Source organism: Lynx canadensis, chromosome D3, assembly GCF_007474595.2.
Source record: "Lynx canadensis isolate LIC74 chromosome D3, mLynCan4.pri.v2, whole genome shotgun sequence".
Lineage (NCBI taxonomy): Eukaryota > Metazoa > Chordata > Mammalia > Carnivora > Felidae > Lynx > Lynx canadensis.
Genome location: NC_044314.2, coordinates 65,277,150 through 65,347,623, shown reverse-complemented (window position 1 = coordinate 65,347,623; position 70,474 = coordinate 65,277,150). Strand labels below are relative to the sequence as shown.

The 70,474-nt window shown below is 49.4% G+C and overlaps 3 protein-coding genes across 5 annotated transcripts in view; 1 reads left to right on the top strand and 2 right to left on the bottom strand.

The window, feature by feature from the left end:
- The window catches only part of SCARF2 (scavenger receptor class F member 2), an 11,763-nt gene extending 5,737 nt beyond the window's left edge, over positions 1–6,026 (bottom strand). The window contains exons 1-4 of the mRNA XM_032595429.1: positions 5,857–6,026; positions 904–962; positions 695–796; positions 1–502 (exon numbers count right to left, since the gene is read on the bottom strand). The exon at positions 1–502 is cut by the window's left edge and continues 18 nt beyond it. Of these exons, the coding sequence (XP_032451320.1) occupies positions 1–502; positions 695–796; positions 904–962; positions 5,857–6,026 (833 nt within the window). The remainder of the gene's footprint in view (positions 503–694; positions 797–903; positions 963–5,856) is intronic.
- Positions 6,027–9,890: 3,864 nt separating this feature from the next.
- KLHL22 (kelch like family member 22) lies at positions 9,891–50,597 on the bottom strand. Its single transcript, XM_030336653.1, has 7 exons — positions 50,555–50,597; positions 43,452–43,717; positions 34,376–34,541; positions 28,416–29,134; positions 21,134–21,326; positions 13,962–14,195; positions 9,891–10,850 (listed from the first exon to the last, which is right to left on the bottom strand). Exons 2-7 carry the CDS (start codon positions 43,676–43,678, stop codon positions 10,485–10,487), a joined length of 1,905 nt encoding a protein of 634 aa, XP_030192513.1. The 5' UTR covers positions 43,679–43,717; positions 50,555–50,597; the 3' UTR covers positions 9,891–10,484.
- Positions 50,598–61,923: 11,326 nt separating this feature from the next.
- Positions 61,924–70,474, top strand: part of LOC115498700 (mediator of RNA polymerase II transcription subunit 15) — a 69,996-nt gene continuing 61,445 nt past the window's right edge. The window contains exon 1 of one of the 3 annotated variants that reach the window (XM_030292292.2): positions 61,924–62,067. In XM_030292292.2, the coding sequence (XP_030148152.1) occupies positions 62,000–62,067 (68 nt within the window). In that variant the 5' untranslated portion in view covers positions 61,924–61,999. The remainder of the gene's footprint in view (positions 62,068–70,474) is intronic. The other 2 variants (XM_030292295.1, XM_030292294.1) reach the window with 2 other exon arrangements.

The window sequence follows — 70,474 nt, the reverse complement described above, 5'->3', positions numbered from 1 at the left end:
CCGTAGAAGCCGGCAGGGCACGGCTCCCGGCAGTACTTGCCACGGTAGCCCGGCTCGCAGGCGCACGTGCCGTCCACAGGGTGGCAGCGGCCGCGAAAGCATTGGCAGTAGCGCTCGCAGCGCGCGCCGAATGTACGCTCGCGGCACTGGCAGCGGCCGCTCTGTTGCTCGCACGGCGATGTGTTGCAGGCGCACTGATTGTTGCAGCTGCGGCCCCACCAGCCTGCGTGGCACAGGCACGCGCCCGTCTGTGGGTCGCAGCGCGACGTGGCGCTGCAGTAGCACGCGCTGGCGCACTGAGCGCCCCACCAGCCAGGCTCGCAGCGACACGCGCCGCTCCGCGGGTGGCACACGCCGTGTTGGCACTGGCACGCATGCTCGCAGCGTGCGCCCCAGCGCCGCGCGTGACACGTACACTGGCCTGTCACATCCTCGCACTGCCCATGCGGGTGGCAGATACACAGCTCCTTGCAGTCGGGGCCCCAGAACTGGCGCGGGCACTCTGCAGGAGCGGACGGAAAGGGTGTGAGGCCAGGGTGCTCTCGAGGGAGCCCAGATCCAGCCAGAACCTACCCGCGTCCCGCCCTCCGCCTTTGGGGACCCTCCCCCCATGCTGGATCCCTTTCCCGGATCAGACCGCTCCCACTCACAGGCTCTGCCCCGCTACCCAGCGCCCACCCGGATCCTAGCTCACTGGTGTCGCAGTTGGCACCGAAGTAGCCATGGCGGCAGCGGCACTCGCCAGGCCGCACGCACACCTCATTCTCCGAACACGTGGAGTTGCCTTCGCACACCGCTGCGGACAAAACGGGTCTCAGCTGCCGCGTGTGATGCCCCCACACTATCCCCTCTTCCTCTCCGTGCCCCCACCCCCTGCCCAGGTCCCCAGTGTGCCCCACTCACCGACCCCACACTCGTCCCCCTGCTGCTTCCAGCCGGTGCAGCACGTGGGCTCCTGAGAGCTGCAGGCAAAGAAAGAGCTCCTGAGCCTGAGCCCCAACCCCTGTCCTTGCTAGGGCTCCCCAGCAACATCCACCCTGCCCTGGGGAGGTGGTTATGGAGGCCTTGCCATATGCCAGGTACTGCTGTAGGTTCAGATTTCCAGCAAATAAGACACACACTCCAGCCCTGGGGAGCAGACAATGGGAGGCCGCAGAGGGCAGACCACCAAGAGATCTAACCTCCAAGAACTTCTCAGTCCCTTCTATAAAGGGTCTTCCCTCCCCTCCCCATTCCACCTAACTCCTCTGTGATCCACCCCCACTCCAACTAGGCCTGAGAAAAGAACCCCAGGTGTCCCAGAATGGGCTGGTGAGAGAGGTCCTTGAGTCTCCAGGACCTGCTTAAAGTGACATCACTGGAGGTGGGGGTCCGGCCAGGTGGGTGTCAGAATCTAGCTGTGACCTGGACAGCTGGGACTGGTGGGGCCTGACAGGCACACCTGGATACCCGGTTGGTGTCCACTCGGTGGAGGGGCAGGGCACACCCTGGGAGTCCTCCATGACAGCAAGGAAAGCAAAACAGTGAGGGCTCCAGAGCACCAGGGCAAGACTTGGAATGGAGGGAGGAGATATTAGAGCATCTACTTATGTGTTTTAAACATCTTATTGTAATTTTATTTGGTTTTACAAGGTACATGACGTTAGCTCAGTAGGAAGTAAATAACAGAACTGTTGCATTTCAGGATAGTACAGCCTCCCAAACCCCTGGGCACAAAAGTTTGGAGGCCCTGCCAGAGTGAAAGGTGCCACTCGAGAGGGCGAGTGGGGGTTCACAGGGGATGTGTCCACATTTGGGGAACAAAGGAGGCTGAGAAGAAGGAATGGACACTCAGGCTGCAGGTTCGTGGGTCCCAGCAGACCTAGAACTTCACCCAGATCCTGAAGTCACAGAGCAGCCATTGCTATTTGAGAAAAGGAGTATGCCCCTTCAGGAGTCTGATCTAGAACCAGGATGTGGTGTTGGGAGGCAGTAAGGAGGAGGCGTGAGACCCTGGTGGGTGGGACCAGCTGGGAAGGGAAAGGCTGCAGGTGTCCATATCGTGCCCGTCAAAATGCCCCCTATCCCTTCCCCAGCAGAGAACAATGCCACACCTGGGATGCCACCCCCCCCCAAACGGTTTGATTCTCCCCCAGTCCAAAGATGAGGAACCTTGGGAACAGGAATCATAAAATCCCAGCCTGCAAGTGATGGGCCCAGCTTATTTTCCACAAATGAAACTGGAAACCAGACCCAGAAACACAAAGCAGGCTTGGCTTTCCCGCACCCCTCACCAGGCTTTTCCACCCACCCAGCCTGGCCGCAGGATGCATACATGCCCATCTTCAGGGGAGAGCCAGGTCTGCCAGCCTATCACCCTCCTGCCTTTTCTGCCAGTTCTGAGCCCAGGTTTCTGGGTGGGGAGCCTCTGTAGGTGTCCCTTGTGTAGGTGGCCTTGCCAGCTGGCCAGCTGGGATGGTGATGGCCCTGGAAGCACTGACCACTTTCTGCCCTGGCCACATGGCTCTGTGGCTAGGAGTCTGGTGTCAGGGCCACATTAAGCTGGATTTGATGCCTGTGTGACTTTGGGCACAGAACTTAACCTCTCTGACCTTCAGACTCCTTATTTATAGAAAGGGGCCCATGGATCTGGCTGGAGTATTCAGAAAGCACAAACTAAGAGCTCAGCCAAGGCTGTAGTCTGCTCTCCAGTCCATGCTGTGCAGGCTCCAGGAAGCTCCCTGAGTTCACCTAAGTTCACCCCCAGCATGGGAGGCACCCAGGTCCCACCCCAGCAGAGCTAACACCCTCTACCCCCAGCAAGGAGGGAGCCCCATGGGAATTCAGCAAGAGCATGAGGAGGAGCCTATGGGATAGCTGCTTTTCCTTCTGGGACGGGTTGGCAGACAAGACAGGTGGCAAGCCCACCCTCTCAAGAACTTACAAAACTGAGATGAGAAAAATGGCCTGGTGCAGGGGACAGTTCCTACACTCAAACTGTAAGTTGGTGAGACCCTCAGGAGCCAGGCTGCAGGTCGGGCCAGGCCCCTTAGCAAGCACGCCTTGCTTCGGGCTGTCCCCTCTAGAGATCACAGTCACTGCCATGATTCAAACCGTGTGATCTTGAACCTGCAGCAAAGCACCCGTTTCAAAGAACTGAACTGCTTGCTCACTGTGCCAATGTCTGTCCTCATTCTCTCTCCAATCCAGCCTGGAGGCTCCTCTGCCCACCATCACCTGGAATCCCATACTTCCCTGCTTTCCACCTGCCCCGTGGACACCCCTCCTCTGGTTTCTGTCCCCCTCCTTGGCTCTGTCCTCACCTCTCCTCTGTCCACTCCCTCAGGATGCTCCCCTGGGTCACATCTAGATGAAGCACTGCAAATGCTCAGAGCCCTCTCTCTAGCGGGGCCCACCTCCCCAGACTGAACTCCTAGCCTCCCCCCAGAGGAGCCTTCCCCATCTCAGGTAGCTCCATCCTTGCAGGTGGGGAGGCTGAAACCCCAGAGCACCCACTCTGTGGTGACTGAGACTCCACTCACAGCACACACCTGATTCATAGGGAACCACGCCGCTCTATTCTCCAAACTGGATCTAAGAAGGGATGAGCCATTTCTCCCTGCTCTGCCCAAGCCTTGTGAGAGCCCACCTCGCTCTCCCTGGTTTCTCCTGGATGACTTCCTAACTGGTTCTCCCTTTTACCCGCTTAAGTAAGCCCTGTTCATCTGCCACCTGGCAGCTGAACATGGTCAGATCCCACCCCTCCTGGGTGTAAAGCCGCTGGGGGTTCTCGTGTCCCTCAGAGAAAAAGACCCACTGTGGCCTGCCCATCCTCATTCTTCCTCCACTTCTCCTCCACCATCCTCCTCCCAGGCTCTGCCCCGCCCCCATGGCTCTTTTCTGTACTTCCAACAAGCCCTTTGCACTTAGAGCCTTGCCCCAGGCACTGCAGGGCTCCACCTCCTCTCCTGCAAACCTCTGACTACTCATCACCTCCCCGTGGGTCTCCCCAGATCACCCTAAAGAATACAGCGCTCCCCAACTGAACACTTCCTACCCAGCACTTGCTAAATATCAGATGACTTTCTGTAAGTCTCCTCCACTGCGAGGACAGTGACATTTGTCCTGGCCGCTGTATCGCTGCTCCAATCACAGTAGGTGCATGGGATTTTACTGGCTGCCCATCCGCTCCCCTCTTCAGGTTCTCCTGCCTCTGGGGAAAAGGAACCGCGGGTGGGAGCCTTGGAAGGGTATTGAAAGAGATGGCCCAGACCCTGAGTGGACAGTGCCCAGAGTGGCGGTCCTTCCCATTAACCAGCTCCACACAAAATCAGTCTTCCCCTCTCCACCCCATGAGGGGGACACCACCACTAACCCCATTTGACAGGGTCAGAGTCAGGCTCAGAGAGGTTAAGCGATTTGTTCCCAGTCCACACAGGTGGGGAGAGGTGGCATCTGGCTCCGAAATTCAACTCTGGGCTCTGGGCTACTGAAACAGGCCGCCTCATGGGGAGGCGTCCAGGCAACCGGACATGGAGCGAAGGGCTCAGGCTCCCGACAGCTTGAGCCTGCCACCGGATCTCCCAGCACGGAGCCCCATCGGGGAAGGAGGACTGAGCCGGAGAGACAAGGCCGTCAGCGATCGCGCCCTCCCCCTCTCCAGGCACGGCCCCGCCCGCCACTGCCACTGCATTCCTGGGGCCGGGGAGGCCCGGGAGGCGGCGGCGGCGGCGGCGTCGATGTGAAGCAGATGGCGGGCCAGGCCGGCCCCCGCCCCGGAGGCGGGGCTCACAGTGGGGAGGGGTCTGTGCGCCGCGGGATCCGAGCTCGGAAACCCCGCGCGGCCCCCTTGCAGCCCCTTGTCTGCGGCGACTGCCAAGCCCCCGGACGCGGCCTCCCATAGCCCTGCGGCTCAGGGCCCCCCGACGGAACCCAGACCGGAGTCCCGAGGCCGCCTCTCCAGCTTCCCACCCGCGCGGCGCCCCCCAACTTGCACCAAGGCACCCCCATACGCCAGCTCCTTGATCCCGAGAGCGGAGTTGTTCTTGACCTCGCTGTGGCCCCTGACCGGCCGACCAAGTCCTCTGACCTCTGCGCCCACTCCTAGCGTCTGTCCTCCGCTCTTTTCCCTCCGCGCAAGATCTTCGGCCCGCCACTTTTCCGCGGGGCCTGCCCATTGCCTGTCCCACGCTGGCTTCCCCAACCGACACCTCGTGGCGTCCCGTCTGCGCGGCCCTTCCGCGCACCCAGAATCCCCACCGGGATTTCCACATCTTTCCGACCGTGGTGCACGTCATTGTCTTTTTGAATCCCGCTTCTGGTCCACTCTGAGCGCAGGCTCCTCAGTGCGAGCTCCATCACCATCCTCCTCCCACCCGCGCCTGCCTCTAAGATACAAATCTGTCCTTCCGAGTCCTGCCAGCCTCAAGATGCGTCGGCTCCCACCTCTCAGGAGCGCTGCTCCATCTCCACTCGACCCTCACCCTCCCTCCCGCCTCGAGCCACACTCGTGCCCGGGGCCTTTGCACTTTGCACATACTCTTCCATCTGCTTGGAATGCCCTTCCCCGACTTCTCCCTATGGCCTTCACAACCCGGCCCAAGGGTTCCTTTTTCAAGGTCTGAAATCTCAGACACCGTCTGTCACCCTTCGGGGCGCCTACTGCACTCCGTTCTCCCATCGGCTGACTTCTCGTCTGGGGTATCCTCGGATGCACCGTTGTGGCCCGGTGCCCAGGCTCGGCCTGGAGAGGAGTCTGCGTCGGCGAGGGCGGCGAAAAGGTCTAGAGCGTTTAGCTTAGGAAGGTCCCGGGTGCCCCCTCCCCTCGGCCCCTAGCGTCCCCCTCGACCCCCTCCCCCAGCCAGGCCGGGCTCCTACCCGGGAGCACGGCACACGTTGCGGCCGCGCGGGTTCAGCTCCTGGGACGCCGCGGGGCCGGGCAGCAGCCAGAGCAGCAGCAGCAGCAGCGGTGGCAGCAGCGGCGACGGCGGCCCCCCGGCTCCCCGGCGCCGCGCCGGCCCGGCCCCCCGGGGCCCTGCGCCCTCCATGCGGCGCGGGGCAGGCGCGGGGCGGGCGCGGGTGCGGCCGCAGCGAGAGCGGCCGGAAGCGGAGTGCGCGGCCGGGCGGGGGGCGGCAGGAGGGGCGCCGGGCCGGGCAGGAAATTCCACATCGGCTCCCTGATCCCGGGCCAGCCGCGGCCGGCCAGGCGGCAGCGCCCGCCCCGCGCGCCAGACCCCACCCTCCGGCCGCGCCGCCGCCCCTCCGCGCGGCCCCCGCCCCCACGCGGCCGCTAGCAAACTTGGGGGCGAACTTGGAGGAGGCCCGCGGAACTTTGTAAGAGGGAGGGGCCAGCGCGGGGGAGGGGGGGGCGCCCAAGGAATCCCCTGTCCGCGAGCGTTTCCGCTCCCTCTCCAACCACCCACCAGAGAAGCTGCCCCTGCGCGTTCAATGCGCAGCCAGGCCCGGGGTGGGAAAGGGGATGGGGATGAGGACGCAACTCACGGAAGCTCCCTCGGCCCCCAGGACCTCGGAACCGGCCGGGGGAGGGCGGCCCAAAGAGTGCCCGGGTCAAGGCCGCAAGCCGGCCTCTCCTCCCCGACGCAAAGACCTTGTAGAGCTGGGTTGTTCTGTCGGCTCCTTCTGCTCACTTCGTGCAAACCTTGCAGAGGACACCCGAACAGGATGCTTGAGGCCTATGGGTCAACTCGGTCTGGACTTGAGGCCTGGGCAACGGGTGTCTTCGTAGGTACGGACTGCACACGTACCCAGACGATAGCATGGCCCAAGAGTGGGCTCGGATAGAAGGTGGAGGTAAATGCAGGTGGGGGCAAAGGCAGAGGGAGGAGACGGGAGTATTCCAGGACTGAGACCCTGTAATCCCGTCCAGGGGTGAAAGGTGAGCCTGGTTGAAGAATTCTAGTTGAGAAGGCTATTGGATCACCAGTGGAAAACTCCAAAAGATGGAGTTAAGGGTGGAGGCCTGGGGGTTCCTGCATCAGGAAGAATGGGGGTGACAGTATAGAACGGAGCAGGGGCAGTTGGGTGGAGGGGGTGAGTTGAGAGGAACAGGGCCTAGGGGGACAGGGAGGAAGAGGAAATCTGGGCCCAGGAAGCAGAGGGGTGGCCAGTGCTCTGGGGCACAGACCCAATCCCAGGACCCATGGAACAGGAAAGGTAGACAGGCCTGGGGGTGGAACAAAAGGGGGCATCCTGGTCCCAGCAAAGATGAGCTTGTCTTTTGCAGACTTGGGAGTTGGTGGGAGGACCTGTGCAGGAGGGGGCACCTGTCTTCTCTTGAAGAGCAGGCTGAATACAGACTCCCTGAGGAGGGAGAGGCAGTGTCCTTCCTCACTTATGTGGAGGTGATCCGAGTAGAAGGTGGCCCAAAGGAGGGACTTGGAAACATGGCCATTGGAAGGCCCAAGACTGTGGGCATCACCAGGCTGGCTGGAAGGGAGACCTGTCCAGGGGAGGTCAGAGGAGGGTGAGATGGGAAGAGCAGGGTAGGGAGCTTCAGGGGTTGGGGCCCTTCCCTCAGCCTTGCTGGTGAAGGAGGGAAGCCAGAGGCAGGTGAGCTGGGGGGAAGGGGAAGGGGAGGGGGGAGGGGAAGTTGCACCCCTGAGATCACAAACACTTCTTGGAGACAAGTAAACAGGCTGGCCACTTGAGGGCAGCTCCGCCTGGGCACGGCCCTGACCTCAGCAGCACCCTCCCAGTGCTGGGGCCCTTCCCATGGAGGCCCCTGTAGCCTGCCAGCAACAGAGGCCAAAAGAGGCCCATGTGGCTGCAGGGTCTGCCCAGCAGCTTGTGGTAGCCCAGCTCCTGGCTTTAGAGGCACAGGCCCCAGGGCTTTGGGCACTCACCCCAGCTGGGCTGAGTTCATGTACAGATATCTCAAACTCCATCCTCTTCTTTCCCTTCCCTCAGAACTACTTGCCACCCCCAAATTCCCACCTCTGGGAAGGGCACCAGCTGGATGATGCCCCCAATCCATGCCATCAGCAAGACTTCATGAATGTTTCAAATCTCTACCCACCCATCAGTGTATCACCCAGAATAGTCTTTCTAATCACATCTGACTGCCCCCCACTGCCTGCAGAACTGTCCCTAGCCTCATCTCACTCAAGACCCACAGTCCCCTACATGTGTCCCATCATGGCCACCTCCTAGTCGATGCCAAGTTCAGGTGTCAAGTGCAAGGCCCATGTCTGTCCCAGCCACCACATCCCTATCAGGAGATGGAGAAATGCGGGTGAGTGATCATCCCTATGGCTGGCCTGGTGCCCTGTGGAAGCTGTGGGTTCACAGGCACCCACGGACTAACAACCACACAAGACACACCATGGTGTCCAGAGCCTGGGCCTACCCGTTCCAGCCAGGATGGCTTCCCTGGGGTACTTGAGAGGGTGAGGATTTTGCAGAGAGGGATGAGCATTGAGCTGAGTGAAGGTATGAATGCTGGGCCTGAGAGCCTGCCAAGCTGGAGCGCCCAGGCTGCCTAGGTCCTGAGACAGGAGGTGGGGGGGGGGGGGGGGGGGGGGGGGTGGATAGCCATGAATGCCTCCACATGGGACAGTGGCGAGACTCAGGGCTTGCGTCTACCCCATCCCATGCTCCACAGGGCCTCACAGATCCTCCTTTCCTCCCCTGAAGAGCAGAGGTCTCTTATAAAGCTGTGGCCGCACCTTGATGGCTCTGGGTAGGGGGATGGAACCAGCAAGCCCGGGGCACAGCAGAGGGGGGTAGGCATTTCTGGTTTCTCCTTCCCAGAAACTCTGGGGTCTGTAGGAACTGCCTCCCTGGCCTGCAAGGTAGTGGCAGAGACAGGAAATGCTGGGTTCCTACTGTGAGCCCCTCAAGGAGCAGGGGAGAGGACACTGAAGGATGTGGCCATCCTGTCCCATTAGAAGTGACCCATTAGGGTCAACACTAGGATTGCCACCCGAAGTGTAAGGGCATGAGATCATGTTGTGGTCAGGGATTGGGGGCATATTTGCACAGGGGTACCCGAGCCCCAAGAGACAGCTATGAAGATCATACATATGGTGTTGAGCAGCACAGCAATTCCCACTGGCCTCACCCCACACCCCAAAGTCTTTAGGGTACCTGGATCCTACCCTCTTCCTTCCATCAAGTAGCACACACTGCCTCTCTGCTCTCTTCCATCCACGACAGGGTGCCAGCTGCCTCAGGCTCTGGGCAAGGCACTGGGGTACAGAAAGAAGCCCCAGTTGTCCCCATGCTCTGCCCGGGAGACTTGGGAAGTCACAGATCACCAGCAGGGTGTTGCTGGCAGGGAGGCCTGCCGTTGGGAGTTTGCAAGTACAGAAACTACAGCAGGAGGGAAGGATGTTCAGGTAGAAGCTCAGCTGTGGAGAAGCCAGGTTGGTGCTGGAAGCTCAGCCCATTCGCTGGTGGCCCAGAGAGGTTCCCATCCACTGTAGCAGCATGACCCTTGAGACGGTGTGCTAAGAACTCAGCTAGCTAGTGAACCTACAGGAAATGCAGCTCTCCCCTTCCTATCCCGGCCACACTCAGATCCAGCAAGCTGGGGGAAGCCTATCGTGACTGGGCTTCCCTCCCCTGGCATGGGGCAGTTTTCTCAATGTCAGGCTGGGCTTTACTTGGGGCCAAGAGATTGCTAGTCGAGGTGGACCCAGGTTCAGAGAAGAGCACCTCACCAGAGAAGGTGCTCCAGCAGGCCAAGCGACCACTTGTCAGCAGACCAGGGTAGGTTTCCAGGTTTCCCAGTAACAGCCTCACTAGCTGGGGGTGTACTGTGCTTCTCCCTCAGAGGGGGGCTCCTGGCTTCCCACTGCCACTCAGCAGCTCTGACCCTGGGAAGCCCGGTGGGGCAGGCTTGCACGGGCTATGAAAGGAGTGTGGCCATGGCCACAGAAAAACAATTCACACCTTTTGTAAGAGGATTTATTTCATTTGTCAACAACATAGGGTCAGAAAAGCCCAGCTGTAGGGGATCTTTTTTATTACTAGAACCAGTCTCGGGCAATTCTATGTATCTCTGTTCTCTCTCCAGGGAGCTTGTAATAGCTCAAACCCCCAGATGCCAGGCAGGCAACGGGCTCACTCCACCCCCTCCCTGCCCACGGAAGGGGGCGCAATATGCCCGGGCCCCCTCATCCGTGAGGCCAGTTCCCAGGTCCCTTTGGAGAAGGGTGCCTTCTCAGCCCAGCAGGGACTAGAACCAGGGACTGGGGAGGCCAAGACAGCTGGTGACGCCACACCCTGTCCGAGCTGAGGAGGAGTGGGCCCAGTCAACTCCTCCAGAGAACCAGAGCCCTCTGTAAGCATTCCCCAACGTAGGGTAATTACAGCCACAGATCTGCAGAGCTCCCCAAATAACTGCTATGGGCCGGCAGGCAGGCTAGTGTGAAGGATAGGTGGCAGGAGCCAGCAAGCAGGCGGTGCCAGCAGGAAGGACCACTTGAGGACCTGCTGCCCTCAGAGCTCCTGCCACCTTCCCTCTGACACCAGGTGCCGGAGCCCTAGTCCTCACTCGAGTTGTCAAACTCCTCCCAGTCAGACACACTCATCACCTCGGAAGCAAAGTCCGGGTCGGCCTGGCTGCGGTCAGGGGTCCCACGAGGCGGCTCGAGGAGCAGGGAGCGGGGCAGGGTGAGCACACAGGCTGCCAGGCCCGAGATGGAGTTGTCCAGCTGCGGCCCCTCCTCCCAGCAGTCTTTCTCCACGTCGTAGATGTGCACATAGCCTGTGCGGCTGCCACGGTTGTGCGAGCGGCCACCCAGCACGTAGATCCTGGTGTCCAGCACAGCGATGCCAGGCTCACCGTGTCCAGCTGGGAGCGGGCAGACGGACGACCACTGCCCAGACGTGCAGCTGTAGCAGGCCACCTGCAAAGCCAAGGTCAGAGTAAAGCTGGACACCTGCTGGGACAGAGCTGCCAGCCCGTCCTGGGCCAGCTGGGCAGGGCGGCACTCTCAGCCAGGCCCTGGATTCAGACCAAGGCTGAGGGATGCAGCCAGGCTATGTATAAACCCGGCTCCCCTGGAGGAAGAGTTTGGGGCCAGCGTCAAAATGTCCTGTCCATGGACCAGGCTCTGCCCTGCCTCCGGGGCCCTCAGCCAGCCTGTGGCCCCAGGTGTGTGGGCATCTCCCAGTTGGCACACTGGCATGCTGTTCTTCTCCAAGGTCTTGGGTTCTCTCCCCTCCATAAGACTGAAACTGACTGAGGACAAGGACCCCAAGTAACTGCCCCACAAAGTACCCAACACAGACGCAAGTGCAGATAAAATGTGGAAATAGTTAACTTGCTGACTAGAGATGACCATCAACGTTCTCATGTCTCCAAAATTACCCCAAACAGTAAACAAATACATGGGAAAATGTTCAACCTATTAATAATCCAAAAAATGTAAAATAGGAGTTAAATTTGTCCCTGACAACAGGCAGCCACCGGGGGAAGAAAAATCACAAGATCCAGTGCTGGCAAATGTGTAATGAAGCCATACTACTGCGCATTTGACACTCCACGACAGCTATTTGGCAATGTGTACTAAGAGCCACAAAAATCTTACTTTTTGACTTAATAATCACACTTGGTTCTCCAGCTGTGTGGTCGGCAGAAAAGTGACCCTCCAAAGATGTCCATGCCCTAAATCTCTAAAATCTGTGAGTGTTACTTTACATGGCAAAAGGGACTTTGCCAACGTGCTTAAGGGTTTGGATCTAGACATGGGGAGGTTATCCTGGATATTGTGGGTGGACCCACCTAATTGCACAAGTCCTTGAAAGGAGAGGGGAGAAAGTCTAACAGGAGAGAAGTCAAAGGACAACCTGCCATTGCTGGCTGAGGATGAAGCGGTCCCATGCCAGGGAATGCAGAGGCCACCAGAAGCCAAGAAGGGCCTTTAGCCGACAGCCAGAAAAGAAACAGGGACCTCAGTTCTACAAACGCGGGTAACTGAATTCTGATAACCTGAGTGAGCAAGGAGCAGATTCTTCCCAAGGGCCTCTATAAAGGACAGACACCCTGATGACACCTGGATTTTAGCCCAGTGAGACCGCATCAGACTTAGGACCTACAAACTGTAAGAATACACTTGCTTATGTTGTTTTAAGTGATTAAGTTGGTGGTGATTTGTCATGGCAGCAATAGGAAACTAATCCACTATAGCCCAGGGGTTCTTACCACTCAAGACCTATTAAAACAGATTTGCTGAGGGGCACCTGAGTGGCTCAGTCAGTTAAGCATCTGACTTCGGCTCAGGTCACGATCTCACAGCTTGTGAGTTCGAGCCCTGCGTCGGGCTCGGTGCTAACGGCTCAGAGCCTGGAGCCTGCTTTGGATTCTGTGTCTCCCTCTCTCTCTTCCCCTCCCCGGCTTGCACTCTGTCTCTCTCCAATAAATAAATAAATAAACATTAAAAATAAATAAATAAGTAAATAAAAACAGATTTGCTGAGCCCTGCCCCCAGAGTTTCCAATTCAGTGGGTCGGGCATGGGCCCGGCATGGGCCCGGCGTGGGTCCTGAGAACCTACATTGCTAACAAGTTCCCAGGTGATTGGATGCTGGTAGTCTGGGACCACGCTTTGAGAAGAATGGCTCTCACCTAAGGAAATAATCCAAAATACCTGAAAAGTTCTACAAAGCAAATATTACTTATGTTACTTGAAATAGTTAAAACTTGAACCAATCCAAATGATGCATCAACGTGACAGAATTCTGCAGAGCCACTGAGGTAGAAGAGGTGGCTATGGAGATCAAGAATTAAACTGGAAAACAGCCATAACAAACTTTAGCCAGAAGCAGAATGGAATGCTCTTTACCTACAATTAGGTGGAAACTATGCACGGGTAGGACTAAAAAATAGTGGCACTGAGCTGGATTATGGGTGCTTTTCCTCACCCTTATCCATTATTCAAACATTTTGCAAGGTGGTTATATTAATTTTATAATTAATGTTTTTAATAATAAAAACAAATGAAAGTATCCTGTACGATACTATAATGGTGGATACATGTCATTCTTCCAAACCCATAGAATGTACACCACCAAGAGTGAGCCCTAATGTAAACTTTGGACTTGGGGTAACAACACGTCACCGTAGGTTCACTGACTGTAACAAAGGTCTCGCTCTGGTGGGGGATGTTGACAGTGAGGAGACCATGTGTGTGGGGGTGGGGGTATATGGGAAATCTCTGTACCTTCTGCTCAATTTTGCCAAGAATCTAAACTGCTATAAAAAATAAAGTCTAGGGGCTCCAGGGCGGCTCAGTCATTAAGTGTCTGACTGGCTCAGGTCATGATCTCACACAGTTCGTGGGTTCAAGCCCCGCGTCGGGCTCTGGGCTCACAGCTTAGAGCCTGGAGCCCGCTTTGAGTTCTGTGTCTCCCTCTCTCTCTGCCCCTCCCCTGCTCAAACTCTCTCTCTCAAAAATAAGTAAACATAAAAAAAAAAAAGTCTATTGGGCACCTGGGTGGTTTTAAGTGTCCGACTCTTGATCTCAGCTCAGGTATGATCTCACAGTTCATGAATTCGAGCCCTGAGTCTGGCTCTGCACTAATAGCACAGAGCCTGCTTGGGATTCTGTCTCTCCCTCTCACCACCCCTTCCCCACGTCCACTCTCTCTCTCAAAATACATAAACTTTAGTAAATAAAGTCTATTTAAAAAAAAGGCATACACATTACAATTAATTTTTCATCCATAACAATTAAAGGGATAGGGGTGCCTGGGTGGCTTAGTTGGTTGGGCGGCCGACTTCGGCTCAGGTCATGATCTCGCGGTCCGTGAGTTCGAGCCCCGCGTCGGGCTCTGTGCTGACAGCTCAGAGCCTGGAGCCTGTTTCAGATTCTGTGTCTCCCTCTCTCTGACCCTCCCCCCTTCATGCTCTGTCTCTCTCTCTATCTCAAAAAATAAACGTTAAAAAAAAAAATTAAAAAAAAAAATAAATAAAAGGGATGGGAATAATGTGTAGGTGGGCAGCCCAGCTCTGCTCACCTGATGCACGTCCCTCCTGTAGCCAGCATCATTGTTGCTGCCCCCAATCACGTACAGCTTGTCCAAGAGGGTGGCCATGCCGTGCCAGGCCCGCCGCACAGGTCCGTCCGCCAGGCTGTGCCAGGTGTTGCTGTCTGGGTCATAGCAGTGTGTCTCCTTTAGGTAGTCCTCCCCTCTGCGGCCGCAGGTAATGTACATCTTCCCTTCCAGCGAGGCGCCCGCGTGGGCATACACCTGCTCAGGGCCACCAAGAGAACCGGGACAGTGGGAAGGGGGCAAGAGGGCCATGAGGGAGGGCAACCAGGAGCCCTTGCCAAGGCCACTCATACCCCCAAAGCTGCCCCATGCCTCATGGCATCCCAACTTCCACCTCACGTTCTGCAAGCATATTCCCTGATACAGTCCAAGTCATCCACCCCAACCTTACTCCAACAGGAGACAGTCTGTGGACCCAGAGGTAACTCTGAGTTTCTACAAGGTGGAGAATGGAATCTCTCTTTCCCTTGCCCCTAAAGGACATGTCTGCATGGGGGGCCCAAAGCAATCAAAGCACAGCTTTCAGAGCCAGACACAGGAGAATAGATAGCACTTCTGGGACTGCCTGACCCACGCTCAGTGCCCTCCACCTCCCCCCACAACCCCACACCCCCTCTCCCAATGGCCAGCCAATCCTCCAGGACTGCTGACCCCACTTTCAAAATCTGTTCACAAATAATATATAATGACATGATGAGGAAAAAAGTGAGATGCAAAATCAACACCAAGAATAATGCCATTTTAGTGACCCTTATGTGTGGAGGAGGAAAATACACCACCCTGCTTTTGATTTTGGTCTTCAGCCTTATGCATGCACCCTGGCAGAGGATCTCCTCCCTGCCCCGCCAGCTGGACTCCTCACACTGGTCCCTACCACATCCTCCTCTCTCCTACCCACTCACTCCACCCACCCTGAGCAAGGCCCTTCATGCTGGGCCCATGGGCCCCAAGGCAGAGCACTGTGTGTTTTAGGGGTAGAGGAGCCCCATGGGGTGTGGAAGCTCCAGAGTTGTGTTACAGAGCCAGTAACTAACATTCAGGTTGTGTGGGGACACAGTAAAGGGCTGGAGAGGTGGACAGGGTGGAGAACAGGGGAGAGAGCACTGGGCAGGACATATACCAAGGGTCTGAGTCTTCTCCCATCAATGGTAGGGGCTGGGAGGTTTTGGTGCTTTTTTAAATTAAACTTTTCATTTTGAAGTGTAGATTCACATGTAGTTGTAAGAAATAATACAGACTACATGTACCCTTTACCCAGACTCCCCAGTAGTAAGAGCTAGTATAACTGTAGCACAATAAACACAACCAGGACACTTATGTTGACATAGTCAAGACACAGGACATTGCCACTTCCACTAGGATTTGCCAATTTGTAATCCTGTTACCGATTTGTAATCACACCTATGTCCCTCGCCCCGATTTCTGGTTGTTACCAATAAACCGATATAAATATTTGTGTACAAAATTTTCATTTCTCTGGGAAAAATACCCAAGATATTGGAAGTCAACTTTTTAAAGACACTGTGAAGTTCTTTCCCAGTGTAGCTGTGCCATTTTACATTCCCACCAGCAACGTATGAGAAACCGAGCTTCTCAGCATCCTTGCCAGCACTGGGTGTTGCCATTTTTTAGTCCTTTTTTTTTAGTTTCTCTGATAGGTCGTTTTCTCACTATGAATTTAATTTGAGCTTCCCTAATGGTTAATGGTTAATGATGTTGCAAATCTTCTCATGTGCTTGTTTGCCATCTGTACATCCCCTCTGTACTTTTGCTGAAGTCCATTTTATCAATTTTTCTTTTTACGGCTCATCCTTTGGGAAAGGTCAAGTCCAAGTCCTTGTTGCCTAGCCCTAGATCCCAAAGATTTTCTTCTACTTCTCTACTTTCCCCCAATAAATATAGCTCTATGTTTTACATATAAGCCCATAAGGCATTTGAGTTAATTTTTATATAAAGTATGAGACTTGGGTTGATGTTCACTTTCTTTGCCTATGGATGTCCAACTGTTCCAGCATAATTTGTTGAAAGATTATCTTTCCTCCATTCAATTGCTTCTGCATCTTTGTCAAAATTCAGATGGGCATTTTGTGTGGGTCTATTGTGGGTTCTCCATTCTGTTCCACTGATTTATGTGTCTATCCCTCTGCCAATATCATGGTTGTGACTACCATAACTATGTAGTTAAGTCTTGAAATCAGGCAGATTGATTCTTCCCACTTTATTCTTTTACACAATGGAGGTATTCTAGGTCCCATATATTGATATGGGAAGAACTGACATCTTTATTATTTGAGTCCTCCAATCCATGTACATGGTATGTCTCCTCACTCATTTACATCTTCTTTTATAACTTTCATTAGTATTTTATAATTTTCAGCATATCAATCCTGTAAGTGTTAAATATATACCTATGTATTTCATTTTTTGGAGCAATTGTAAATAGTATTATCTTCATAATTTCAGTGTCCACATGTTTGTTGCTAGTACACAAAAATGCAATTGATTTAAAAAAATTTTTTAATCTTTATTTATTTTTGAGAGACAGAGAGAGAGAGAGAGACAGAGGGAGCAAGCGAGCATGAGCAGGGGAGGGGCAGAGAGAGGGGGAGACACAGAATCTGAAGCAGGCTCCAGGCTCCGAGCTGTGAACACAGAGCCTGACACAGCGCTTGAACTCACGGACTACGAGATCATGACCTGAGCCAAAGATGGATGCCTAACTGACTAAGCCACCCAGGCACTGTGCAATTGATTTTTTTATGCTTATATCTTATATGCTTTTATCTTATATCTTGCAATTTTATTGATCTCACTTATTAGTGCTAGGATTTTTTTTTTTTGTATATTCCTTTAGATTTTTGACAATTTATTGATTTGTAGGGTCAGTTTTCTTTCTTTCTTTTCAAGCTGCATGCGTTTATTTTCTTTTCTTGCCATGTTTCCCTGGCTAGACCCTCCAGAACTATGATGAATAAGAGTGGTGAGAACAGACATCCTTGCCCTGCTCCCCAACTTAAGAAAAAAGCATTCAATTCAGTCTGTCACCATTAAACACACTACTAGCAGTAGGATTTTTGTAGATGTTCTTCAGCAAGTCGAAGAAAAGCATCTCTATTCTAAGTTCCTGAGTTTAATCACGAATGGATGCAACATATTGTCAAATCCTTTTTCTGCTTTGACTGACATGTGATTTTTTAGCATGGTCAAGTATGAGCTGATTAAATTTCAAATACGGAACTAGCCTCCCATCTCTGTAATCAATTCCATTTTGTCATGTATTTATTGAAGGGGGTTAATTCTATTAGCTAACATTCAGTGAAGGATATTATATGTATATGAGAGATATACATATGAGAGATTTGAGAGATTTGTCTTTTTTTGGTACCATCTTTGTCTGGTTTTGCTATCAATATTAACCCCGTAACATAAATTGGGAAGTATTCTCTCCTTTTCCATTTTCTAGAAAAAAAAATTCATGCAGATTTGGTATTAGCTTTTCTTTCAATGTTTAGAATTCCTCAATACTACTAGGCCTGGACATTTCTTTCTGCGAAGTTTAATTTTCTTACCAGGTATAGGGCTATTCAAGTTACCTATTTACTTTTGAGTCAGTTGTGTTAGGTTGTATTTTGGGGGAATTAGTCCATTTCATCTGTAATCAAGTTTACATGTGTAGAGTTGTTCATAGTATCATCCCCCTTATCATCCTTTTGAAGTTTGCAGGGGTTGTAATTATGTCCCGTTTTATTCTTGATATTTTAAATTGTGTCTTCTCTTTCTTCTTTCTCAAACTTACTAGAGGTTTGTCAATTTTGTTGATCTTGTTAATAAGATGCCAGTTGTTTGTTTTGTTGATTTTCTCTACGATTTTACTGCTTTTAACTTCTAATTTCTGCTCTTTGATATTTCTTTTCTTCTGCTTGGTTTGGCTTTATTTTTCTCCCCCCCCCCACCAAATTCTTAAGATAGGAGTTTGTATAAATGATTTGAGATTTACTTCTTCTCTAACATATGCTTTCAGTGCCACAAATCCCCTCTCAGCACAGCTTTAGCTGGATGCCACAAATTTTGACATGCTGCCTTTCCATTTTCATTCACTTCAAGGTATTTTTATTATTTCTCTCTGACCCATGGATTATTTAGAAGTGTGTTGTTCAGTTTCCAATGATTTGGAGATTTCTGTTGGTGATTGCTAGTTTGAGTCTATTTGAGTAGGAGAACACACTGTAGGATTTCAATTTTTATACATTCATTGAAGTTTGCTTCCCATCGGTGTTACCAGCTGTCAGCGTCTTTACTTACAAGTCTGAGATATATGAGGCAAAAAGAAAACCCAGGGAACACATTAGTGTGTGGTGTTGTCCTCAGTTCTTGAGATCCCTAGCTGAACTGCCTTCTTTCAACCATTCCGAGTCTTAAGTTTATGTATAATGCCAAGAGTTTTGAGTTGTACTTAGCACAGAGGAATCAAGAAGAATGTATCTACTCTATCTTCCTAGAAGTGTGAATTCTCTTGGAGGGGTTTTTTAAGTGAGTAGAGATCCCTGCAGAGATCCCCTTTTTCTCCTCTGGAACACAGGAAGGCAACACTCTGCCTGCTGCTGGGGCAGAGAGTTCATGGTCTGTTGGGGGGATGTCAGCAACCAGTTCTTAATGATGCCATGTTGGTGGGACTCAGCATTATGAGGGTCCCTAAGAAACAGGTGAGAGGACATGACAAATGGATGGGGCTGTGTGACAGCTTTTTCCTCTCGGCCATTTGCTATGTCTGAATGTGGGTTCTGAGTTGGCAATGTGGACTGCATAGATGCCTTCTCTGGGACCTGTGGGCCCCCTTTGCTCACAGGAGAAAATCCCCTGTTCTCTGGCAGGCTTCTCGTCTACCTCCTTGGCTGCCCCTCCACAACCTTCTCTTCATCCCTGCTCCTCTGAGCTCATCACAGCTGTTCATGTGCACACCATCATGTCCTGACAAACCCTCCACATTTCTATTTCCCCTGAGCTCACTTTTAATGCCAAACTGACATTTCCAATTGGAATATTTATCATGTCCTAGATGAAACCTTTCCTTTTCTTTTACATTCCCAAACTCATTTGTCTTCTTGGTCAGAGGCCTGGTCATCAGCACAGGTGCTCAAACCTGGCACCTGGGCATCTTCCATGATCTATCCCCTTTCATTCTCTAACATCTGATCCATCAGCAAGTCTGGTCAGTTTACTTCCAAACTACACCTCGAACCTGCCCATCTCCCTCCTTCCCCATAGCCTCCACCCTGGCACAAGCCACAATGGCCCCTACCTGGACCACCTGATGGCTCAGGAGCTGCTCCCCTCTACCCTCATCTCTTCACAATCCCTCCTCATGCCAACCCTCTTTATTCAGAACTGGGAAGTCCCCCTCCTGGCCTGGGAGCTTCTTTTCCCTCTCCCAACAGCTGCTTCCTTTAGACCCTGGTCTAATCAACATCTTGCTTGGGCCTTCCCCAAACAGTCTTTTCGGGTTAGTCCTGCCAAAGACCCCTCTCTGAGCAATGCTGAGCTCAACTCTCTCAATTTCCTTCAACACACTTAGCACAATAGACAGTTACTTTAATGATTTGTTTAGAGGTTAAAAGCAGTCTCTCTTAACATGGGCTGTGAGCGCCATGACCTGTGTGTGTGCGCGCGTGCGAAATCCTTTCTCATTTTTTATCACCACTGGATCCCCAGAACACGGTATATGGTAGGTGCTTAATAAAAAGTAGCTGAAATGAACAAACAGAAGGAAGGAAGGAAGGAAGGAAGGAAGGAAGGAAGGAAGGAAGGAAGGAAGGAAGGAAGGAAGGAAGGAACACTGACATTCTGGGGAGAAGCAGGTTGAAGATCGAGGCTGCCCCTCTGTGGCCACATCGGAGAACTACAGCTTCACCAGGCAGCCCCAGACAAAGAACCCCTGGAGCCCCCCATTCCCACTCACTCCTTTCCAGAACAGAATTCAGGTGTCCATCAGGTCTCAATGACCTCCTGATCTTTCCCATACAAAATCTTTTCCTTTTTCCAGAATGAGGGTAGTGAGTACCCCACCAAAGGGGGATTCCTTCCCCAAAGCTGAAGAGCAAGGAGCAGGCTAGCTTCCTACCTGGGAGAACTACAGTGGGAGACCCCAGTCTCAGAGGCCTCATGGGCCCTGGAAAAGAGCTGGGCCCATCAGGAAGACCCTCAGCCCCCTGAGGTCAAAATCTACACCCCTGAGGGAATTGGGAGAGAGGTGAGAGATAAAGAGGGGAGGTTTGGAAGGAGGTTCAGAAAGGCAGGAGCTCTTATGGCAGAGCCTGGGAAATAGCTCCATGTGTGTCCCCACACCATCCTCTGCCACTAGAGGGCTCAGAGATGCCCAAAGGTAGCCTGGGCCATAGAAGGTGCTCCCCGAATTATAATGCCAATACGGGAAGGGTGCCTACCCTGCTCTGAGGTAGCACCCAAAACATGGGACCTGGATCACTGAGGCCTCTTCCTTGCCCTAGGATCTTGTGCCTGGTTTTACAGCCAGGGTCCTAATATCCCAAGTCCATAAGATAAGACAGGCACATCCCTAAAGCACCACCTTTGCACAATGACCATATTTTAAACATCTTCAAATCGGATCCAAAGTACTATGCAGGATGCACATGATTTTAAAAAACAAATGAATAAATATGAAATACGACTTCTAAACTGGTTTTCTGGCTTTTCAAAGGCCCCACCCTCCAGGAAGCCTGTGTAAGTCTGAGGCTCCTGAGACCTCCTCTATGGTAGTGTCCCTTCTGTTTAACATTTTTGGACACGTCCCAGCTCAGCTCCACTGTCCTGAAGGACAGACAAGGGGAAGGCTTCTGTCTGCAGTTGAACTGCAGGGTTAAAGCAGCTTCCTGGGACAAGGTGGCGAGACCCTTGATGGGCGAGATAGGGGTGAAATTCTGGGGAATGGAGTCTGATGCGTGCTTCGGGAGGATCTCCCCAGGGGGTGGCTGAACCTCAGGGGTCCCCCGTCCAATCACAGTGCAGAGTCTTTGGAGGTACCCACTGGGCCTAGTTCCCTGGCCTGGCCACACATTCACTCTGCACACCGTCTAAGGAAAGCAGACAGGAGAAGGCCCCACTTGGAGGGGCTTCCTTACCTCCCTCTTGAGCGGAGCCACGTAAGCCCAGGAGTTGGTGGTGGGATCATAACGCTCCACAGCATTCAGATCGTTATGGTAGTCGCGACCCGCCACCGCATAGATGTACCTGCCCACAACACACACACACAGGTCGGCGTGTTCCTGCTGCAGGGACTGGATCTGGAACCAGCGGTTGTGCCTTGGGTCATACCTTTTGAGGGAACATGAAGGCAGTGCATCATTGATAGGCCAGAAAGCCTGCCCAGCAGGCCCACACCTCCTGCTCCATCACTGTACCCCAGCTGCCCTCACACCAGCACAGGCCTACCCACAGCCACACCAGCAGGCTGCTACATGCCTGAACACGGATATGTCCCCAGCATGGAGCCTGGAAAGCATGACCAGGAACTCGGGTTTCTGCCCATGATGCCATCATATTCTAGGGGTGACCTCATGGGGGGTTTCTAGCCCACCTATCTGTCCACCCCAGGCTGCCCCATCTCACCTATCCAGATCCATGGTCCCCACAGTCCCATCCCCATTGAAGAATGCCCATCCCTGGACAGGCACAACAGCCTCCCGGCCTATGGCCAATGCCAACACTCCCTCCAGAGCCGTCTGCCAGCATCCTGTCACAGACCACACCTCCATCACTTCAGGTACCTCTCCTAAGCTGTCCTGTTGCCAGCTGGTGGAATAAGAGCCATCTCCCACATCTCCTTCTTTCTCCATCAACCTTTTTTTTAAAGGTTTATTTATCATGAGAGAGCAAGAGAAAGCACAAATGGGGGAGGAGTAGAAAGAGAGGGAGAGAGAGAGAGAGTGAGATTGGGCGGGGGGGGGGGGGGAATCTCAAGCAGGCTCCACACCGTCAGTGCAGAGTCCAACGTGGGACTCATAAACCGCGAGATCATGACCTGGGCCAAGTCTGATGCTTAACCAACTAAGCCACGCAGGCACCCCAGGGATATGATTTTTTAAAAGGCTGATGGAGAGGGGTGCCTGGATGGCTCAGTTGGTTAACTGTCTGACTTCAGCTCAAACCATGGAGATCAAGCTCCGCACTAGGCTCTCTGCTGTCACCACAGAGCCTGCTTTGGATCCTCTGTACCCCTCTCTGCCCATCCCCCACTCTCTCTCTCAAAAATAAACATTTTTTTAAAAAGTCGTATCCCCAAGCAACTTCACTCTGAGCTGCTTTGTGTGGCTGCCCCCCTCCCATAGCCCCCCTGAGGTCGTGCTGCCCCTCATTTGCCTTTGAGGGGCCTCACATGCCCAACCCACAGGATCTCAATCACCCCAGGAGACAAGCTATCACCCCTCACTTCCTCCTCCTGCATGTCAGACCCACACTGCAAAGGCCTCCTAACCATCTCCAGCTGGCTGCTCACCGGTCCTGAACGGAACCCCACGCTCCCTCTGCCCACCGATCCTACCCTCAGCAGCAAAGCCCCCACTCACACCAAAATCCTCACTAGCCTAGCAGCTGAGGAGGCCCTTACAGCCCAGTCCACACCAACCTTGCCAGCACTCAGCCCTGCCGCACTCCATGCCCCAGGCCTGGCACTCCGTGGGGCACACAGGCGAGTATGCTACTTGGGTCAATACAGACAATTACAGAACCTTGAGGGACCAGGACCCTGAGAGCCCAAGGGCCAAGCCCACTCTTCCCCTGACCTGCATCTGGCCCCTTCCCTTGGACATCCACTCAGGCACCAGCATCTTGAGTGCCTGCTTCTGAAGCCTCCTTGCTCAACAGCTCATGCATAATTACAGCCGCTTTCAGGTAAGTGGTTATTTCTCCATAGAAAGACCAACCCCAAGAAGACAAGCTGAACTTCAACTGGCTCATTAGAGAGTGAGCAAAGTTTGCTTTGGTCTGGGTCTGTGCCCCACACTGGTTGGTGAAGAGACAAGTTTCATCCAGATGTGCTAGGCAGCTGCTTCTTCCTGCCTGCACCTTTTGGCCAGCTCTTCCCTGCCAGACAGGAATGACAGGAAACAAGGTGCTCAGGGGTTGGGGCCAACAGGAGAGAAAGAACACGCATGTGGGTCACACAGACCCAGGATGGACAGCTGGTCTGCCCCATCCAGCTGGGTGTGTCTAGGCATTGATTTCCCTCCCTTGACATTCACTCAGTTTCCGCACCTGGCCAACAGGGGGATGCCACCTGCCTCCAAAAGCTATCGTGAGGGCTCAGAAAGGGACTTCGTTAAGACTGACTCAAGTCTGTATTCCTAGACTTCGCTGTAACTCAGGGCTCAGTGAATTGAACAAAGATTACCATAGGTGAAATCATTCAGTCACTCTGCAAATATTCACCGGCGACCCAACATGGATCAGGCACGGTGCTCAGTGCTGCGAATCCAGAGGCAAACTCCAGACCAGGACCCTTCTTTCCATTGTAGATGGGAAGCAGGCTAAAGAGAACACGTAAGCAAGCACTCCATATAATGACAAATGCCACAAAGGACAAGAACAGAGGTAGAGAGAGGGTGATCTACTCAGAGATCATAATCTATTGGGCAGAGGGGGCCGGGAGGTCAGAGCTCTCTCACGGGGACCAGGAAGGGCCTCCCAAGGAGGTGGCGGTTAAGAACTCAATGACAAGAGGCCCAGCCAGTTGAAGGTCCAGCTGGGGACCGGAGCCCAAGCCAGTCCAGGGCTCGGCACTCGTGAGGCCCTGCCAACTGACTGGGATGGCACTTCCCACTGCCTTTCCTGTGTACAACACTCATTCAGGTACATGTTCCCCCAACCCCGTTTCTAGTTAAGTGCAAGTCGGCATCATCCACCAGAGTGAGACAAGCAAGACCCACCCGATGCTTCCGCTTGCTTCCTTCCGGCCCTCACAGCTTCCTCAGATGCATTCATTTGGATTTGCAGTTTCAGATTTAACACACGCACGTGTGCGTGCGTGTGCATGCGCACACACACACACACACACGCAATACATACACACACCATACATCAGTAATTTAGACACAATCACAGTTGCACTCATTTCTTATCTCCCCACTGTGTCCTGTATTCCACATTTCTTTCTTGATTTTCTACTTTGTCAGAATAAGTTCTCAAGTAATATTTTTTCTAATAAAAACTAGCTACAGAAGGATATAAACAGTTCTAGTCACTTTAAGGCAGAATTTAGATCACCCTACTGCAAACTCGGAAGCTCAAGCTATAGTGGATACAAAACGCTCTGGAGTCCTTGTTAAATTGAGCAGACCCTTTTTCTTCTGTATTTCCACAACTTAAGCATTCCCATGGCTATTTTTTTTTTTCACGTTTATTTACTTCTGAGAGAAAGCATGTGCAAGAGCAGGGAGGGGCAGAGAGAAAGGGGAACAGAGGATCCGAAGTGGGCTCTATGTTGACAGCAGTGAGCCCAATGAAGGGCTCAAAACTTACAAACTGTGAGATCATGACCTGAGCTGAAGTCGGACACTCAATCGAGTGACCCACCCAGGTGCCCCAACATTCCCATGACTTTTTTTTTTAATGTTTATTTATTCTTTGAGAGAGAGAGAGAGAGAGAGAGAGCACGAGCATGAGCAGGGGAGGGGCAGAGAGAGGGAGACACAGAATCTGAAGCTGCTCCAGGCTCTGAGCTGTCAGCACAGAGACTGATGCGGGGCTCAAACTCACAAACCATGAGATCATGACCTGAGCCGAAGTCAGATGCTTAACCAACTGAGCCACCCAGGCGCTCCAACATTCCTATGACTATTAATGAAGTCCATTACAATCAAAGAAATGTTTAAAATATATTTTAAATTCCAAACAGACATGGGAATGCCCCACGTTAAAAACAAGTGGCTATTCTAAGTAAGGTCAGAGGGCAAAAGGCCACTCCCAGGTAAGGCATATCAGTACAGGCTCTGCCCTCTCCCATCCGAAAGTAGGGTGTTCTTGGAAACCTTTCAGAAGTTGAAATGGCATAAAACAGAGCAATTGCAATTAGTTTACATGGAAAAAAATTTGAGCATTCCCAGGCCCAAAAAATAACCGTTCTCAGGGCTTTTCTGATACCTGAAGTCACACCTTGCTAATGAATGCACAAAATAAATGGAGATAAAGCACAGATGCTTACAAATAGAGTTCAAAGCTATGGTCACTTGATGCTGAGATGCTGGGTGTCATTCCTGGGGAAGGCACTTGGAAGGGCCATCTCGCTAAGGGTGCAAGCTCCTCTACAAAGGCTCACTGCTAAACCAATGCTGAACATGATCTTCTCTTTTCGTCTTGTTTTTGTAAAAGTGAAAATCCTCTTTGGAATTCTACTGGTTAGTGAAAATAGACACTAACGTAGGTCTTTCATGAAAGCAAAGTGGAATAATGTGGACTTTTGAAAGCGGGGTGGGGGAGGAGTACAAATAAAATTTGCTCCAAGAGAGTTAACTTCCTATATGAAGCTCCTATACCAGTGTTCTGATATAATCTGTTAAGTCCTCAAGCCTCAAAATGCAAACTCTAACTAACTGCAAATTTTGTCTTTTCATATTCTGAGAGTCTGTAGACCCTAAGACTGGTAAATTAAGGAAGGGGAGAGGGAAGAGAACCTAACTCTTAGACCATTCAAATTAAGACCCATCTGGCAGTTTTAAAAGTCTATGAAGAGATTAAAGGAACTCTCACCCTATAGAGAGAACAGACACCAGGGCCCTCGCCACCACCCCATCACCCCAGGCAGATACTGCACCCCAACCCTTCTGAGGTACCTCCCCTTGCCAGGTAGGCCTCACCAACCCTACCTGCCACAGTGACCTAACCTTCTCACTGGAGTTTGAGGCCATGGTTATCAAACACTGGTGCTGATACTAGCATTTTCCAGAGTTTGGCTTGGGACTCAGAGCACATGTTCACCAATGGGAAATTTAGACTAGTCTTGAGTGCAACGGACATCAAAGCAGTAAAAGGGCAGACTAAGGGCAGGCAGTGGACCCAACTGTTGCCCTTGGGCATGGCCCTCTGGGAAAGCCCCAGGGCTGGCCTCCCAGTGGGCACACAACCACCCCGTTGTATGCTAAAGGCTGGTGACCTTAACACCCTGGAGAGGTCTGTTTTGTAGGTCTGTGGGTTGCCTCAGCAGGGAGATGTGGCTTTGGCCCTCCCACTGGAAAGAAACAGGCCCCTAAAAAGGAAGCTTTGAGGCTTTTCAAGGGAAGGCTGAACCTGGTGCTGCCACACCCACTCTGGAGGGTATTCTGTTAGAGAGAAAATCAAAGTATTGTTTCCTCCTTTCTGTGCTCAGCATGTCCTCCTGTTTAACCTCAACTGAGCTGCCAAGCTTTGCGTCTCATCAGTTTAACAAAGGTGATTTCTTCCCAGAAGTGCTGGGGCCTCATGGGGCATGGCCAGGCCAGATCCCACCTCCACCCCCAAAGATGGAAACATGAACATGAACTTGGTCAGTACCTCACAGCCATGGAAGCAGCTGGCAATCTCTCTCTCTGCAATGCCAGCTTTCCTTCAGCCTACAGAAGATGGAGACTTCCCACATGCACCAAATCCCATGATATCAAGCCAAAGCACAGTGGAGGGGCCCTAGACACCTAATGGTAGCTGAGGCTATGGGGATCTGCGTTGGTTTCTTTGTTCTGCCCTCAAAAATGGATTTGTGAGATCATAGCTCCATAGACTGACAGAGCTGGAAGCATCCTACAGACCATGACAGTCCACAAAACCCCCTCTTTTGGGTTTCTGTACTCAGTTCCAATGTGTGTTGGGGCAGGGCAGTGGCGGGGGGTGGGGTGGGGGGACCACAACACTTTCTGCACATTAATAAGCAATTCTTGGAACACCAACTGAGTCCTACAATTCAACTCAATTCTAACACTATCTATCTGGAGAAAGCATCAGATCCCACAGGTTAAGGGCTCAGTCTATAAGATGCCTCCCCACCCCACCTGTCCCCATTTCAGACACTACTCACAAGCTCAGGCTGTTTACTATGCTTCTGACCTACCAGCTACCAACTGGAGGTTCCAATAACCCCCTCTGGCTCAGAATATCACTCTGAAGCACCAGGTTGTGCCTGTGACCAACTGGCTATAAATCAGAGGTTCCCATGAACCCCTACTTGGGTTTCAATTAACCTGCTAGAGCGGCTCACAGAACTCAGAAAAACATATTTACTAGATTACCTGTTTGTTATAAAAGGCTATAAATCAGGAACAGCCATAGCCAGACAGGAAGAGATAGATAGAGCAAGGTCTGGGGAAAGAGTAGGGAGCTTCCTTGCCCCCTCCAGGTGTGCCAATCTCCCAGCACCTCCAACTCGGTGTTCACCAATCCCGAAGCTCTCCCAACCCCCTCTTTTGGGTTTTTATGGAGGCTTCACGATATAGGCATGATTGATTAAATCACTGGCCACTGGCGACTGACTCAGCCACCAGCCCTTCTGCCCTCCCCAAGGTCAGCGGGTAGGCCTGAAATTCCAACCCTCTAACCACAGGGCTGGTTCTCCCAGTAACCAGCACCCCCTTACACTTGGGGTCTTCCAAAGTCACCTCATTAACATAACACAAGACAAAATTAGCACTCTCCTCCCTTGGGAAATTCTGAGTTCTGGGAGCTGTGAACCAGAAACTGTGGATATAGACCTAACATATAGCAAAAACATATATAGTACATCACAATATCCCACTCCTTCTTGAAAAACTGCCTCCTCAGAGGACCTCGGGGGACCCCATGTCCAGCGACACCACTGACGACAGGGCAGGCAAGGGTGGTGAAACCTGGCACGAGGTTCAGCGATGCCTGTCTTTTGGGTCCCGTAGGCTGAGAACTGTACACTGCAGAAGAGGGAGGGAGGACCGGAAGCCATCCTCCACCAACGCCTGTGCTTCAGAGGGCAGAGCTGCCTAGCAGAGGGAGCCCTGGACGATACATGTCAAAGCCGGAGAGGGTGAGATGGAAGGAGAAGCTGCCCTGCCCAGTGTTCCTGGCAACTAGGTCCCCTCCCTGTGTTTGGCCAGTCCAAGTGCACAATCACAACCTAGACCCTCACCAACAAAACAGTGGGTATGACCCATGGTGAGTGGGTTTGAGAGGAAAAGAACAGCGAAAGGAAGCATGCTGGGTCCCCTCTTCCTTGCCTCACCACAGCCCTCACTCTTCAAATTAACCTGGACTTTACTCCACAAAACAGACCTACCCGATGAGCCACAAGATTAATTTAAAAGGCTACAGCCTCGGCCCTCGCAGACCCCACTCCATAAGCAGCCTCCTAGGCCCACAACTCCTGCACCACAGCGTCACCCACAGACCAAGTCTCAGCCAAGCACCCATGCCTACCTCCAGCACCGGGACTCGGCACGAAAGCCCTGGACATTGTTGTCCCCTCCGATCAGGTACACAAAGTTGTTGAGCACCGCAATGCCCTGGTTGGACATGCGGGGAGCCAGGGAGGCGGTAAAGTGCTTCCACTCTCCCAGCAGGGGGTTCAGGTACTTGGCCTGGTCACTCAGGACAGTGGATGGCGTGGAATGAATGCCCCCAAAGCCCACAACACACTGGAAGTCCGACCGCAGCTCTGTCTGAGGGCCCTGCAAGCTGGGCTGCAGGCTCTCATTGCGGTGGTACATGAGGGCATTGGCCACCGTGTCCCTCAGTGGGCTGGGGTCCAGCTTATCGTGCAGCCGCTGGAGGACCTCAGCTTCCATCAGGGGGAAACGCACGGTCTCAAGGAGCTTGGGGGGCTCGTGCAGCGAGATCTGGTCGGCCTGCACCTGCTCCAGGGTGTAATGGTAGAGCAGGGCACCCTCATACACTTCGGTCTCACAGGAGACCTCCAGGCGGTTGCTGCTAAGGAGGGAGTAGACCTTCTCCAGGGGAAGCTGGCGGTACTTGTCAGTCCGAGAGAAGGCCACAAAGTTTTTGAGGATGTAGGTGTCCAGCTGCTCAGTCAGACGGCTCAAGTCAAACAGCTCCGCCAGCCGGTAGACATCAAGGATGTTCTCTTCATCCACCCAGGACATGAGGAAATCACAGCAGAAATGGATGATTTCTGGGATCTGTGAAAAGAACAAGCCCCATTCAAGCCTGGGCTGGGAACAGTGTCTGAGTGAGGGAGACAGAGGATAACAGGGGACGCGAAGCTATTGTTTACAGCTGGCCCCCTTCCACCGCCCCTGACCTTTCCTGAAGTGGAGGCCTGGCGCAGCTGCTCTCCCCCAATAGTAGAGATGATTGGGGCTCACTGCAGACTGACTGGGTTTAAACCTGGGCTTCAAAGAGATCTGTAGCACATTCTTAACCTCTCTGAGCCTCAGTTTCCTCATTTATAAGAGCAGCGATTAAAGTAGAGAGCAGTCCTGGATTAGAAGAATAAATATTGTTAAAACATCAATACTACCCAAAGCAATCTACACATTCAATCGATCCCAATCAAAACGCGCTGGCATTCTTCTCAAAGCTGGAACAATCCTAAAGTTTGTATGGAACCACAAGAAGATCCCGAATAGCCAAAGTGATACTGAAAAAGAAAACCAAAGCAGGAGGCATCACAAGCCCAGACTTTACCCTCTACTACAAAGCTGTAAACATCAAGACAGTATGGTATTGGTACAAAAACAGACACATACACCAACCCAGAATTAGACTCACAAATGTATGGCCAACTAATCTTTGACAAAGCAGGAAATAGCATCCAATGGAAAAAAGTCTCTTTAGCAAATGGTGCTGGGAGAACTGGACATGTAGAAGAATGAAACTAGATCACTTTCTTACACCATATACAAAAATAAACTCAAAATGGATGAAAGACCTAAATGTGAGACAGGAAACCTTCAAAACCCTAGAGGAGAAAGCAGGCAACAACCTCTTTGACCTCAGCTGCAGCAATTTCTTACTTGACACATCTCCAAAGGCAAGGGAATTAAAAGCAAAAATGAACTATTGGGACCTCATCAAGATAAAAAGCTTCTGCACTGCAAAGGAAACAATCAACAAAACTAAAAGGCAACCAACAGAATGGGAAAAGATATTTTGCAAATAACATATCGGATAAAGGACTAGTATCCAAAATCTACAAAGAACTTACCAACCTCAACACCCAGAAAACAAATAATCCAGTAAAGAAATGAGCAGAAGACATGAATAGACACTTTTCCAAAGAAGACATCCAGATGGCCAACAGACACATGAAAAGATGCTCAATGTCACTCATCATCAGGGAAACACAAATCAAAGCCACACTGAGATACCACCTCACACCAGAGTGGCTAAAATTAACAACTCAGGAAACAATAGATGCTAGTGAGGAAATGGAGAAACAGGAACCCTCTTGCACTGTTGGTGGGAATGCAAACTGGTGCAGCTGCTCTGGAAAAGTGTGGCGGTTCCTGAAAAAATTAAAAATAGGGGGCGCCTGGGTGGCGCAGTCGGTTAAGCGTCCGACTTCAGCCAGGTCACGATCTCGCGGTCCGGGAGTTCGAGCCCCGCGTCGGGCTCTGGGCTGATGGCTCAGAGCCTGGAGCCTGTTTCCGATTCTGTGTCTCCCTCTCTCTCTGCCCCTCCCCCGTTCATGCTCTGTCTCTCTCTGTCCCAAAAATAAATAAAAAAAAAAAAAAAAAAAAGTTGAAGAAAAATTAAAAATAGAACTACCCTATGACCCAGAAATGGCACTACTAGGAATTTACCCAAGGGATACGGGGGGGGTGATGATTTATAGGGGCACATGTACCCCAATGTTTATAGCAGTGCTTTCAACATTGGCCAAATTATGGAAAGAGCCTAAATGTTCATCAACTGATGAATGGATAAAGATGTGGTTTATATATATAATGGAATACTACTTGGCAATGAGAAAGAATGAAATCATGTCATTTGCAGCAACATGGATGGAACAGGAAGGTATTATGCTGAGTGAAAAAGTCAGTCAGAAAAGGACAGATATCATATGTTTTCACTCATATGTGGATCTTAAGAAACTTAACAGAAGACCATGGGGGAAGGGAAGGGGAAAAAAATAGTTACAAACAGAGAGGGAAGGAGGCAAACTGCAAAAGACTCTTAAATACTGAGAACAAAATGAGGGTGGATGGGGGGCGTGGGGGAGAGGGGAAAATGGGTGATGGGCATTGAGGAGGGCACCTGCTGGGATCAGCACTGGGTGTTGTATTTAAGCCAATTTGACAATAAATTATATTTAAAAAATAAGAAAACCAAAAAAAATAATTAACTCAAAAAAAATAAAAATGAAAAAAAATAAAATAAAGTGGAGAGCAGTAAGTTGAAGATGAGATGGTACCCAGGAACTACCTGGCACAGAGTAAAACCTTTCAGATCAGAAGTATTGAATCTCCAGAGAATCAGGAAGCAGCACAGTGGCCACTGTATCAATTACCCCTGGTTTGGAAGGCACCTAGGACTCATGCCCCCCCCCCCCCCAGGCTCTCTAGAAACATCCAGCTCTCTTGTCCTGCCACAACCCCCACAACTGCAGGCTCAGCCAAAGATGCAGGCCCAGGGAACCCACCCCCTTCCCCAGGAGATGGCCCTGAAGCACCCACGCGCTAAGAACTGCCAGCAGAGTGTTCCAGATGCTTGCCTAGCACCCATCCTGGGAATCCCACTAGGTTCTTAAAAGGCTGGGAGCCACCCTGCCTGGGCAGAGGCCCGCATGACTCCAGCTAGCACAGGGGTCACAGGTGGCTGGCACTTGCCCGTGTCCAATCATGCAGAAGAACGAATGAGATGGAAGGAGAGCGAGAGACAACACTGCTGAGGTGGGAGCTGAGAAGTGAGCCACAGGCTTAGAGGCCACCTGGTGATTAAACAACCAGAGCACGGCAGGGCGGAGACAGAGGGGAGGGCTCTGGGGAAAGCTGCCCAAGCATTGCTACGTTCTTTAGGAAAACAGGATTTTAGAATAGCCCTAAAAGCGGAAATGCCTTGAGGTGCTGGGTGGCTTAGTCGGTAAGCATCCGACTTTGGCTCAGGTCATGATCTCACAGTTCCTGAGTACGAGCCCCACATGGGGCTCTGTGCTGACAGTGTGGAGCCTAGAGCCCGCTTTGAGTTTTGTGTCTCCCTCTCTCTCTGCCCCTCCCCCACCCCCACTCACACTGTTTCTCTCTCGAAAATTTTAATGTGAATATCTCACTTATCATCAACAAATTAACCATTGCACATACAATAATTCTGCTGGTATGTGAAGCTTATTAATAAACGTTTAAAATCTTTTTACCTTTATTTTTTTCACATTCACAAGATACTCAGTGCTTGCCAGGTCACAAGATGAGAGCTGAAGGAAAACCTGCCAAGTGCCAGGAATGCGTCTGCCCCACATGGACCATTCCCACTGTGTTTTGTTAAGCCCTAAAAGTTCACTTGACCACCTGTTTTCTCCCTTGGCAGGCACTTCTGCTTTGCCTTGTCTTCCTAAAATACTACTTCTGATCTGTCACGGGCCAGGACACTGAGGACCAGTTTCTGGATAGAAAGTGAAAGCAAACAGCTCTCAGTGGGTCGGAGAAGCAGCTCCTGAAGAATCCAGGGGCCATGTCATTGTCTCCTTTCCATCCTCATGGTCACAGCAGTGGACCCTCTGCTGGGGAAGCTCACAGAGGAATCACCCCAGGCCTGCCCAGTGCAGGAGCCCACAAGAGGCTCGGAGAAAGGAATCATTGCTAGAGGTTACCCAGTGGTGACAGTCTCACTGGGATTCAGATCCAAGTCTCTGGGGACACCACGAACAGTGTGATCCTGAATTAGTGCAAGGCACAGAGCAAGGGGAGAATGTGGTCACTGGCTACATGAACAAACAGGACCCTGGTGGGCCTATGGACTTGGAACTCTTATGCCAAGTCAAACTTGCTTTAAAAACCACATTGCAAGGCACTTGTTGGGATGAGCACTGGGTGTTATATGTAAGTGATGAATCACTAAATTCTACTCCTGAAACCATTACCACGCTGTATGTTAACTGGCTGGGATTTGAATAAAATTAAAAACAAAACAAAAAACAAAAAAAACCCAAAAACACACAAATAAAAAACAAAAAACAAAACTGCAGGGGCACCAGGGGTGCTCAGTTGGTTGAGCATCTGACTCTTGATTTCGGCTCAGGTCATGATCCCAGGGTTGTGGGATCAAGCCCCTCATTGGGCTCCACATTTACAGTGCCTGTTTGGGATTCTCTTTCCTCTCTCTCTTCCCCTCCCACGTGCTTGTTCTCTCTCAAAATAAATAAGCATTAAAAAAAAAAAAAAAAAAAAAAGGAACATTGCATAGAATCCCAATATGTTAAAAATCAAATCCCCAAAAGCCAGGCTGCTCGAGGTGAAGCAGGGATGCCCATCCCATGCTACCCCTCACAATGACCTCAGAGACACTAAAGTGCTCAGGAGCACTGGCTCTACCCACTTGTGGCATAGGAAGAGCTGTGGTCAAACCAACCCAACAAGTACGGGCCAAGTGCCCCCCACCCGCCCATGTGTGAGTGAATGTGCAGGGAACTGCCGGGGCCCTGCCACGCAGGGTGGGGCCTCCTGACACCCCTAAACAGGTTGGTTTTCCGGACCTGCATTCTTTCTGATGGCCCCAAACATGCTCTGACCTGAGAAAAGGTCAGGATAATAAACTCACCATAGCATTTCATTTTCACTTTCAACAAATGTAAGGCGAGAAGTCTCTCCAGCCAGAGGAAACCATCTGATGATGGCTCCTGAGAGCAAAGGCACAGGTAGGCCCAGCCCTGAGTGACTGTACCCACACTGCCGAGCTAATACAGCCTTCTAAAATGTAAGTCACACTGTCAAAGCCTCAGAAAACTTGGCGTTCTGTAGGAAAACAACTATTCAAAGTTCAATGACAAAAAGGAAAGTGGTTTCAAACAGACTGACAAAGCCAAGTGGGGGGACGAGCAGAAAGGGTCTGGGCAACCATGGGAGCTCAGCTTTGTCGGACGCTGGGGCACGAAGGACATCACATACCCACCTCAGGGTAGGCCCCCATGTTTACATGCAGGATCTTCTGAGTGACAGAGAGGCCAGGTAGAAGGAAAGGAACCAGCAGAAAAGCAGAGGGCAAAGGCAGAGAAGGAGCCTGGACCTGGAGGCATTTGGAGCAGCTATGCTTCAGCGCCCAGAACTGGCTGAGCCATGTTCCACCCAAGAGCCTCTGCCCGACCTGTAGTCTCTTTTGCTGCCTGGCATCTTCGCCTGCTGATCCTCCTCATACCACTGCCCTGCAGACACCTGCAGAACACCCCTGGGTTTGGGTCTGCCTTGCTGGAGCGAGGGCAGCCTCACCTGCAGCTGGCAGGCAGCAACCAGCGTCTCCTGAACATTGCTCAGGCTGAGCTCCAACTCAGAGGTATAAATGAAATGCAGGATTTGGCACATGGCATTGTAGGACACGCCGTGGATCAGGACCTCTTCCTGCTCCATCTCCTTCAATCCTCCAGCAAACATCCCTCTGCAAAGAAAAACATGAAACAGTGTTGTCGTATCAATGTATTATCAATCAGAATGGCAGCCCAGGCCGCAAAGAGTGAGAACATCCAGAACAGGGGGCAGGCTGACCCAGCAGTGACCCACAGAGTATCAGCTCACTCTGTGCTCTGGGCACTGATGCTTGCCACAGAAGGTGCCCACAAACTCCTGACCAAATTTGGACAGCCATCCTAGAAATCACCATCATGGGCTGCAAGGTGTCATGAATGAGCCTCTTAGGGACAGGGACAATGTCCAGCTTGCTTTCTGATATACTTCCTGGATCACAGCAGCAGCCCAGGGCATGTCATGAAAGAATGGATGAATGGGAAACAATAAACCTCATTCCATTCAAAATATATTAACTGAGCGCCTAACTATACCAATCAGAGTCAAAGGTGTAACAGGCAAGTAAAGTGTAAGATTCCTACTTACATGGAGTTTGATGCTACAGAGAACAGCAAGTAAAGAACAAGGCATTTCTGAGTGAGGAAATGCTAGGAAGAAACACAACTGGGCATCTGATCTAGGAGCACCCAGCTGGGAGAGGGGAGCGGTGGAGAGTGATGAGGAGCAGAGACAGGCTAGCTCTCAGGAACCAAGATGGGGCTGGGTGGCACCTCACCAGCCAGCAGACAGCATTCCAGGTAGAGGAGACGGGTGCCAAAGTCCTGGGGCAAGGATGAGTTCAGTAAACAAGGCAGCCAGGTAAGGGCAAGGAAGAAGTGAACAGGTAAGACAGGGCCAGGTCCTGCTTCCCCCAGGTCAAGACTGAGCCAGGATTAAAATCCAGGCACTGTCAGGGAACTTTACACAGGAGAGTGGTATGAGTAGACTTTGCAGGAGGGAGGGTTCCTGCAGGCCTGGGGAGGGCCCAGTGGCAGGGAGAATATGCTGAAGAACCGAATCTAGGAGAGCACTGGAGGAATCAGGGCCCTTGGCTGGGTTAGCTGGGCTGATGGGGACTTGGGAGGAATGGGGCCAGAGAGCACAGTTACCATCAGTGAGATGCCTCTGAGGCATCCCAGTGGGGAGCCACTTAATTAGTTGTTCAGAGGGAAGAAGGTTGGGGGAGAAAGGGGAGGCAGCAGGGCTGAAATATGACAGTCAGCAACATACAGAGGACAGAGTAGCTATTTTTTACCTTTTGTTTATTTTTCGACTAGGTAAATTATATGTGCAGTACATGACTTAAAATATACAACAGGGTGAAAGTCTCCCTCTAGCAGCCCTTCCTCCTCTGCTCCAGGCCATCAGTTCCTCTTCCCAGGGCAGCACTATACCCAGAGGCACTCCATGTATGCACCTTGTATTCTACATCACGTTTTGATTTAGCAATGCATCTTGGAAATGGCTCCTTACTGGTATACATAGGGCTGCCCCTCTTCCTGTAAAGGCTATCATGGTTGATTTAACCCCCTGCTGCTGGGATACACCTGGGTTACTTCTAATCTCCCATTATTTCACCAGACGGATGGTCTTACATTTTGCTTAAGTGCTTGCCAGGATTCTTATGAAAGCAATTGCTGGGACACAGGGTTTATATATATTTATACTTTGATAGTACTGCCTACATACTAACAATCTTCTAAGGGAGAAATCTTATAATGAACCAGACAGATAATCTTGTCAAGTGTTTAAGTGCCATTATTATTTCTTCTTCTTCTCCTCCTCCTCCTCCTCCTCCTCCTCCTCCTCCTCCTCCTCCTCCTTCTTCTTCTTCTTCTTCTTCTTCTTCTTCTTCTTTAATAAGCTCTACACCCAATATAGGGCTTGAACTCACGACCTCAAGATCAAGAGTCACGTGCTCTTCTGACTGAGACAGCCAGGTGCTCCTTAAAGTGTCATTTCTATATTCTTTCTGAACAGTCCAGATTCTTTGTCCATTTTCTATTAGACTCTGTCTTGTTAATTTGAAAAATCTGCCCTTTTTTGGACGAGTTGAAATTTTTTCTTCTACCTCAGATCTTTTGATTTTATGATGCCTTTTGTCATGGAGAAGTCTGTCTGTTTTGAATGCAAATTTCTCATTTTCTTTTTTTTGCCTGTGAGTTTTATGCCAAACTTAAAACAGCTCTTCCCTATGAGGGAAAAACATCAAAAACATTTATCCAGGGGGCACCTGGGTAGCTCAGTCAGTTAAACATCTGACTTTGGCTCAAGTTATGATCTCACAGTTTGTGGGTTTGGGGCCCCGCGTTGTGCTCTGAGCTGACAGCTGGGAGCCTGGAGCCTGCTTCCAATTCTGTGTCTCCCTCACTGCCCCTCTCCCATTTGTGCTCCCTCTCTTTCTGAAACAAACAAACAAACAAACAAACATTTAAAAACAAAAAACAAAAAAAAACCAGGGGCACCTGGGTGGCTCAATCGGTTAAGCGTCCAACTTCTGCTCAGGTCATGATCTTAGGACTCCTAACTTTGAGCCCCACATCAGGCTCTGTGCTAACAGCTCGGAGCCTGGAGCCTGCTTCCGATTCTGTGTCTCCCTCTCTCTCTGCCCCTCCCCTGCTCACACTCTGTGTCTCCCTCTCAAAAATAAATAAACATAAAAAAAAATTTAAAAACAGTCCAACTTTATGTTTTTCAAGAGGACTACCCCATCATCACCTTCCCCCACTTGGGATGCCATCTCTACCACACACAAAGTTCGTGGTAGGCTTGTGTCTGTGTTCAAACCTCTCATCTTTCCCAGTAACATTCCAACATTTCTTCAGGCACCAGGAGCCTGGATTACTGCAGCTCTGTTACATGCATTAACTAACGTAGGGTAGAGCCAGTCTCCTTTCATTACCTTCTCAACAATTTCCTGGCCTTGCTTGCTTTTGAAAATTTGGACTTTAGAATCAGTATGTGCAATTCCCGCCCCCATAAAGTCTCTTGATTTAAAAAAAAAAAAATTTTATGTTGGGGCGCCTGGTTGGCTCAGTCGGCCGAATGTCTGTCTTCAGCTCAGGTCAAGATCTTATGGTTTGTGAGTTGGAGTCCGGCATTGGGCTCTGTGCTGATAGCTCAGAGCCTGGAGCCTGCTTCAGATTCTGTGTCTCCCTCTCTGCCCCTCCCCTACTCGTGCTCTTTCTCAAAAATAAACATTAAAAAAATAAAATAAAAAATTTTTAATGTTTATTTACTTTGGGGGGGAGGGAGGGGCAGATAGAGAGAGGGACAGGGGATCTGAAACAGGCTCTGTGCTGATAGCAGAGAAACTGAGGCCGGGCATGAACTCACAAACTGAGATCATAACCTGAGCTGTGATGCCCAACCAACTGAGCCACCAGGTGCCTCAAGTCTCTTGATGTTTTTATAGGGAATGCATTACACATCCAGACTCATACAGAGAGAGCTAGCATCTTTGTGATGGACACAATGGACTCTATCTCACAAGCCAGCCTCTGGGCCTCTTTGCAGGTCTTATAGGTCACCTGCTCACAGACCTGACACTCGCACGTTATGTCTAATTCCTAGATATTTTACTCCATGCATACACTCTCAGGGGGTGCTTTCCCACTCTGTGGTACCCTGACTCACTCTTTGGGGTATCCAAGCATTGCGTGGACCTTGACTAGATCCTGAATGGAGAGGGGTGGGAGGAGACGGAAAACATTTTGGGGAAAACTAGGGAAATCTAAATATGAACATCAGATAAAATTATGGAATGATTGTAAATGTTCTTAGATTTATAATGGTACTAAAGATATACCAGAGAAGGCCCTTATTCTTAGAAGTGCAGTAAAGTATTTCCAGTAAAACTGTCATAGCTGCAACTTACTCTGAAGTGAATATGCAAAATGTTAACCAATGAAGCTAAGCAAAGGTCACAGGTGTGTTCACTCCACTGATCTTGCAGCTTTTCTATAGGATTGATACCTTTCAAAACAAGAGTTAGGGAGGGAAAAAAAGGCCAAAAGAAAAATAAAATATACAGGCACTCCTTCTGCTTTTGTTGTTTTTAACCAAAAATGGGTGCTTAATTCTTTATCATAGTCTTACCCCTTTTCTGTAACACTGAAATTATGTCAAAATAAAAACTTTAAAAGGGGAAAAACTTTTAAAATGATGTCCATACCTCATACCTATTAGAATGGCCCACTACCAAAAAAAAAAACCCAAAAACAAAAACAAAAACAAAAGAACCAAAAACAAAGTAATAAGTGTTGGTGAGAATACAGAGAAAATGGAACCCTTCTGCATTGTTGGAGGGAATGTTAAACTGATGGCAGCTGCCGTGGAAAACAGCATGGCAATTCCTCAAAAAATTAAACATAGAATTAACATATGACCCAGCAATTCCACTTTTGGGTACATACCCAAAAGAACTGAAAGGAAGGTGTTAAGAAGGTATTTGTACATCCACGTTCATAACAGCATCATTCACAATAACCAAGAGGCAAAACAACCCAAGTATCCATTGAGAAATGAATGGATTAACAAAATGGTATATTCATAAAATGAGACATTGTTCAGCCTTAAAGAGGAAGGAAATTCTGACACATGCTACAACGTGAATGAAACTTGAGATTATGCTAAGTGAAAGAAACCAGTCACAAAAGGACAAATACATATGATTCCACTTATAAAAAGTTCTAGAGGGGTGCCTGGGTGGTTCAGTAAGTTAAGCATCAACTCTTGATTTTGGCTCAGGTCATGATCTCAAGGTTCATGGGGCTCCACGCTCAGTGCGGAGCCTGCTTGGGTTTCTCTCTCTCCCTTGCTCTCTGCCCCTCTCCTTGCTTGCATGTGTATGCACATGCACACATGAGCTCTCAAAATAAATGTTAAAAAAAAAAAGTTCCTAGAAACAGAAAGTGAAATGGTAGGGCTGGGAGGAGGGTATGGAAAGCTGTTGTTTAATGGGTGCAGAATTTCAGTTTTGCGAGATGATAAAGTTCTAGAGACCCCTTCCACAACAGTGTGAATACACTTAACACTATTCAGCTGTACTCTTAAAAACTGGGTGGCTCAGTTGGTTAAGCGTCTGACTTCAGCTCAGGTCATGATCTCTCAGTTCATGGGTTCAAGCCCCGCGTTGGGCTCTCTGCTGTCACCTCAGAACCTGCTTCAGACAGTCTCCCTCTCTCTGCCCCTCCCTGCTTGCACACACACGTGCATACTCTCTCTCTCTCTCAAAAATAAACATGAAAAAAATGGTTAAGATGGTAAACCTTATCGTATATGCTTAAAATCACAGCAGGGGACCAACAAAATAAATGCAGGGCATGACCACCACAGAACACTGCAGAATCATAATGAGGGCTGCCTCTACTGCTAGGATACCATAACCAGATGTCCAGTAAACTCCCTCTGATGTCCAGTGAGGAACATTCCCTACATGAGCTTGTTCAGGCCCCCAATCCCTGGTCCAAATCCTAGAGGCCCAAGTGTGTTTCAGAATTCAAAAGGCTTCAACTGGAAAAACACTGCACCCATGCCATGTATGATGTCACACCCCTGAAGGGCCTAGGTCAGTATCTCATATCCAAACTCCTTAATATTTCCAAGTATACTGAGTGGGATAAAAATAAAATAAAATTAGGGAGGGAGCCAAACCATAAGAGACTCTTAAAAACTGAGAATAAACTGAGGGTTGATGGGGGGGTGGGAGGGAAGGGAAAGGGGGTGATGGTCATTGAGGAGAGCACCTGTTGGGATGAGCACTGGGTGTTGTATGGAAACCAATTTGACAATAAATTTCATAAAATAAAATAAAATAAAATAAAATAAAATAAGCCTCCTATGAGTTTAGGGTAGGTTTTGTGGTTCAGTAAATTTGTACCAAAATTTAAAAAAAAAAAAAAAAAACCTCATAGAAAAAATGGCAATGTGGGAGAACACACCTTTCCCTATCCCCCACAAAATCAACCACTAGACAGCTACCAACTAACAAAAATAGCTCTAAAGAGACCCCCTGAACACATTTATGACATTTTGGCAATGTGGTACAACAACAAAAAAACAAAACAATTTGTCAATTTCAGGACCAGTATTTGCAAAAATAAACAGTGTACGGATGAATAGGAACTTTTGAAAATAGTTACCATGGGGGGTGAGGGGGAGGTGGGGAGATGATATGGAAGGAAGGGCAGGGGTAAAGTGGTGCTTTCAACTTTTTTCCCACATATTCAAAAAGTATTTTAGCTGTGGGAATGGATGCTGATGTCTGTGGAGGGCTACAGACAAGGTCCCCTTTGAGCGATTAAGGACGACTTGCATTATAAAAAAGATTCTCTGACATGGAAACAAAGCCTCCCTGGGCTATGGTCTGTTGCTTTGCAAGTAACATTAGGGACAGTGGTGTTCTGGAACTCTGTACTGAGGTCTCACTGAACACGTCATGCTGTCATTCACAAACAAGCTGAAGTTTTCTTGTGTGTTGGCTAATCTCTCCAATTTTGATACCTGTGTTATATAACTCTCTTTTTTAAAAATTTGGAAACTTCTGGGGTGCCTGGGTGGCTCAGATGGTTGAGCATCCAACTTCGGCTCAGGTCATGATCTCGCAGTTTCTGAGTTCAAGCCCCGTGTCAGGCTCTGTGCCGACAGCTCAGAACCTAGAGTCTGCTTTGGGTTCTGTGTCTCCCTCACTCTCTGCCCCTCCCCTGCTCACACTCTCTTTCTCTCAAAAATAAATAAACGTTAAAAAATTTTTAAAAAATAATAATAATTTGGAAACTTCCTTTCTCTTTATCTGCTATGAAAAAGCTTAAATGGCATTAGAGTTTGTTCATAAAAGGGATAACTCCCCAGGATGTGTCTGGGCTTCATGCTTTCGTGGAAAATAGAACTTTCTGTTTCAGGCATGAAGTTCTATCAATACACACTTTGTAGAAAATCATCAGTTTTATTCAAATTTTCAAAATCACAGACATTGAGTTAAGTTGACTGTCTTACAATTCACAGTATGAAAACAGGGAGGGATACATGACCCAGAGAGGCCACATACAATACAGAACACTTGAGCCATCTGACACACAGCCCAGGAGTAGACAGGGCAAAGCAGGAGAGGGTTACAGGAGCCAAAAGATTAGTACAGTGGACAGTTCTTACCACAAGCCAAAAAACCAAGACCCAAGATCACGGTTTAGTCAATCCCTAAACCCTGCACAGAGTGCATACCAAAGGAGGTTTCCTGTAGGGAGCGCCTCTTAAGAAAAGTGCCATCCAGCTCTTTAGCCCCAAGAGGTCAGCAGCCGCCTGCAGGGAGGAGCTAGCCCTGAGAGGCAGGGGCTGGGAAAAGGTGCAAGACAAGAAGAGCAAGCTCCCCAGAGGAAGATGCACCTCAGCTGGGTCTGGAAGATATCACTGCAGGGCAGGAAAGGCAGAGAAGGGCAGCACTGCTGAGTAACAGCAAAAACAGGGGCAAGAGAGCCTGCCCATGTCTGCCCTAGGCCACCACTGGTCATGTTCTGTATAAACTTTCGGGAAAACAGGAGGCCAATACTTATACCATGAAAAAATATTTCACTCAATCTGGGGCGCCCGGCTAGATCAGTTGGAGGAGCATGTGACTCTTGATCTCAGGGTCATGAGTTCAAGCCTCACATTGGAATAGAGATTACTTAAAAAACAAACAAAAAAACCCAAGAACTATAACCAATACTTGAAGACGAAACAATCAGAATCAGAACTGGAATGGGAATCAGGTAGCCATGGCTGGGGCTCACTCCTGAGCCTCCTCTCACAAGCATGCAATGAGGGCAGTGGCACCAATTCTTCCCAATGTGCCAATGGCTGGGATGGGGTCATGCAGGAAGCCATGAGAAACCCCAAGGGGCAAAGAATCCAGGGAGGAAGGAAGAAGGTCAGAGACTTAGGCCCTCAAGATGAGAAGGTGTGGGACAGAAGGTCGACGGCCAGGGAAGGGGCACAAAAGGCACAATTCCTCACATCACATGGCTATGTGGACACTACATATACAGGACTGACCACTCAGCCTTGGTCTTGGCACCCGCTCGGATGGGCTTCTAACCAGCCTTACAAGACCACCACTGGGGGAGGGGGGCACTAAAAGACTAAGGTATAAAGTGCCACAATGTCTTAAAAAAGGCGTGTATGGGGGCGCCTGGGTGGCTCAGTCAGTTAAGCACCTGACTCTTGATTTTGGCTTAGGTCATGATCCCAGGGTCATTAGATGGGGCCCTGTTGTCAGGCTCTGCACTGTGTGTGGAGCCTGCTTAAGATTCTCTCCCTCTCCCTCTCTCTTTCTCCCTCTCTCCCTCTCTCCCCCCTCACCCATCCCTCCCTACTGGCATGCACACGAGTGTACTCTCCCAAACAAAAGGGGGAGGCATGTATGTGTGTGTGTCTGTGTGTGTGAAGAGAAAGGAAATATGAAAAAATGTCAACAACTGGTATTAAGATGTTCGTAATATTCTTTCAACTTTTCCACAGATCTGAAATTTTTCAAAATGAAATATTGGGGAAACCAGAGTAAAATAGAACAAAAATGTGTTTTATACCAAGATATAGAAAATTCATTTTATAAAACACAACAAAGTCTAGCATTGGCTTTTTAAAAAAAACAGGAAGAAAGGGGGGCGCTTGGCTGGTTCAGTCAGAAAAGCATGCGACTCTTGACCTTGGGGTTGTGAGTTCAAGCCCCTTGTTGGGTATAGAGATTACTTAAAAATAAATAAATAAAAGAGAAATAGGAAAAAAGAGAAGGTGCCCCAAAAACAAGACAGCTGGAAGAAAAACAGATTCAAAAACCCCTCTGTCCCACTCACTGTTGGGGAGTCATCACAACAAGCAGTGGGAGAAGCTCGGGGAGAAGCAAGGGACTTGGCAGCTTCTGGCTGGTCCCTCCCACCAGATCACTGTGGGTGCCAACACAATACCTAGTGGAGCCAGGACTACCTGTTACCTTACTCGTAAGAACAGAACACGTGACGTAACTCACCTGAAGTAATCGCAGGACGCAGCCAGCAGGATTCGATGGGCCTCGATGTGTCTCCCCTCCACCACCAGGACCACATCAAAGAGGATGCCACTGTCCCGGAGAGCCAGGAGCCCCCGGAGCAGAGCCTGGGAGTGCTGTGCACTCCGGTAAGTGTTGTTGACACAATGAGGGTGTGAGGGCTGCACAGGCAACTTGCACAGCTGAGTGAACTCCTGCTCCTCTGCCATCCTGACCACCACACCAGACCTCACCACTGCGGCTGTCAGCTGGCAAGACAGAGGGGACACAGAATAAGCCAGGGAGGTAACACCACACAATACGCAGACTGGCCAGCTCTTCTCCCAAGTGGCACCTGCTGCTCCTGGCACTTTTGTTCCTCCCACCAGCACACCTGTGCTTCCCCTGTGGTTTGTTTTTTTTTCTTTTTAAACATTTATTCAGTTTTGAGAGATAGAGAGAGTGCAAGTGGGGGAGGGGCAGATACAGAGGGAGACACAGAATCTGGAGCAGGCTCCGGGCTCTGAGCTGTCAGCACAGAGCCCGACTCAAGCTGGGCTAGAACTCACCGACAGTTGAGATTGTGACCTGAGCCCAAGTCGGCCATTTAACTGAATGAGCCACACAGGTGCCCTGCCCCTGTGGTCTTAAACCCCTGGATTTCCTCTTCCCTCCCACTGCTCATCTGAACCTGGAGCCTCCTTCCTGATGACCTGTATGTCCCTTCATCTCTAAGATTCTTCATTAAATTTTATCTCCTTTAGCATCTCTGGGAAACAAAAGGTTCTGGAAACAGACTGACCTTGGTTGGGGCCCTGGCCCTACCACAGATTCACTGCATGACCAACCTGAGTTCAGGATCCTCAAATGAAAAAAGGGAAATAAAATCACCCCTCCTGTTCAGAAAGTCTAAAACTGGTAAACAATGAATATAAAGCATCAGCACAGAACAGGTTCTCAAGAGCTCTTCCTCTCTGCCATTAAGAAAGAACAAACCCTGGGTGCCTGGTGGCTCAGTTGGTTAAGCGTTCAACTTTAGCTCAGGTCTTGATTTCAAAGTTCGTAAGTTGGAGCTCCACATCAGGCTCTGTACTCACAGTGAGGAGCCTGCCTGGATCCTCTGTCTCCCTCTCTGTCTGCCCCTCCTGTGGGTATGCTCTCTCTCTTTCAAAAATAATAAACATTAAAAAAAAAAAAAAAAAAAAGAGCCTGAGTATCACAGTCAGCTAAGCATCTGACTTCAGTTCAGATCATGATCTCAAGGTTCGTGAGTCTGGGCCTTGCTTCAGGCTCTCTGCTGCAGAGCCCGTTTAAGATCCTCCATCTCCTGGTCTCTCTGCCCCTCCTGCAGGTGTGCACCCTCTCTCTCTCTCAAAAATAAATAAACATTTAGGGGCGCCTGGGTGGCGCAGTCGGTTAAGCGTCCGACTTCAGCCAGGTCACGATCTCGCGGTCCGTGAGTTCGAGCCCCGCGTCAGGCTCTGGGCTGATGGCTCAGAGCCTGGAGCCTGTTTCCGATTCTGTGTCTCCCTCTCTCTCTGCCCCCTCCCCCGTTCATGCTCTGTCTCTCTCTGTCCCAAAAATAAATAAACGTTTAAAAATAAATAAATAAATAAATAAATAAATAAACATTTAAAATAAAATTAAACAATTGAATAGGTAAATAAAAGAACAAAACTGGGGCGCCTGGCTGGCTCAGTCAGTAGAGCATGCAACTCTTTAATCTCGGGGTTGTGAGTTCAAGCCCCACATTGGGTACAGAGTTTACTTAAAAAAGAGAGAGAAAGGGAAAGAACAAAATTGGGTTCCATCATTAGAATGGATGCATAAAAATGACAAGAGACCTGAGTGGTGACCAGGAGACCCAGAGAAGGGTCCAGGACTTGTCTTCTTTTACCAAGATTCTGAGTCAAGCACAGTAACTTCAACTAGACCTCTGCATTCAAGATATCTGCATCATGTTTTTAATTCAAGGTTACTTTGTAATAATTGAGTCAGCATGTTCAAAACATGCACACAATATGAGTTGGAGCCTCAGAAACCCAGTCAGTAAAACAAACCTACTTCAAACACACTTGGGTCACTCACTCTGAGTTAGGGGATTACCCAGTCCTGCACTGCACTGTGGGACTGAGCTACACACTCTCCAGGCCACAACACTGTCACACCCAGCCAGCAGGCAATAGCCCAAGGGGCACCTGCCTCACTGCCTGTGAACATCTGCCTCCCCCACCTACCACCATTCCACTATCCCCTCCCCCAAATTAGTTTCTTCTCCAATTCCCTTGGACTGTATCTTTAGGAGAAAAAATTATAGGGGTGCCTGGCTGACTCAGTGGGCAGAGCATGCAACTTTTAATCTCACGGTTTTCAGTTCAAGCTCCACATTGGGCATGGAGTCTACTTAAAATTAAAAAGAGAGAGACAGAATAAAAAAGAAAAATAGATTCTACTATAAAACTTGCCAAAAAGAAGAGGCCTCCCTCCTCACTACTAGAGCTCAAGAGCACCCCTTGCTACTGCCTCCCCCTTCCCCTCCCCCTTTTCCCCACTCCACCTGATTGCTTTGGACTCATTGTTGTTTCCCATCCAACATATTCAATTTCCCTCTGTGCTGGCCCCCTCAGTGTACCTCCTGGATTTGGGACCTTCACCCATCCACTTCTTCCTTCCCACCCCAGACTGGCTCATATACAGACAGCTGAGGCCAAGGGATATCACCCACTAACCACTTCTGACCTGATATGCTGCTGCGTGGCAATGCCCTCTTTTCTGATCTCTTCCCTTCAGCCAACACACTCTGTCCCAGCCCTCCCCCTCTTTCCCAAGAATCTCCCCTATATTCCCAAATGCAATACTCCAGTTTCTCTTCAGATCATATAAATCTTTTGCCTTTTAGCAAATGCACCTCCAGCTCAATGCCTAATCCAGCCAGCAGCCCTCTCCATTGGTCTAGTTTTCTTATTCACACAGCCACCATTTCCATGTCAGAAACCTCATGGTTTCAATGTTCTCTGATCTCTTTTCCTTTTTATACCTTGTGTCCTATCAGACCCTCTAGTTCTGATTCATTCTCTCCCATCTCAGACGCCCATCCACTTAGTCCTCCATGGCCACCACTCTGGGTCAGAGACCACAGTAGTGATACTCCAACTGGTTTGCTTCCTCCTGTCCCATCCTCCTGAGTTCCCCTGCTCAGGCTGCAGGGAGTCCCCAAATGCCCAATGAGTATACCACCTGGCTTCTCAAGCACTAGCTCCCTACTGCCTTCTGCTTAGATCTCCCCGCTATCTGGCTCAAAATGTTCCTTCCCCTATACTGTCACTAGCCCTAAGACCAAAAGGGACATGAGTCATCCTCTGAACACCTTCAGACTCCCACCTAGGCCTGTTTCTTTATAACCCCATATTGGTCAAGGTCTAGCTCAATCACTTCTCCCTCTGTCACCGTATCAAGAACATGACAGGCATGCTCCATCAATGCAGCTGTTCTAGCTACTCACCAGCTAAGGCTTTACCTCACCCACATTGCAGAACCCCATGGCTGTCTAATCACAGTCCTGCTAATCACAGGACTCTGGGCACTTAGCTCATCTCCAAGCCTCAGCTTCCTCCTCACTACCATGACCATTAGGGAGTCAAGAGGGCCTCCGTCTCTAGTGGTGGCAATGGCGACTGACTACTCCAACAGACATCAGTCCCCAGTGAGTCCCCACACTCTGTGAGCACATCAGCACTTCTGCCCCTTTGGGAAGGGATCAATGGTAGCTACACTTACTACAAGTCCAGAATACAGTACAATGAGAAGACTGCCTCCTTGGGTAAGCCAAGCACATTCACCAAGCACAATTAAGGAACTAAGCTAGGTGCTGAGTGCAGTGTGAAGAAAAATGAACCGACTTCCTGCTCTGAAGGAGCAAAGCTTGGAGCACAACACATTCACAGCCTTGTTCATAAAGCAAGCATTGGCCACGACCAAAATGTCGATCCTCAGAGGAACGGATGCTGCACACAGTGAGCTGACAGAACACTAGATATCAGTTAAAATGAGCAAACTAGAACTCATGCTATAGTCATGACCATGGAGAAATCTCAAAGCTGCACAGAGGAACAAGCACACCACAGAATATAGTACAGAAAGTTTGAAAACACCCAACAAAATGCTGTTCAATTTTACTTATAGATAGGTGTTATGGTATAAGATAGTATAGACACGTTAAAGGAATTCAGGATCAGGATTATCTCCAGCACGGAAAAAGGGAATGTTTTCTTTCTTTAAAACAAACAAAAAACAAGTAAGACAAAACATCAGGATCTGATAGGGAGAGGCGGTGAGTAACTTTTCTGTCAGTATGAAATATTTAAAAATTACATTCTCTGGGGCGCCTGGGTGGCTCAGTTGGTTGGGTGTCCGACTTCGGCTCAGGTCATGATCTCACGGTTTGTGAGTTCGAGCCCCGCATCGGGCTCTGTGCTGACAGCTCTGAGCCTGGAGCCTGCTTTGGATTCTGTGTCTCCCTCTCTCTGCCCCTCCGCTGCTTACGGTCTGTCTCTGTCTCTCAATAATAAACAAATGGTAAAAAAAAATAATAATAAAAATAAAAATTACATTCTCAAACTTATTTTTAATATGTTCACATGATTCAAATTCAAAAGGCACAGAAAGGCATATTGTGAAACTTAAGTCTCCCTCCAACTTATGCCCCAACCAGATCCTCTCCCGGAAGAAAACTACTATTCTACCTTCTCTTCAGGGGGCATCTAGATTCGAAGGCAAATCTGTAAATCTACACCATTTCACCCTTTATTAACTTTTGCATATGAAAACTTAATATCCCTCCCACAGTCTATTGTATGGATAAAGCATATTTAACCAGTTCTTTTCAGAGAGACATCTGGGTTTCCTCCAATTGTCTGCTTTTGCAGTTACATACTGAAAATCCTTTAGATGTATGTGCCACACATGTAGCAGTGATCTGAGGAAAATGTTCTAGATACAGAACTGTTGGATATTAATTTTAATGTATATTTCTCATTGTAAGGCATATGGCCAAACTGCCCTCTATAGAGGTTGTACTAACTTATTCTCCCACCGGCAAAGTATGGGAACCTGATTCCAACCACTGTCTTGCCCACCAATAGCATTTCTTTTCACTCTTTGTTGACTTAGATGAAAACAGCATATCAGGGGTGCCTGGGGTGGCTCTGTAGGTTAAGCACCCAACTTTGGCTCAGATGATCTAGCAGTTTGTGTGTTTGAGCCCCCAGTCAGGCTCTCTGCTGTCCTCTCTTCCCCTCTCTGCCCCTCCCCTACTTGTGTAAGCCCACAGGCGCTCTCACTCTCTCAAAACAAAACATTAAAAAAAGACAAAGAAAAACAGCATTCCACAATGTAATTATACTTCAGTAATTGACAAAGCTTCAAAAAATAAAAAGTTAGGTCAAATGCAACACTTCTTTTGGGATTCCTTTCCCATGTCATTCTTTATTTGAAATGTTCTTGGGCGCTCACTTGGTGTCACCTTCTTTCTCGATTCATTTTACAGAAGTTATTCTATCATGAAGCTCTTCCCTAGATTAAGTTCCCTCTGGCTCCATAGCATTTCTGATTCTACTCATCACAAGCAAGGCTCCTCCATTTTGTGTTGTTCAAAGTTTTTGAGGTGAGTAGGAAGGAAGCTTTATGTCCCAAATTGAAAGATGTAAAATGCTTTTTTATGAACTCATGGATGAGAGTCAAAAGCATTTTCAAAGAATTTTCAACTCAATACCAGTCAAAAAAAAATTTTTTTTAACGCTTATTTATTTTTGAGAGACAGCGCGCGCGGGCCCACCAGCATGCGCCCGCACACACGAGCAGGAAAGGGGCAGGGAGAGTAGGAGACAGAATTGGAAGGAAACAGGGTCCAGGCTCCAAGCTGTCAGCACAGAGCCCGACGCTGGGCTCGAACTCACAGAACTGTGAGATCATGACCTAAGCCCAAGTCCATGCGCCCGCACACACGAGCAGGAAAGGGGCAGGGAGAGTAGGAGACAGAATTGGAAGGAAACAGGGTCCAGGCTCCAAGCTGTCAGCACAGAGCCCGACGCTGGGCTCGAACTCACAGAACTGTGAGATCATGACCTAAGCCCAAGTCGGATACTCAACCGACTGGGCCACCCAGGTGCCCCAACTCAACACCATTCACTGCGCAGGCACCCCTCAGGTCTCTGTAGAGCCCCAAAACAGCGTCTGCACTCAATGAACCCCAATCCTTAGCAGCATGAAGCAAGGTCTGCAATACAGGGAAAACGACAGTCGGGAAGAGGAGACGAGGGAGTGGGTACCAATTTCCAGAGTGTGGAGCTATCACAGAGGTGCCAACTGAGGTGCTCTCTGGCACCAGTCTTCCAGAAAGCTGAGTTGGGGCATCTTGGCGCGCCAAACCTACGGCCCAGGCCCGGCCCCACGGACGCCTAGCGCGAAAGGGACCCTGGGCATCAGGCGATGGCAACTCCGAGACTCCAGCCCACCCAGGCTTGGAAATAATTAGAACCCGCAGCCAACGCTTCGGGGCCCGAGATTTTGCAATGACAGAGCGATCTCCGGCTTTTCTTGGGAAACCTCGCCAGCCAGCGAGGTTGGACTCCCTCAGCTGCAACCCGCGGGCCCCCGACCCTGGGCCTGGGTGTGCCGCTGAGGAAACTGAGGCAGGCAGGCCGAGGTCCAAGGTCACACCAGGTGGCAGCAGCCCAGCCCCGCCCCGCCCGCCTGTTGCAGAACCCGCCCGCGCGCAGCGCGGAGGGTCGCGGCTAGGAAGGCCCGCCGCAGGTGACAGGCCTTCCCGAGAGCTAGAAGGCCGGCGGGTCCCGCCTACAAGCGGAGGCCTGGTACTTCTGCGAGCGCCAGCTCTCCACCCCGGGCGGCGCCCGGGGGTCCCGCCCGCCGCGCCCCCGCCACGTCAGGCCGAGGGCTAGCCTCAGGCCGCCACTCCCGCGCCTCCGACCCGCGCCTGCCCCTGTGTCCCCGCGCCCCCCGAGCTGCTCCCCCAGGCCCAGCGGCCGCCCGCCGCCTACCACCCGCGCTCTCTGCCGCCTGGCCCGCCCTACCCGCGCTTCGCAGTTCACCTGGTGCCGCCGCAAGCCGAGGCCGCACTCGCGGGAGGCGGGGGCGGGGCGGGCGGGCGGCCGCAGGGCGGGGCCTCAGCGAGTCACATGGCCGCGCTGCGCATGCGCCGACAGGGTGCGCACGGAGACCAGGGGGCGCCTCACTAGGGGGCTGGGGGAAGGGCGCCCGGCCGGGGCAGGAGGAGAGGCGCCGCCCCAAGCGGCTCTTGTGCGGTTGCGGCTCCGGTCTTGGCTCAGTGGAGAAGGGCTACAGCCGCCCGGGTGAACGTGCGTCTCTGCATCTGGCTTAACTTAACTCTTGACACCTAGTGGGGCTGAATAAATGAATAAGTGAATAAATAGAGCAATGCCTTTTGGGGAGGGTCGCGCCCGTAAATCTATTTCCTCCTTTCTTCTCTCGTTTCATCTCTCCTTCGCTCTCACTTATTCATCCCTCACTCACTCATTCCTTCGATCCCTTCCCTCCTTTATTCCTTTTCTCCTCATTATCTCTCTCACTCATTCTCATTCATTCCATCTCTCACTCATTGCTTCCTTCCCTCCTGGTCCCTTTAGGCCCCCTGTTGATCGCCTGCCCTCTGCTGGATCTTGGAGAGAAAAGATGAACACGGTCAGAGTGAACAGGTATTTTCCTGTTTACTAAGATTCTGGAGTAAGTCCAATTCCCATCCCAAAGACCCCAGCAGTCTGCCAGGAGGCTCTTGGCGTTCATTTTTCCACACCTCACCTGCAAGAGGATCTTGTCCTCCGAGGCTCGTTTGTAATTGCCCTGTCCAGAGGTTCCAGCCAGCAGAGCCTCCTGATAGATAAAGTTGGGGTGTTCCACACCGTTTTTGATGAGAGGTGTTATGGAGGGTGGTGGAGCTGTGGTGGAAGGATGTGGCTAGGGATGGCTCCTGGTTAAAAAGAAAGGTGTAGGGGAATGTAGAAGAGGAAGAGAGGCACTGTCCTGGCTGAGCCCACACAGCTGCCCAAGAGTCTAGACAAGGGTCAGGAGAGTAGGACCAGACTCCAGGACCAGAGGTTCCCAATAGGAGTGGACTTCTGGGAAGACTTTCTGGAGGAGGTGACCCCGTAGCTACACAACAAATTAGAATTTGGGGGGAGTGGGAAAAGCATTCCAGAATGAGGAATGTCAGCAGAGGCACGAAGATGAGATCCAGAGGAATGAATGGTCCAGAGGCCACCAGGAGTTTCTGACCCTGAAGGTAAGACGAAAGCAGACACTACCTCTGGAGGTGCAGGTGGATGTGGCCAGGAGGGCAGCCTTCAGCTAGGGATGGCAGATGCCAAGGTGGGTTGCAGACTCTGGACTACAGGATGGGAGGAGGCCAAGTATAAGGGCAGCAGTGAAGCTATAGCCTCAGATGGGCAGGGAGTGCAGACAGGTTGGCGCTGGCTGGAAACCCGGGAAGGACACAAGTTCTCCACTGCACATGAATGATGTGGGAGGAAGAGTGAGCCCAAGAGATGGTGCAGAACAATGAGGCTACCCACATCACAAGGACATTGGAGCAAGAGCAGGTTTGGGGGAAGACTAGGATCACTTTGGCCCCAGGCAGGGTAAGGAAACTACACATGTCCAGCTAAGGACCTTTCAGCCTAGAGGTAAAGTCATGGACATCATGCACTTTAGCCAGAGGTGATACACCGAACTAGTACACGTGTGATGAAAGGAGAGTGAGTTGAAGACAGAGCATGAGGCACATTGATGTTCCAGGGGACACCCAGAAAGCAAGAACCCATAGAGGAGACAGGGGAAGAGTAATCTCAAAGGTCCATGTGTGAGGGTGGCCCCAGAGGGGACAGGAGGCAAAGCCCCTGGATCTGCTATGGGGAGGCCTTTGGTGTGTTTACAGGAGCCCTTCCCTTGGAGTGGCAGAAGCCAGCCTTCAGTGACTGAGGTGTGAAAGGAGGAGAGGACAGGGGACGGGGAAGACCGGAAGATGGCAGGGATGGGTCTGGCCTCCGACATGAGGACAGATGGGACCACAGCTTGAGAAGAGACTGAAGACAGCACCTTCAGGATGGAGGGAGGAGCTGGAGGGTAGAGAGAATGAGAATGAGTGAAGGGGAGCAGGCCAAGAGCAAAGTGGGATGCTGGGCAGGACTGAGAAGAGAGGACATTCCCAAGTCTTCTCAGAGCTAGAGCGACCATCATCTCAAAATGTACTCAGATCAGGGACTCCTGGATGGCTCAGTTGCTTAAGTGTCCAACTCTTAATTTTGGCTCAGGTCATGATCTTGTGGTTCATGAGTTCGAGCCCCACATCGGGTACTCCACTGACAGTATGGAGCCTGCTTGGGATTCTTTCTCTCTCCCTCTCTCTGCCCCTTCCGCACTCTCTCTCTCTCTCTCTCTGTCAAAATAAATAAATAAAACTTAAAAGTTAAAAACAAAAAGATATTAGGAATTTCCAGTTAAGTGGAAATGGACATGAATGGAGAATACTCAAAAGAGGATAAACAAATCATTTAATGCCTGAGAGAATCATCAACATGAGTGAAAGAAAAAACAAAAACACAAATGATACAATAAATATATCAGTGAATGTTTTTTGCAACATATATAACAGACAAAAGATTATTATCCAGAATAAATAAGGAACTTCTAAAAATTGAGAATGAGAAAGTCAACCAGCCAGAAAAATAGTAAAAGATATTTACTAGAAACTCACAGAAAAAGAAGTCCCAGTGGCTATAAACAAAGGAAGTCAAGTTCAATTTCATTAATAATCAGGAAGTGCAAACAATACACCACGTTTTCACACATTGTTAACGAAAAAATTAATCTGACAGTTGTTAAAACAGTAAGGAAGACTATTCAGGAAGGCTATTGTAATAGGGGTATGTCAATAGGGAAAGAGATCAGGCTCCACCCTGAATACAGCAAAGAGAGCTGGGGATTTATAGCCAAAGAGCAGACTGAGAGGATCAGTGGATGTAAGAGTACTAAAATCAAACATCAAGATAGGGAGATTCTTGGGGCGCCTGGGTGGCGCAGTCGGTTGGGCGTCCGACTTCAGCCAGGTCACGATCTCGCGGTCCGTGAGTTCGAGCCCCGCATCGGGCTCTGGGCTGATGGCACGGAGCCTGGAGCCTGTTTCCGATTCTGTGTCTCCCTCTCTCTCTGCCCCTCCCCCGTTCATGCTCTGTCTCTCTCTGTCCCCCCAAAAATAAAATAAACGTTGAAAAAAAAAATATTAAAAAAAAAAAAAAAAAAAAAAAAAAAAGGGAGATTCTTGCTAAACTGGCCCACCAGGGTTATCAGAGCTGGGGGATGAAGAACTTGACTAGATATCAAAGGTGGGGGGATGCTCCCTAAACTGACTTAGTAGAATTCTTTGCTAAGGCTGAGCTAGGTAGGCCAAGGGGGCCAAGGCTGAGGCCTGGTTGAGAAGAGGGCTCAGAGAAGCCTGACTAAAGTTCGGTCAAGGAGAGTCTCTTTGTCAACATCAGCAAGGCAAATATAAAATAGGATGAGATCCAGTGTTGGTTGGTGTGGGTAAGAATACATACATTGCTGATAAGAATGTAAATCAGAATGACAAGTTTGGAGCACACGGTGTTTTTAAAATATATCTGCAAATTCTTTGACTCTCCTCCCTTCAAAAAGTAAAGCCTAATCTTCCTCTCCTTGAATATGGGCAGTACTTAGTGACTGCCTTCCAAGGAATGGAATGAGGCAGAAGAAAAAGCCTGTGGTTTTCAAGGCCAGGTCATATAAGGTTTTGCAACTTCTGTCTTGTTGAGTCTGCAGCAAGTGAGCCACCATGTCCTGAAGTCACTCAAGCAGCCCTAAGAAGAGGCCTCCACAGAGCGAACACCTCTGTCAAAGCCAGCCACTAGCTTGCTGGCCATGAGTGAACTGTATTGGAGGTCGATCCTCCAGTCTCTCTGCCAGACTATAGTCTTCTGAAGTCCCACATCTACCTGGAACTTCAAGGGAGACTGAGCCAGGACCTGGCTAACCTTCCCCAGAATTCCTGACCCCTAAAAACTGTGAAAAATAGGAGGGGGACCTGGGTGGCTCAGTCAGTTAAGCGTCTGACTTCGGCTCAGGTCATGATCTCACGGTTTGTGAGTTCGAGCCCTGTGTTGGGCTCTATACTGAGAGCTTAGAGCCTGGATCCTGCTTTGGATTCTGAATCTCCCTCTCTCTCTGCCCCTCCCCCACTCAATTGCGCTCCATCTCTCTCTCTCAAAAATAAATAAATGTTAAAAAAAAAAAAAAACTGTGGGGGCGCCTGGGTGGCGCAGTCGGTTAAGTGTCCGACTTCAGCCAGGTCACGATCTCGCGGTCCGGGAGTTCGAGCCCCGCGTCAGGCTCTGGGCTGATGGCTCAGAGCCTGGAGCCTGTTTCCGATTCTGTGTCTCCCTCTCTCTCTGCCCCTCCCCCGTTCATGCTCTGTCTCTCTCTGTCCCAAAAATAAATAAACGTTAAAAAAAAAAATTAAAAAAAAAAACTGTGAAGGGCGCCTGGGTGGCTCAATTAGTTGAGTGTCCAACTTCAGCTCAGGTCATGAACTCGTGGTTTGTGAGTTCGAGCCCCACATGGGGCTCTGTGCTGACAGCTCAGAGCCTGGACCCTGCTTCGGATTCTGTGTCTCCCTCTTTCTCTGCCCCTCCCCTGCTCATGCTCTGTCTCTGTCTCTCAAAAATAAATAAATGTTAAATTTTTTTTTTTTTAAACCTGTGAAAGACAGTAAGTGTTTATCACTGCTGTCATAAGCTGCTTGGCTGTGGAGTAATTTGTTATGCAGTAGCATTAGATAACTAATACCCTAAAACAATTGGCAGCAGCTATTACCATTTAAATAAAATGTAAAGTGGCTCTCTGCAACCAATGATTCCACTTCTGGGTGTCTGTATTGGAGAAATATCCCCAGAAGGATGTAAGACAGCATGGCAGAGGATGTTTTCAATTGTGAAAAAGCAGAATCAAAGTGAATGTCCATCAATAAACTATGGTGCATTGGCACTGTGGAATGACCTATAGCAGGCGATCTAGAGGTGGTGATGTAGCAATAACTTTCAGTAAGTGACAAGGACAAATTGTGAAAAGATTCATACCCTAACATTTGTGCAGAAAACAACAAGAGCTTTGAGGATTAAAGCCATCCTAAACTTTAGCTCCTTGTCTCCATCAAGATGACTTCTTATTATGCCACACTGGGTGAACAGGACTTTATCCAGAAGGATGAGGTTGCAAATAACTGTATTGTTTCTTTCAGGAACTTCCTGAGAATCTATTTATCTGAACAATAGGCTATTCAACTAGCCCTAGCCACCATCAGAAGGAATAGTCCCATGTCAGTACAGCAGATAGCTCAATGTGTAGCAGATAGCTCAAGACAGGGTGCCTTCAAGACTTTTTACTCCTCAGGGCTGTTTCCAAACCCTCCTCTAGCTGTGCCCATCACCCCCAAACTATTATATATCAGGAGTTCTGCCCAATTCTACTCTGGCTCCAACACTAAAAGACCTGCCCCCACCAAGCCTTATAAATTCAGTTGACCTTGAAACAACTTGGATTGGAACTGCACAGGTCCACTTACACATGGACTTTTTACAGTAGAGTACTGTAAATGTACTTTCCTTTATGATTTTCTTTTTAATAAATAAATAAATAAATAATTTATAAATAAATAAATTGTTTATTTATTTATTTATTTATTTATTAAAGTAGACTCCATGTCCAACGTGGGGCTTGAACTCACGACACATGCTCTACTAACTGAGGCAGCCAGGTGCCCCCTCTTACAATTTTCTTAATAATAGTTTCTTTTCTCTAGTCTACTTTGTTGTAAGAATACAGCATATAATAAGTATATAAAATAGGTGTTAACTGGCCATGTTATCAGTAAGAGTCCCAGTCAATAGTAGGCTATTAGTAGTTAAGTTTGGAGGACTTAGAAACGATTTGGAGATTTTCAGCTTCGCAGGAGTTGGCAACACTAACCGCTGAGTAGCTCAAGGGTCCGCTGTGTAAACATCCTGCCTTTGACCTCTTCCACCCACACAATTCCATTCTCTCACACACACAATTAACAATAATTTCTTAATATCACCAAGTAGTCAAGGGATCACATTTCCCTATTATCCTATACACGTTCTTCTTTGTTGCTTTTTGAAGTTTATTTGAATCAAGATCCAAACGAGGATCTCATACTCATAGTTCATATAGTTGGGATACCTCGAAAGTCTCCTTTAATCTTTGAGTTCCCTTTCATGTTGTATTTTTTTTCTTGTTGAAGAAACCAGGTCCTTTGATCTGTAGTTTCACCCAGACTGAATTTTGGAGTCTACAATGTGACAACCGCTGGTGGGCATGCAAAGTGCTTTCTTCTTGGAAAAAAGTAGAAAATTGTAAAAATTATGTGATAGGCACTTAAGGAAAATTCATGCTTCAAGGGGTACTGTGCATTGTGTAGAATACACCCTTCTCATCTATCGGATTCTAGTCTTTCCTTACCCTAGCTGATTTACTACTCTGTCCAATGTAGATAATAGCAATGCAAAATAATTCTTGTCCGTAGACATGCAAATCATATCAGGTGGAGATTCAAATGGTTTCTCTCGCCCACTGCAGAAGAGGCCAGTTTTATCTCATTTACATATTCAGTGCAATATTCTCAAATACTAAAAAGCTGGTAATATATTACCAGCTTCCTCTTTCTTTCTTTCTTTCTTTCTTTCTTTCTTTCTTTCTTTCTTTCTTTCGTGTAGCCATCACACCCAACATGGGGCTTGAACTCAGGACCCTGATCAAAAGTTGTACTCTTGGGCAGCTTAGGTGGTTCAGTCTGTTGAGAGTCCGACTCCGGCTCAGGTCATGACCTCATGGCTTGTGGGTTTGAGCCCTGCATCGGGCTCTCTGCATTCATCCAAGAGTCTGCTTCAGATCCTCTGTCTCCCTCTCTCCCTCTCTCTCAAAAATAAATAAACATTAAAAAAAAACAAAAAAAAAAAGACTTGCATGCTCTACCAACTGAGCCAGCCAGGTGCCCCTAACAGCTTTCTCTTCAGTAAGTTAATATCTGCTTGAAAGTTATGATTTTACCTATTTAAAAAAATTATTCTATAATATGTTTAATGCATGAATTTAGAGCTTACAAATGTATGTCCCCAGGACCCAGGACTCAGGTCTGGGCTGCGGAAATTTTCTGAAACACTAACAGAGACAAACACAAAGATGTTTGTCACACATTATCTGTAATAGGAAATGAAACATCCACAATCTAAAGGTCCAAGAACAGGGGAATGACTAAGATGACAGATTTCATAGTCAGTATATGATACTATTACTAAAATTGTATTTTTCACCGGTTACAGTTGATTGTTTATAGGTTTTCCCATGATGTAGTTTTATAATCTAAATTATAATTAGGGACACCTGGGTGGGTCAGTTGGTTGACCCTGGGTGGGTCAGTTGGTTGACCCTGGGTGGGTCAGTTGGTTGGGTCCAGCTTTGGCTCAGGTCATGATCTCATGGTTCATGGGTTTGAGCCGCACGTCGGGCTCTGTGCTGGCAGAACAGAACCTGGAGCCTGCTTCAGATTCTGTATCTCCCTCTTTCTCTGCCCCTCCCCCACTTGCACTCTGTCTCTGTCTTTGTATCTCTCTCTCTCTCCCAAAAGTAAATAAACTTAAAAAAATTTTTTTTAAAGAAAAAAACAATAAATAAATAATAATTAAAATTCCAATTGCTAAATATTTGTTAATCCTTGGGAGATGCTGATTCTACAATGGTAGGTTTACAGCACAGGATCAAATGGCAGCTACACCATGATTTGTTGTATTTTTTAAACTAATAGAGGGAGAGAGAAAGAGAGAAAAGGAAAATTTATCAAAATATAAATAATGGCTGCCTTTGATAGATGGGATTTATGTTTGGTCCTTTAAAGTTTTCATGTATTGTTTGTAGAAGCAATAATCACCGCCACCGCCCCCCACCCCCATCCACACACAAAGAGGTGATTGGAGGCTCCAGGTTAACACAGTAGAGGGTGCTAGGGTGGAAAGAGGGGCAGCTGAGTACCTTCCATGGATTGAGCACCAAAACAAGGTGGGGAATCAGAGGGGTCCTCACATGAGGCTGAAGGGAGACAGAGACAAATGCTCAAAGATCATGTGCAAGGCTCCCTACAGGGAAGTTTCATCTGCCCCAGAAGCTTCCAGCTCCCAGTTCCTGCAGGGCCCAGGATCATATTCATAAAATGTGTGGCCAGTGACAGGATCCAGCAATGGCAAGGTAGCCTGCAGGAACCAGGAGGGCAGAGACTTTACCTTCAAGTGGTGTGGGATATTGGTCAAGCCTGGGAATGGCTTCAGCTTCCTCCATCATTTCCTTTTCAGGGTCTAAACTACCCACTTTCACACTGAGGTCCCCAGGGGGGTCTGCAGGTGCTGAGAGAGTACAGGTCCATTTCAGGATCCACCTTCCCATGGACTTCCTGTCTCCCTGAGGCTAGGAAGTCTATGGTTGTCTCTACCTCCTCTCCTTCCCTGGCCACCCATCCAGATTCTAACCAAAGACCACTGCCCTAGGAGTTACCACCTCTGGGCCGCAAAGGGACAAGTAGAAATAGAGCTCTGGAGCAAACAGCAAAGGGGGTAGCACTTAATTTTATCCCAGTGACAAACTCTTGACAAGCTCCCAGTCTCTGTCTGTCTGTGAATCTCTGTGTCTATCAGCCTTCCCAAAACAGAGTGCAGAAGGGGGAGAAATGTCAATGCTCATTTTGATTAAACATGATAGGAAGTTCACTCTCTACTTTCAGAACCCTAGGAAGTCTCAGTCTCATTTGCCCAAGGATTTGACAGTGAGGACTGGCTTTACCAATGAGGTTATGAGGCCAATGTTTTCCATAAATTGATGAATGGAATGTGCAGGCCCAAGGACATGAAGAACAAATGCAGGGGTGGTTGAGGCACCTGGGTGGCTCAGTCGGTTGAGCGTCCCACTCTTGATTTTGGCTCAGGTCATGATCTCACAGTTTGTGGGATTGAGCCCTACATTGGGCTCTGCAATGACAGTGTGGAGCCTACTTGGGATTCTCTTCCTCCCTCTCTCTCTCTCTCTCTCTCTGCCCCTCCCCTGCTCTCTCTCTCAAAATAAATAAATAAAATACAGAGGTGCTTGGGTGGTTCAGTTAGTTAAGTGTCCACCTCTTTTTTTTTTAATTTTTAATGTTTATTTTTGAGAGAGAGACAGACAGACAGAGTGTGAGCAGGGGAGGGGCAGAGAGAGACACACACACACAGAATTCAAAGCAGGCTGCAGGCTGTGAACTGTCAGCATGCAGGGCTCGAACTTGTGAACTGTGAGATCATGACCTGAGCTGAAGTCGGATGCTTAACTGATTGAGCCAGCCAGGTGCCCCAAGTCCAACTCTTGTTCTAAGCTTAGGTCTTGATCTTGGGGTCATGAGTTCAAGCCCTATGTTGGGTTCTGCACTGGGCATGAAACATACTTAAAAAAAAAAAAAGAAAAAAATGCATTTGGAGCCCATATACAATATAGGATATACTGCAGTCATACCTTTCCAGTGATGCACAGAAAAGTATTTAAATGTCAACTTAAAAATATGCAAGAGTGGGGTACCTGGCTGGCTCAAACGGTAGAGCATGTGACTCTTGATTTCAGGGTCATAAGTTTAAGCCCTATGCTGAGTGTAAAGCCTACTTAAAAAAATTAATATGTGTAAGAGAGTGGCGATGGTTGTCCAACCTCATGAATGTGTGAATAATACTAAAAAACACTGAATTATACACTTTAAAATGGTGAATTATACGGTATGTGAATTATGTCTCAATTTTTAAAAAGTGCTTATTTATTTTTAAGAGAGAGAGAGAGAGAGAGAGCACATGCGTGCACACAAGTGGGGGAGGGGCAGAGAGCGAGAGGGAGACAGAATCCTAAGCAGGCTCCAGGCTCTGAGCTGTCAGCACGGAGCCTCATGCAGGGCCTAAACCCACAAACTGTGAGATCATGACCTGTGCCGAAGTCGGATGCTTAACCAACTGAGCCACCCAGGTGCTCCAAATTATATGTTTTTTAAAAATGTGCAAGAGGAAAACAAATGTGCAAGAGGGATATAGATAGGGTCATCAACTATGCCAGTTGGCCTAGATTCAGGGAGTTGCAGAGATGCAGGAATCTCAGAACTAAAGTCCACAGAGTCCTAGAGAAACCAGAACAAATCCTAAATACAGAGTTTTAAAACTTATTTTCAGGAGAATGAGCAAAAAAAGCTTGAAGATGTGAAAAGCTTTCTTATAGACTCAAGACCTGAAACCCTGTAGGCAAGAGGGGCTTTTCTGGGAAAACTGTCACGATTTCCTCTCTCAATTTCCACCCCACCCTAAGCTCCTGCCTGGGACACCCAGACAGGGGGTGTACCCAGCCTAGCCTGGGCCTGGCACTCAACAGGCAACAGTAGGTGCCAGCTCATATCTCTGAGGCTCATGTTGGTGATTGTCCACTTGGCACTTGTGGACCATTTTGGCTCAGAATTTTTGCCACTTATCCTCCCTTCCCTTTGGCACTGACAAGGGCCACATATATCCTACCCAGCAGAACTTTTATCCTTCTAAAAGCATCCTCAGGCCCTCTCACTCCCTTGCATCCTACCTCCAGCTCACTTGCCTCCACCCAACAAGTCTGTGTGGTATCTGGCCACCAGCGAGGATCTGGGCTGTGTTCTCCATGAACAGGACATGGCTCTTGGGCCAAGCAAGACTTCCCATGTCTAAAACTTAATAAACGTGATTTAGTTTAGGCTCCTTACATCCCCACCCCTTACAAAATACAGTGGGATATGAGATTCTGCAAGTCTAACAGAAGCAGTAACAAAAGTCTATCTGGTCACGCTTTGCATGTGGCGCTGCAAGGTAGTGGCAGGAAAGCAGAACCTGGACCATGTTGGCACAGTACTCGGCTCACAGTAGGTGCTGATAAATATTTGACAGATAAACAATCTTTCCATTTCATCTGTAGACTGCTAGCAGCTCTGCCCAAACGTGCGGATCTCATTGATTTGGTGAGACTAGCACGCAGTAGGGTCGCAAGAAATGCAGGTGGCCAGCGTGGGCCTGCTAAGGGCAATATCAGGACTACTATGCAGCCATGTTTCCCGCCCACCGGCTCTCGTCAGCCCAGAGCATGTGGGCTCAACGTCCCTGGCGACAGCCGCGCTGGGAGAGAGGCCAGCGATTTGGGGTACGCGGGAGGGGGCGGACGCCGAGAAGTCACCCCGCTGGGCCTTGAAACTCCATTTCCCATAGGCCCTCGCGCGCGACTCCATTTCCCACAATCCCCGCTCGGCTTCCGGCGCGGCGGAGGCGCCTCCAACGGCTTCCGGGTTTAGGCCTGGCGCTGCGGTAGAGGCGGCGGCAGCGGCGGCAGAGCGGGACGCGGGCGGTGGGAGCGGAGGGACCGGCATGGACGTTTCGGGGCAGGAGACCGACTGGCGGAGCGCCGCCTTCCGGCAGAAGTTGGTCAGTCAAATGTGAGTAGGGGCCGGTCTAGAGGCCGAGATCCCCGGACCTTTCCCCCCTCAGCCCCCCTGCGCGCGGAGGGCGAGGCCGGGCCGGACCCGTGGGAGACCTAGGGCGGCCGGACCCGCGGGGGCTTGGGGGTGCCGGGAGGCCGAAGGCGCCAGGGACTCGCGTGAGTTACAGGGCGCGGCCGAGCCTTCGGCTGTCCCTTCCGTTCTTCGCTGATACGGACTGTTCGTTAGCTTTCCTGGGGCCGAACTCTGCAAACCAGCGAGCCCTGGGTTATGAGTCATCGTCCTGAGCTTTCTCATTCGTCATTTGTGTGCTTTGGTTGCAGACTTTCCCCTGCTTTGAATCACACTGAATTCGAAAAAGGAAAGGGGCAGCCCGTGGCGGCTTTAGCAGATCTGGGTGTTTTGTGATTCCTCTTTAAGAAAAGCGCATCAGAATGAGAGAAAGAAATTGGAAGAGGGTGGCTGGAGGATGAGGTTCGGAGGCTAGGTGCTTGGGGCTGAGGGCGGTAGGGGATGGAGAATCTAGGGGTAACCTGCCTCCGCCGCCCCCCCCCCCCCGTCCCGCCCCAGTGTGGATTTCTCGAGGGGTGGCAGGAAGAGGTTGTCAGGAAGCGACCTTTGGTTGGGAGGACGGAATGAAGAGCTGGGGTTAGTTAGTGCCTTGTCCCCAGTTTCAGCTGCTGAACCCTTCCATGCTGCCAGTGCGCCCTAGGCTTCACCACCGACTACTTGTTTCGTTTAGCAGTCTTTTACTGAGCTTACTGGTGTGGTGATAGCCACAAATTTACCGGAGACAGCTTCTGCCCTCGGGGAACGCGCTACCACAAAGGAGTAGTTACAGTGCCTTCTTTCTTCTGGGAGGAATTGTCAGTTTGCTTGAGCAGACCAAGAGCAGTCTGTGGAGTAGGTAACGAATAAACTGAGCCCTAAAAAAACAAGTAGGAGTGTGAAAGGCCATCGTTCCAGGCTGAAGAGTGGAGAAGTGTGAATGCTCACTGCATGGAGGACATTGCTGTAGGCTGGTTTCCGGAGTTTGAGGAGTAAGGAGGTTCAGGAGATGGTAATGGAATGAGGGTGAGCAGGTGCTGACATGTTAGTGGTGGGAGTGCTGTGCTAAGGAGTTGAGCCTGTATTTGGCATGTGGCCTGCTTTGAGGTAGTGAAATGCCAAAGTTGGGAAGATTCCCTGAGTCCCTGGAGATGGATCAAGAACAGAGGAGAGAGAGAGAGGCCAATTAGGCCATTATGAGTTTTGAACTCTTGGGGTTTGGGGACCTTTCATTTTTCATCCCTATATTCTTACTGCTAGATCACTGCCTGTCACGTTGCTCCATAAAATGGTTATGGAATGACCTAGTCGGCAGGAGATTATAAAGGTCTGCAGTAGACAGTGGTGGAAACTGAAAGAGGAAGACCATTCCAGAGATAGGGGAGAGCAAGCATAGACAGTTCTTGATGACTAACTGGAGGGGGTGGAATGCAGCAGTGTGGAAGGAAGGAAGTGGGATGGAATGCTGGGAAGCCTCTTAGTACAGTGGAAGGCATAGGGACTGTAGAGTTAGTGGCTCTGGGCACTGCCATGGAATAGTCTGGGGACAATTCTGCAGATATTGCAGAATCTGATAATATTGGGGTTTTTTGTTTTTTGGCTTTTGGGGTTTTTTGGATGCCCTGGAGTTGTCTATAGCTGAAATCTTGATGGATGGTCCACTTCAGAGCTCCTGCAAGAAAAGCCCCCAGGGCAGTGATTTCTCTTTGGGGAGACCAAAGAACCAGAGGATGAGTTGTCATCAAAGGAAATTGGGGAGGGTGGGGGGAGAGTCAGAGGTTAAGGAGGGCGATTGAAGAGTCTCTGGGTGTCAAGGACTGACTGTATACTTCATAATTCAACTTCCTTCTGCTTCTAGGGAGGTTGGATTCTTTTCTTTTCCTTTCCTCCCTTCCCTTCGCTTCCCTCGCTTCCCTTCTCTTCCCTTCGCTTCCCTCCGCTTTGCTCCCCTCCCTTCCCCTCCCCTCCCCTCCCCTCCCTTTCCTTTCCTTTCTGCCAGATAGCTGCTTGTGTGTTAGTTCTTCCCTAGTTGCCGTAACAAAATACCACAAATACAGTGGCTTAAAACAACACAAATTTATTACCTGGCAGTTTCTGTAGATCCGAGATCTAGGTGGACTCAGCTGAGTCTTCTGCTTACAGTCTTACAGAGCTGAAATCAAGACGTTGGTTAGGTGTGCATTTTTTCCCCCAGAGGCTCTGCAGTAGAATTTGCTTTTCAGGCTCATTCAGGTTGTTGGTCAGATTCAGTCTATGCAGTTGTAGGACTGAGGTGTTCTTGTGCCTATTTGTTAGCCAGTGGTCAGTCTTTGTTCCTGGAAGCGGCCTGTATTCAGTCTCACACTTTGTATTTTGGCCCCCTCCATTAGGTGTGGGTTCTTCTGCATCTTTCTGACTTCAGCCAAGAAAATTCTCTAGTAAAGACTCAGATTAGATTGGAGCCGCTCAGATAATCCAGGGTGATGTTCCTATTTTAAAGTGCATAACTTTAATTATCTCTGTAAATGTAACGTAGCGTGCTCATGGATTCCCATGGACACCTTTGGGAGCCCTTCTGCTACCACTGCTGGGATGAGCAGTTTCAGAGGTTGTCTGCCTAACATGATGTGGTGTTCTGAGTTCACAGATTTGTCTGTTTTATCTCTATGGTTCACTTTGAAAATCGTGATTCTTGGTACCTTGATTTGTTGTGTTCATGGGTTTAATTCTGACTTCCTCTGGTGTTCATGCTGTTGGTTGAAGGTGGATATCTTGGGAAATGTTTTGAACCCGAGTAGTTTATAGATGAGTGAGGGAGTAAAGAAAGCATAGTGAAGAGCTGGGGAGTTTCAACAGAAGGAGAAGCATCTGATAGCTCGTTCACTCTCTCCATCTTGCTCTTGAGTATCTACCAAGAGAACAGTGCTTCAGATCACAGGCCCAATAATCTAGTCTCTTGTCCATCATGAGAAAAAGCAGTTTTGAGTTGGGGCTGGTTAGGAGAGCCCTTGCAGGGACTCTCTAGTATAGCCTCTTCTTAGCCCTCCACCGCCTCTACCTCATTTGGGCCCATTCTGGACTGCACCTCCCCTTGCTCTCTGCTGCCCTGCTGAAAACCTTCTGTGACTTCTCTTAGCATTAATAAGACTCCAGGTGGCCTGGCCTAGTCACCTCTTCTCAAACCCCCCAGCTTGTTCCATTCTCTCTGGTTTTTCAGCTTCTTGAACACTCTAAGTTTTTTTTTTTTCTCTCTTTTTAAACAAGTTATTACCAAGTATTTAGGGTATTTGACAATGGGTAGACCCCCCCCCCCCTTATGACCAGTTTCTCTTCCTTTCCTTTAAATGTCTGCTTAAATAACAAATACTCCAGATCCTTCCCTGCCTACCTGGCCAAAGTGGGTCACCTCCTTCGATGTGTTGGATCTCAGCCCCTTGTAGTTTCTGGTGGGACCCCAGTCCTATGAAACATGGCACCTGGCAAATAAAACACTTGTTGAGATGTGCAAGAGTAAGTGTTTTCCTAGAGGCTGCGTGCACCGCTCTCTCTACAGTGGTCTTCTTTACCTGTGCCAGCGTGCATTGTGAAGCTCTGGAAACCCCATTTTCTCTACTTGTTAGCCCAAGTGAGCATGTGCAGGATACTTAACCTTTCTGGATCATCATCTTTATCTATGAAATGGCTGGAGTCCAGTCTGTCTTAACAGGGAAGGTGGAGGGAAAATAAAAAGACCTCCACCTGAGCCCTAGCAGATGCCTGCTCCTTAGGCTCTTGCAGGAGTAGGAGCCCTGGAAGGTGAAGGTGAAACCCCCAAGGCTGGTTATGGGAGTTGATGACACTTAAAGGAGCTCATGGGGAGGGTAGTTGTGATGTTGTTGGTGAGTTCAGATCATTTCTTCATTGAACATCTACCGTCCCCGCAGCACTCCAGGAGAAGCCCCCCTTAGAGTTCTCAAGCTGGCCTTTGTGGGCCTTGGGCCTTCCTGGGGGAATTGTTGGATTAGTGTTGACCATGGGTCTGGTCTGTGGGATCCCAGAGAACAAGCATGTATTTGTAGTTGCCAGCACCGTGCCTGGAATGGAGTAGGTAAGCAGTGAATGAATGAAAGGACTTCGTCAATCACTTCTTCTGGTTCTTCTAAATTTTTCTTCCATCTTATTCTTGAGACTTTTTATGCCTCCCACTTCTTAGTACAGCATGTTGCACATATAGACATGAAATAAATAAATGTCTGTTGGGTTGAACAGATTGCAGAGGGGAGGAGATACGGGTGGTGGGGGAAGGGCAGCGTGTATCAGGGCTCTCTACTCAAGTGCCAGGAGATTAGGGAGCATGAAGCAGACTCAGGGCAGACAAGTCAGCCTCTGAAAGAGATTTGAGCTCCAAGTTGGGACCTAGGAGATGGAGAGCTTTCTGCCTGTACCATAAGGAGAAAGTTGAGTGCTACTTAGCCAGAAACGTAATAAAACAAAGCAAAACAAAACATAAGGAACAAAGAACAAACAACTGAATAGCAACTTCCAAGGTCCTGGAGAGGCCTTAGGGAAGAAGGATGGGGAGTGCCCTGAAACTTGCATGTCTAGATTCTGCCTGTGGGTTATGTTTTATCCTCCAAGCAGAAGTGAGCGAGTCTTGGGTGAGCTTTTTCTGTGGCTTATCATGTTCAGGCATCCCAACAGCCTGGTACCCTCCTGGTGCGATTCTGGCCCTTGTTTTCCAGTGGGGAAGTTCCTGAGCGCCTCTGCTTTCTTGATAGCCTGGTCCGTATCTCAACAACTGGGCTGGCTTGCAGGCTTCTGTGTATAAGCCACCACTAAAATGTTCATTCCCTGAGGCCAGGGACCCATCTGTCTGACCACCTTAAGCCTTGCTGCCCCTGACAGCAATCAGGAAGTGATCGTGGAGCCATTGACTTCAAGAGTCTTGACCCTTGGCCCTACTGCCTCTAGACCAGGAGTGACAGTAACCTGAAGGGATGTGAGCCCTCATCTGCTCAGGGGTCCAGGGCTTCCTCAACAGCAGCAACACAGCAGCTGACATGAACCCCCGCTGCAGGAGGTGACCTATGTTAGCCCATTGACTTCATGCCTGCAGGGTCATTCAATGTACTTGTTACTCCTGTTTTTAAGGGGAAGAAACTGAGGTGTAGAGGAGAAGTCACTGCTGCTTATAGTTATGCTCTGCATATTACAAATGAATGTTTGCTGAACCATGGCAGGACAGGAGAGGCAAACTGCCTTATAATCTGAAAGAGGTCATGCCTTTTTTAGGGGTAGAGGGGAGATGGCAGCTCTGGAAATTAACCCAAGCCAAGTGCCAGTGGGCATCCGTTTTAGCAACTCCCTGTGAGTCAGTGCGACCCAAACAGTGGCGGAAGGGCCAGCCAGCAAGCCTCTGATGATCTTTGGCCTCCACACAGGCTGTAGCCAGCCTCCCAGCCTCACCAGCTCCCTTTTGTAAGAGATCCCACCCACCTGCCACACCTGCAGCCCTTAACATCCATTCCTGACCAGAAGTCTTCCGACTCTTACTACCATTTGTGACAAGGTGGGTGGTTAGCCCAGGCTCCATGTTTGGCATTCCCGGTGGTCACATGATCATCATACCACTGTCATGCAGGGCAGGGGAGTACCCTTTAAAGCATTCCTCAGGGCAATAATGTTGGTTCCATACTAGAGGGCACATTTTTAAAGGAATTCTAATGAATTTTTAAGAATTCAAAATGGAATGTTTAAATCCAGAAACCAAGTAGTATAAAGACCCCATGCCCATGTACCCACATTCAGCTTCAGGCTCAGTCGGTTGAATGTTGACTCTTGAATTTGGCTCAGGTCATGATCCCAGGGTGATGGGATAGAGCCCCACATCGGGCTCTGCGCTGAGCAAGGAGCCTGCTTAAGATTCTCTGTCTCCTCCTCTACCCCCTCCCCGGCTTGTGTGCTCTCTCTCTCTCTCTCAAAAATAAATTAAAAAACAAAACCAAACCCTGAGATCAAGAGTCACATGCTCTGCCCATTGAGCCAGCCAGGTGCCCCAAGTTGGAGAAAGTGAACCATGAACAGGAAGATGCAGACAAACTGACATTCCTCACAAGCTGCTGCTGGAGGCACATAAATGAGGCCATTTTTCTGGAAGGCCATTTGGCAATACCGTTTATTCCCGTAAGCTTAAAATGTCTACTTCCTTAGGCGTTTCCTCCAAGGCTATAGGCAGGAGAGTATTCAAAATCTGTTGGCAGTGAGGATGCTCATGTCCACATCAAGTCAGGAGTGGGACAGGGGAGATTAGCCAGCAGTGGAGCTGGATTAGATTTGTTGTGGGAGCTGGAGATGGCAGGTTCAGTGCTTCTGTTAAAAATGACATGGGAAGGGCACCTGAGTGGCTCAGGCAGTTAAGCTCCGACTTGGGCTTAGGTCACGATCTCACTGCATGTGGGTGTGAGGCCCGTGTAGGGCTCTGTGCTGACGTCTCAGAGCCTGGAGCCTGCTTCAGATTCTGTCTCCTGCTCTCTGCTCCTTCACCACTCATGCTCTGTTTCTCTCTCTCTCTCTCTCTCTCAAAAATAAATAAACATGAAAACAATTTTAAGAAAATGACATGGGAGAGGGTGTCTGGGTGGCTCAGTTAAGTGTCAACTTTGGCTCAGGTCATGATCTCATGGTTTATGGGTTCGAGCCTCTGCTGTCAGCACAGAGCCTACTTCGGATCCTCTGTCCCCCTCTCTTCACCTTTCCTCCACTTGTGCGCTTGCGCTCTCTCTCAAAAATAAATAAACATTAAAATTGCTTAAAAAAAATGATATGAGATGGGGCACCTGGGTGGCTCAGTTGGTTGAGTATCCGACTTCAGCTTAGGTCATGATCTCACAGTTTGAATTTGAGCTCTGCCTCGAGCTCTCTGCTGTAAGTGCAGAGGCCACTTTGGATCCTCTGTCCGCTCTCTTTCTGTCCCTCTCCTGCTCATTCATTTTCTCTATTTCTCTCCCTCTTCCGGCCACTCCCTCCCTCTCCCCACCAATGAATAAACTTTATTAAAAAAAAAAAAAAAGATATGGGAGGGGCACCTGGCTGGCTCAGTCGGTAGAACATGTGACTCTTGATCTTGGGGTTGTAAGTTTGAGTCCCACTTTGGGGTGTAGAGATTACTTAAAAATCTTTTAAAAAAATGACACAAGAGATGTTCATAACCCAATGATACTGAGAACAGGTTAGCAAGCAGAACATGTGGTCCAGATGAAGTGCCCTGTGTGCACATGAGGAAGATGGAGCCATGGTCACAGATAGCTACCATAAGGTGGAAAGTCACATGTGTTCTGCCTTCAGTGTGGATGTCCTCCCTCATCTGGGCCCTGAGTGCCACCACAGCCTTCCTAAGATGATTCTTTCCACCCCTTTTACGAAGCATTCTCCTTTTAGTCTGAAACTGTCCTTCCAGATGGCTTTCCCACCATGCTGGTATGAGAGGCCCAGCCAGATGCTCCCTCCTCCATGCCAGGCCCTCTGGTTTCATACTTCTCTGTTCTTTCTCTTCCCTATTGGAGGTTTGGCTTTGGCATCATCCCCTTCTCATGAGCCCTGATGGCTCAGACCGTGGCAATTCTTACTTCCTCTTGAGTTTGTAGGGCCCGCACTGGGTGCACCCTGGCATGTACTAAACAGATTAACTCTTTTTTGCTATTTTTACACTCATCATTATTTTTTTGCCTTGCCAACAGTATTATGAATTCCTAGAGTGTAGGATCTGGTCTTATACCTCTGCATCTCATTGAGCTCCTGGCATGATGCCTTGGCTTAGATAAGAGGTGCATAATAATCACAGGTAGGATGGTGGAAAGCAGTGCTGGCTTCTCTTCTGATGGCCTTCCAGGGCTTTCTCTCCATCATTGCTACCTAAACATTGAACCACTTCGCATTCTGAGCCTTTTTTTTTTAATCAAGACATTTATTTAAAGACGGAGAGTTCAGGGGCGCCTGGGTGGCTCAGTTGGTTAAGCATCTGACTTCGGCTCAGGTCATGATCTCTTGGTTTGTGGGTTCAGGCCCTGCGTCGGGCTCTGTGCTGACAGCTCAGAGCCTGGAGCCTACTTCAGATTCTGTGTCTCCCCCTTTCTCTGCCCCTCCTATGCTCATGCTCTGTCTGTCTCTGTCTCTCAATAATAAACGTTAAAAAAAAAAAAATTTAAAGATGGAGAGTCCAGGCAGTTAGTAGGTGGTTCTGTTTAACAGATAAACAAATGAGTATCCAGTCCTGGAGAACAAAGAAGATACATTAGAAGCCCAGGCATAATAATCTTGAAACCTATACTGTGATGGAGATGCTCCCTTCCATTTTAATAACAAATCACTTGCTAACATGGTGAGGGTTAATAAAGATCAC

Bases quoted from the DNA above. Each gene is read 5' to 3' on its own strand.
- KLHL22 (XM_030336653.1), bottom strand. From the start codon at position 43,678: ATGGCAGAGGAGCAGGAGTTCACTCAGCTGTGCAAGTTGCCTGTGCAG. The intron at 34,542-43,451 runs GTGAGTTACGTC...TTTTCTTTGCAG, and splicing joins GCGTCCTGCGATTACTTCAG to AGGGATGTTTGCTGGAGGAT. The intron at 14,196-21,133 runs GTAAGGAAGCCC...GGCCCTGAGCAG, and splicing joins TGGCTCCGCTCAAGAGGGAG to GTGTATGCCCACGCGGGCGC.